Genomic DNA, 62,571 nt, shown 5'->3' with positions numbered 1-62,571 from the left:
TGCAACAACTATATATGGCTCATCTTCTTCCGTTAGAATCGACCAAGAAATCCATCACTCACATACTGTAATGCAAAAACAAATTGATCTAATGTTTGAGTAAATGATTTTCCGTTTCTTCTTGATTCTCCATCTTCTTCATGAGAAGCTCCTAGAATAAAAAATATCGCAACAAAAGTTAAATCGAAATAAAAATATCGCAACAAAAGTTAAATTGAAATAAAAATATCGCAACAAACATACAAATCAGAATCGGATCGATGCGGACTCTTTTGTACAAACCGATATTTATAAGGTGAATTTGCGTTATTTCATTAAAATTTTGAAAATAAGGAAACTTTAAATTTAGATAAATATTCGATTTTCCTTAAAAACATTATCTTGCTTAATTCAATTAATGAATCAATAATTCAATATATCTAATTTAGTCATCTACTCCCTCCGTGCGCCATTAGGAGTTCCATTTATGGGCGGCACAGGTTTTAAGAAATGTTGAGAAAAGTGGGTGGAAAAAAGTTAATGGAATATGAGTCCCACTTGTATATATTAGTTTTAAATGAAATGTGAGTGGAATGAGTTAGTGGAAGGTGGGATCCTATTACCATTTATGGTAAAAGTGAACCGAGATTCTTATTCGGTGTCGTACTAAAATGGAAAAACGGGACTCCTATTCGCGGACGGAGGGAGTATTTTGCAATAATCTATTCTCAGATTTCCCTTCCATGGCAACCCTAAGCAACAAATTCCATGTATCATGATTTGGAGCAATGCCAATTTTGGATGCACAAATAAGCGTACACTAACACGTCAATTTTGAATTGTAAAAAACACCACGAGATCCTTTATTCCATATCCTGTTTTAAGACAATCCCATTTGTTATAACTCACCAAAAAAAAAGTAACAAGAACATGCTCCAAATTCTTTGCCTTCAACCTAAATCACTAATATTACAACCTGTATTGCTACAACAAACTGTACAAAGGAAAATGGAATGCGATGAATGAGTAATATTCAACATAATTTTCCATTCACTTGTCTATCATCTCTATCTTCTCTTTCCCTTTCTTGTCCTTCTCAGTGAATCTGCATACAGAAATGAGCATGTCACATTTGCGGGCATAAGTAATTATCAAAATCAATTCAAATCAACGGACTTACATATAAATCTCATAAAAGGGACCGACTTTCAGGACACCCCTGATTTGAAATATAGCAAAGTAATCCCCGCCCTTGCCTTGGACGACTTCGACCTTGGCATATCCAAGATCACAGTTGTTATCGGGCATAGGCATGAATACGTACAAGACCCAACTAGTACTTTTAATATCTTTGTTGCCAGCATAGAAAGCTCCCTTCACTGGCACATGCTCACCCGTAGGCTTCCCCTTCACCAACACTTCCCCTGCCTCCTTTTTGGAGGACAGATCGTAGACAAACCAAGTACATGCAAAGTCGATAATGAATAGAATGTCGCCCCCCACATAGACGAGGTTCCTCTTTCCAGAGTCATATAATGGTGGAGGGAGGTTGTCTGCAAAACTTTCCCATCGTTGTTGAGCAATGTTGTAAGAGAGGAGAGATGGTTGACATGGTTTGTGAAATTTCCTTTTGGTGTAGAGCAAGTGGTGATAGTATACCATAACAACTTGGTCGGTCCACTGAAAGCAAGAGATTGGATGGGGACAATCGAACTCGCCATTATCCGAGTTGTAGATCTCACCCCAACCTTCTTGTTCACAAATGCCCCCGCGGATGAATATCCTGTCATCCCTCAACGGGATGGCAGGATATTCCATATGAGGCAAGTTTCTACCTTCAAACTCGCCTTTCTTTGGGTCGTAGATCTCAGCCCAACCTTCTCGTTCATTAGTGCCTCCGCAAATGAATATCCTGCCATCATGCAACGGGACAAGAATGGGGACGGATCGCTTTACCTTCAAAGTAGCGGGACAAAGAGTCCAAGACTCACTAAAAGAACGATCAGGTGGTGACACTGCCGACCACAATCCATTTGTTGGTTTTAGATAATACGTCATGCCTCCAGCCATGAACAAGGCATTCCGGATTTCTTTTAAATCCGGATAATACAATATCTCAATCATTACAATCCTTCAGACCCAACTCGTCGAAACTATGATAGTACATATTATCATCGACGGTAGTCCAATGCATCATGAAGCGTGAACCGCCCTCCATATGCTGTGGAATGAAAGCCAACACACAATATTACTCATTCACTAATTAGTGAAAATAATTATCTAAATTTCCATTTCATCAAGCCATCATAAACTAAAGTTCAGAACGAACATGAACAGAAGAACATGCACAATAAAATTAGCCCTAAGAATTGCATGAGTAATGGATGTTTGATTGTATTCTATTCATGATCCAGATAAGTAGTACTCCCTCCGTCCCTCCCATTGACTTTTCTGCACTCATTTTGTAAAAATGATAATAAATAGTTAAAGTAGAGAAATAATAAAGTAAAAAAGAGAATAATATAGAGAAGAGTCTTATGTACATTATTCTCTATTTTATTTTATTATTTCTCTACTTTAACTATTTATTATCATTTTTACAAAACGAGTGCAGAAAAGTCAATGGGACTGCTAAAGCGGGACAGAGGGAGTAATTAAATAAAAAGAAGACTGAATCTATCCTGATTTAGTACAAAAATCAATGCTCAGCTCTTTTCCTGAAATTTAATTATTTTATCATACAACAAGATTAACTAATACTCCCTCCGTCCCGCTTTAGCAGTCCCATTGACTTTTCTGCCCTCTTTTTGTAAAAATGATAAAAAAATAGTTAAAGTGGAGAAATGGTAAAATAAGAGAGACAATAAAGTAGATATGACTCTTCTCTATATTATTCTCTCTCTTAATTTACCATTTCTCTTCTTTAACTATTTTTTATCATTTTTACAAAAAGAAGGCAGAAAAGTCAATGGGACTGCTAAAGCGGGACGGAGGGAGTAGTATATACTACTATTGAATGAAACTAATAAGCCATCAAACAATGAAATTTGCCCTGAAAAAAAGAAATCCACATCGATATACAAAGTGTAAGATGAAATTTAAATGGAAAGATGGATGAAATTTAAATGGAAAGATGGATGAAATTTCTTTTATATGACCTTTGACCCATTAGCAGTAGACAAGTAGTACTCCAAGAAACTTCTTCTCTTTGTGAAGAGAAAACAAAAAGCAAGAAATTGCGAAGAAGTTGCCAATTATTTTAAGAATAAGGGTGACGCTATACAAACAACCGGTCATAAAACTACAAAAACAATAAAATATTATACAATTAATGCTAATCACAATGAAGTTAGTGCATCTAAAAAGTATCAATATATAAAATGCTCCATACTAGTATTGTTTCTGTAATTTCAAAGAAATATGCATATGTATCTAACCAACAATTTTGATAATTCGGAGTTTCGGACTTCAACTCAATTCTCCATTTTCGACTTAGAACATAAAATCAATAGATCGCTTGAGGGGAAAAAATAGTTTTTTCTTTATTATATTTATTTCCCAATGCATACATTTAAAAAAACTTGAACTTTACACTTTAGTTACGTTACATAATTTAACTATTTTGTTCAGTTTTAACAATACTAATTGTAGTCGAACATATGAGTATGTCTTATTAATTCAAAATGAGGTACTGAAAATTATTTAGGTTATTAATATGTATAATTAATTTTGAGGTCATAATATAAACCTGCTCCTTTAATGGAGTTTCCGGCAGCTAGAGACGGACGACGGTAGGGTCGACCAACCCCACTTGGTCCATCATTGAATGGGAAGGCTCTTTAAATAAAATTTCAATTCTAGTAAATTAATGTTAGGCCACACTTTGTCAATATTTTAATGCACAGACAAAAAATATAATTAACACTATGAATGGTTATAAATACTTTTATTTATACTAGAATTTTAATAAAAGTCTTTTGATAAAAGATTCCCCAATGATAAAAAAAATATGACAGTAATTATACCATTAATCTCATTATTGTATATAGTAATATAACTGGAGACATAGGGGCTCGTCACTAATTTTCATCTTTAATAGGAATAAGACTTTTTCTTCTCTAATGGTAACCACAATAGACGTGCCCACCGTATGGCACGGCGCAGCCACGACGCTCTATTGCAAGGCGCATGGGAGCCGTGTTTCGGCTGAGGCGTATGGCGCGCAACGGTCACTGCGGTTGCGGCGAAGCGGTCTATTGCGCGCCGTGGGGTATTTTCTGACTTTTTTTATTTGCTTAATAATTTATTTCTATAAATACACCTCTTCCTCATTTTTTACTTCACACATCTACACTACAAATCCACAACCATATTTTCATCTGTCTACGAGTTTTTTACACAATGCAGGGCGGAGACAGTGATTCTCCCGGCATAGGAGAATAGTACTACCACAACAGCGTCGGGAGTCAGTATCCCAGCAGCGGGACTCAAGTCCCGAGTACCGGCACTAACACTGCCGTCGACACCCACTGCCGTCGACGCCCCCGGCTACACCGAATATTGGGGTTCGCGGTGGCAGGGTGCTCCTCAACCCCAGATGTGGGGTCCCTCCACCCCATCGTGGAGGTGGCAGGGTGCCCTTCTGTTGGCAATTGAAACATAAAATGAATGTAATAATATCTCACATCTGTGTACACAAAGAGCTCAATCCACTATATAAGTCTCATGGGCCCCTCCTCCTATCACCAATTGGTTTTAGGATGGAACCCATGGATTTCTATCATGGTACCAGAGCAGGCCTCAGAAAAATTTCATCACTGTCCCTAATCTTTCTCGACCTTAAGCAAAATCTGCAGAAAACCATTCAAAACAAACCATGTCATCTGCAGAAAACCATTCAAAACAAACCATGTCAGACGAAAAAAACTCATCCCACTTGGATGAAATTGCTCGGCAAATTGCCGAAATCATGAGCAAAAGTCTTGCCATGATGATACCATCAACACCCAAACCAGAGTACACAGAAAATCCACCAGAAAAACCCATTGTGTACAAAATCGATACACAACCCCTACACATCGGAGGAAGCAAATTGAATGGAGAAAATTACTCTGAATGGGCCGTCCTGATGAAGACGGCTATAAGCGGCAGGGAAATGGTTTCTCACGTAACCGGAGTGCCACCTCCCCCACCACAAACCGATCCAGCCTTTCAGCAATGACAACAAGCTGACACTGCGTGTTCACGTGGCTCACACAGAATATCGAACCTCGGTTGGTCAGCTAAGTGTTGAAACTGTTAGAGTGTGTATACTAGAAATCACGTTTCGAGTTATTGAATACTGTAAAACTCTTATTTTATTTTCCAATGAATAAAACAGATTATTTTTGTCATAATGTTGTTATGTTTTACATTTAATGGTTGTTAATGCATGTTTAAATGTATAAGTTAACTTAACAAAATCTAAGTCTTTGTTTTAGTAGACCGGTTGTGGGCGTCGTCCACTTTAAGGTAATACGGTCAGTTCTAAACAAAGAAAAATATGAATTTCACAACCTAGATGGAATTTGACTATCCATCGAGAAAGGTTGCAATGTCAGTCCGCATATTTCTAAGCCTTACTGAAATAAGATGACATTGGTGTGATATAGCACTGAACGGATCTAACAGCAAGACTTGTCCTTGGGCTATCTACTGAAAGGCGAGATCTTGATAAATATTTGTTTCTTAATCAATGTAGGTTAGCATTGAGCATACGATATTGATTATGCATTACTTTGACTTATCAAACGGTGCGGGTTTTTCGTAACCCAATGATCCTGATATATTGGGTAGTGGTGATCAATATCTAGCGGTGCTAGGATTGCTATTATATTGAATCGTGCGCGAGGTGAGTCTCGTTTGATAATGTCCTCAAGAGGAGCGCGAAACAAGGTTTTATTATTCGGAACATAGCTAGTTGGAGTTTGATTACTCTATGAATAATAAATAAGCGTTTCATGCTAAGTCCACTCTTGGAATTAATAAGAAGTTAATTAATTAAGTCCATAGCAGACATTAATTAATTAATGGACATTTTTATCTTAAGCGCGGGAAATGAAAGTTAAACGGAAACCCGGATTACTTATAATTTCGGATTTGGATGGGGAGAGTTCAATATTACTTCTGTAGTGGCTGCTCGTAATATTCCAATTATAACTTATATTAAATTGTGGGTTCAATTTAATTAGTAAAAAGTAAATTGGATGAGCCCATATCCAAAACCTTCCATAGATCTCTGTCTGGGGCCAAAAGGAACTTAATATAAATAGGAGAATAAAGGAGACAGAATTATCACAATTTTATTCCTAAAATTTTCGAAATTTTCGGCCCTCCTTAGCTGAAGGAAATTTCGAATTCCTCTCCTATTCCAAAAAGGATTTCTTCTGTCTTCTTTATTTAAGTCCTAGTATTCTAGTAAGATCAGCTCACACTGATATTGGAATACAGTTCGGGAATCAGAGAGAAGATTTGTGGTCTAGTATTCAAAGCGTCACGTGGAGAAGCTGCTAGCCATCTTCAATTCTTTGGAGAATTAATTAGGTATTTTTCTGCTCCGTAGAAAAGCATGTTTTAGGTTTCAATATTCTAAAGCATGATTAATTCAAGTTATGAGCATGATACATGTGATAATTACGCGAATAGATTTTGTCTAAATAATCTTCTAAATAGATCTGATTATTATGTGATTTATTGGTGTGATTAATGATTGCTAAATTATGTTAATTCATGCAAATTAATTAAGCCACCAGCGCTTTCGCTGCCAGTTCCTTCAGAAACAACCGACAGCCAAACACATATGGGATGCGTTGGCTATCACGTACGGGAGCGGAGGAAATAAACTCCAAATATACGATCTGCATATCAAAGCCAACATGGTGAAACAAGGAAGCCAATCGTTGGAGGAGACATGGAGTACCCTACAAGATTTATGGATGTCAAAATCTATACGTTTCTGATTGCAATAGACGGCAAATATGAAACAACCAAAAGGGAGATAGTTAAAATGGAGCCACTTCCCTTGGTTGACCTTGCCTACAATCTGATCAAACAAGAAGAGACACGGTCTCAAGTGTTACAGTCAGGAGCCGGAGCCACAACAGAAGGCATCGGAGCAGGACTTGTCGTCTGAGGAGGATCGCACCAGCACGGCAGCGGCTCCAGGGGCGGCGGCAATCGCGGTGGATGAGGCGGCTGGAACCGACGGAACAATGATGAAGACAAATCGGAGCTTGTCTGTTCTTATTGTAAGAAGAAGAAGCACACGAAAGAATCGTGCTTCGAATTGATCGGATTTCCCGATTGGTGGGAGGAGAAACACGGCAAGAACTCATCCGCACCACCGCCATCCGCGCCACCACGGGCTCCCTAGAACCGCGGCGGCCACGCTGCTGCAGTTATCGGAGGGCAACCGAGAGACGGAGGAAATTACCCTATCGCCACCGCCGAAGGTAACAAGGAAGCTGCTCAGACTCGGGGCGACGACAGGGGAGCAATCGGTGCTGCTCAGCCGACGGGTCAGATGGGAGCCGCCTACTTCGCCGGAGGAACGGCGGTGTCAATTTGGTCAGAGGAGGAATATGGGGGAGATAAAGAAACAGCGGCGGCAGGTAACGTAGGGTTTGTGGGGTCTTTGGTTAAAGAACCCCAAACTTTACATAAATCCTATTTTTCACCCCATCAATACAATAAATTACTTAGTGTACCCCATTTATTGCCTAATGACCCCTATTCTCTTGTGTTGTGCGAATCTGATTTCCATATTAGTACCCTGATCGTGTGTAAAAATAGGTTTCAGCCCCTAGAAAACACTGGAATTGCATGTCAGGTGTCTAGTGAATATGAGAAAAATGATAGATGGATATTTGATTTTGGGGCGACTGATACGATAACTTATGATGCTTCAGATCTTACAGGGATTCAAAAACCTCAGAAATCCCATATACAGACAGCTAATGGGGAGTTTACAAAAGTTGAGGGGGCGGGAACTGTGAAAATATCACATACCCTTCAATTATCTAACTGTCTTTACATTCCTTCGATGTCTCATAAATTGTTGTCTATTAGCCATGTCAAGAAGGAATTAAATTGCACCTTATTGATGCAACCTCATTTCTGTCTGCTGCAGGATATCCGAACCGAGGAAATAATTGGACGTGACACTGAACGTGATGGATTGTACTATGTAGATGAGATAGCTCGAAAAGGGACCGCCATGCTAACTCACGGGTCTGCCAATAGGAAGGCTTGGCTTTGACATCGACGCTTGGGACATCCTTCTATCGGTTACTTAAAATTATTGTTTCCTGATTTTGTTTCTAAACATGATGAGTATTGTGAAACTTGTTTTTTTGGCCAAAGGCCACCGAACCTCTTATCCTTTGAATAATACTCGTGTTGATTTTCCTTTTTTCTTAATTCACTCTGATGTTTGGGGGCCCGCACCTTTTACTGGGGGGCAGTATCTTAGATACTACTTAGTTTTTGTTGATGACTGCACTCGCATGACTTGGGTATATTTCATGAAGCAAAAATCTGAGGTTTATATACATTTTTCACACTTTTTTAACCTTATCAAAACTCAGTACCAGTCTTCTATAAAAACTTGAGATCAGATAATGGGAGGGAATTCGTTAATTCAGCCATGAAACAATTTTTTCAAGAAAATGGTCTGATTCATCAAACCAGTTGTGCCTACACTCCCGAACAGAATGGTGTAGCCGAAAGAAAAAACCGTTCCCTCCTAGAAATGACCCGCTCTATGCTCATTGAATCAAAAGCCCCAAAACACTTCTGGCCCGAAGCCATTGCCACCTCAGCCTATCTTTTGAACAGATTACCCACAAGTATCCTCAAACACCAAACACCACTCCAAGCCCTATCCTCCTTCACCAAAATTCTACAACCTTTAACTCTTGAACTGCGAGTCTTTGGGTGCTCCATTTTTGTTCATACCCCAAAACATGAACGAACCAAACTTTCTCCTTGTGCAATTAAGTGTGTCTTCGTGGGATATGGGGTAAACCAAAAGGGGTATAGGTGTTTTGATCCTAAAACCAATCGAATGTTTGTCACGATGAATTGCAATTTCCTTGAAACCGAATACTTTTATACCCACCTTAGCAGTCAGGGGGGGAATAGTAGTAAGGACCCGCTAAGTTGGATATCAGCGCCGATGCCAACGCCAAGTAATCCCGAAGTGGGCCTAACAGAGGCGGCAGTAAGCGATTCCGCTGAGCAAGTCTCTGAAGTTGTACAGTCTGTTCCTGAAGGTGACACTCAACCAACTACTTCCCCGTTGAGGCTATCCAATGTAAGTATTGATAACCCTGTTCCTCCAATTTCCTTTACTACTGATGATGTAAGTGTAGAGGAAGAAGAAGGCCCTGTTGTGGAAAACACAGATGGAGACACTAGTGAAGAAGTCGAAGGGATTGACCCCGACACAGGGGGGTACATTCTTCCACATCAAAAATGTCTCAAGCATTTGAGAAGGCACTGTATGAGGAGGAAGAGATCCCACAGTCATGGGAAGAGGCTATGCGGCATAAGCACTGGAGAGAGGCAATGCAAAAAGAAATAGATGCACTGATCCGGAACAGCACTTGGGAAACGTGCATCTTACCTAATGGGAAGCGACCTGTAGGATGCCGATGGGTCTTCATTATCAAGAGGAGACCAGACGGCTCAGTCGAGAGATACAAAGCACGGCTAGTCGCGAAGGGATATACTCAGACATATGGGATAGATTATTCAGAAACTTTATCCCCAGTGGCCAAGATGAACACAATTCGAGTCTTATTATCTGTGGCGGCAAATAAAGATTGGCCACTGCATCAATTCGATGTGACGAATGCCTTTTTTCATGGTGAGCTAAAAAAAAGAAGAATGGGTGTATATGGAGGCCCTTCCAGGATTCGCAGCAGACTTCAAGATAGGAAAAGGATGTAGGCTGAGGAAAACTTTACATGGATTGAAGTAGTCCCCAAGAGTATGGTTTGGGAAGTTCGCCGGGGAAATGATTAGTTATGCATATAAACAGAGCAACTCCGATCATACTCTCTTTTTGAAGAAGAAAGGAGATCAAATCACTTGCTTAATCATATATGTCGATGACATGATTATCACAGGTGACGACTTGGAAGAGATTGAGAGCTTGAAGAGGAATCTGTTTCAGGAGTTTGAGATGAAGGACTTAGGGGATCTCAAATATTTTCTTGGGATCGAGGTGTTAAGATCACATAAAGGGATTTTTTTGAGGCAGAGAAAATACATCCTGGACATCCTTGCAGAAACGGGTCTCCTAGAGTGTAAATCGACAGATACGCCTATAGCGGTCAATCATGGATTGCAGATTAATGATAAAGCGGAGTTGACCGATCGAAGTCGATATCAGCGACTAGTTGGAAAGCTTATCTACTTATCGCATACTAGGCCAGACATTGCCTATGCCGTAGGGGTCGTGAGTCAGTTCATGCATAAACCACAGACGGACCATATGGAAGCAGCGCTCAGGATTTGTCGATATCTGAACGGGACAACAGGACATGGAGTGTTGTTCTCTAAGAGTGATAATCTTGACATTCATGGGTATACTGATGCTGATTGGGCAGGGAATCCTAATGATAGAAGGTCAACCGCCAGGTACTTTACCTTTGTTGGAGGTAACTTGGTGACTTGGAGAAGTAAAAAGCAGAAAGTGGTCGCCCTCTCGAGTGTTGAGGCAGAGTTTCGGAAATCAAAAGTGGACTGACTGAGATAATGTGGCTAAGAAGACTGATGAAGAAACTCAGCTTAGCTCCTAGCAGAAAGTTTCGACTATACTGTGACAACAAGGCCGCAATAAGCATCTCAGAGAATTCAGTTCAACATGATCGAACCAAACATGTTGAGGTGGATAGATACTTTATCAAGGAAAACATTGAAGGAGGCATTGTAGAGCTGCCATTTGTTCGCTCAGAGGATCAGCTTGCTGACATTTTGACAAAGGCAGTCAACAAGAGGGTTTTTGAAGATACTCTTTGCAAATTGAGTATTGGAGACCCCACTACTCAATTTGAGGGGGAGTGTTAGAAAAAGGAAAAGATACTAGCTTGGAGATCAAGAAAGCTTGGAGGACAAGAAACTCAATAGCTTGGTGACTAAGAAATATATTAGCTTGGTGCCCAAGAATACTTGGAGCACAAGTTCCACCATATTTACTTGTTTGTAATCCCTATTTAAAGGGTGCTTTATACAATGAAATTATCATCCTATTCTACACAATTGTTTCTTCCCCTCTTCCTTTCCACAATGTTTTCTGCACCATTTAACACCTTCCATCCTATATGTGGGGTCCCTCCACCCCATCGTGGGGGTGGCAGGGTGCCCTTCCACCCCAGATGTGGGGTCCTCCCGCCAACCAGAGGCCTTTGGATCGATCCCAATCGGCATTGGGGACTATCGACCTAACATGGACGCAGTGAACAATCTAGTGATTGATACTCTTACTCTCTCTGCCCCATCCCCCAAAACCCTCGTTGATTTTGATTCGTTGGCGTTCGAGCAGATGGGGATCAGTCCAGCATGGTAGGGGAATCCTATATTGCCCACGTCATCGGCACCGGTACTGGGCTGCGTGGAGACACCGACACCGAGCCAGAAAGCGGGTGGGAAAGGTGACCCGCGCGATGGTGGGAGGGGCGGGAGTGGCGGCCAGAGCCGTTTTGGCGGTTTGTACTACTCGCAGGAGAAGTCCATTGTTGTGACAAAGGGATGGTATTCAATCTCAGAGGATCCAGCTGTTGGAATGGATCAGACGGGAAGCGGTTTCTGGGCCCGCGTCGTCATCGCCTACGACGAGTTCAAGCTGCGAGATGCGGCAGACCGAAATGAGGACCAGCTCCACAATAGTGGACGACCTCTTGTCCTTCGCTCTCGTTTGTCCCAATAGTGGACGTCCCGGACGAACGACCCGCTCGCCGGTCGGACGTCCGCCGAAACCTTCGCTATTGTGGATGCTCTAAGCCACATCGCCATTTGAATTCTCATCCGCCACATCTCCGTCTATGGAGTGTCCGGCTTTGGCGTCTTCGCATGATCTCAACTAGAGCCTAGTGAGATATGCAAACAACAAATTATGCATTGCATCGTGTGGGGATATATGAGGAGCGTCAAATTGGGATGGGATCCCCTGCTATGGGGTTGTACTATTAATCACACACACATTAAATTCTTTTATAATAAAGGATATTAATATTTTAATATTACTCCCTCTGTCCAGATAATTTGCGACACTTTGACCTGGCATGGGTTTTAAGAAATCTAATTGAAAGTGAATTGAAAAAGTTTTATAATAAAATGTGAGTAGGAATGAGTTAGTAGAATATGTGGTCCACTACCAAAAATGGTAAAAGTGGAGTGGGACAAATTATGTGGGACGGCCCGAAATGGAATACTGAGTCGAATTATTTGGGACGGAGAAAGTATTATTTCAAAATAAAATATTAATATGGGTGGAACTGCACCCCTACTGTGTTATCAGCGACAGCAGTGAATCCAAATCCAAACTAAGTAGGCTACCAAACATGTGTTATAAGCCATAATTAACTCTACTATCTTAGCCTTTATCTTACCTACCAAATAAGCACTTACTAAAGAATAAACTCAAAAAAACAAGTGCAACCAGAATATATAAAATCAACAGTTTAATGAAAGTAAGCCCCTAATCTTATTCGCGGACGGACTAAAATAAAAAAACGGGACTCCTATTCGCGGACGGAGGGAATAATTCTCTAGAATATCTACATATTTAAGTAGAATTCCCTAGAATGTCAGGAAAATATATAGATTTTTATGGAGAAAAATCTAGATATAAAATATTAAAAAATCTAGAAGAGAAGTCTAGAATATGAGATGTATGCCTATAAATATGTGAGAGTTATACCATTTTGCACAAGTTGAAGAAGTTGATCAGAACTTGAGAAAGTTTGAGAAATAGAGTGTTCCTTTGTTTCCCCACATCACAACCTCTCCTAAAACATTTTCCATATATTCCACCCATTCTCTTCTCAAATATTTCTTTCAAACTAAATTACTCCTCCTACATATATCTTATATATTCCAACAACTTACACGTTTAAATGGAGTGTATGATGGAAGACTTCGACAACCTCAAACAATAATTCATAGAAGATATTCATAAGCTCACGATGGTTATCAATATTGCTACCATCTTTTAATTTCATCTGTAATTCAGAATATTTCCATGAAACGCTTTGGCTCGGTGAATTGCTGCAAGGCCGTAAGTGACGGAGCCAAAGACATCTTTAAACTCTTTCATGATTTTCCTCCACCAAAGCATATGAGTACTATCTTTATCACGCGTACAAGTTTCTTTTCTAACCACTCATCTAGAGTGCAGTTTAGATCCTCAGCTAGGAAACACTTGTTTCCCTCATCAAATTGTTGGAAGATACAGAATACTCTACAAAGGGAGAAGATTGCACGAGATCATGAGAAGATTGCACGAGATCATGAGAAGAATGCACAAGATCATGAGAAGATTGCACGAGATCATGAGAAGATTGCATAATATTCTAGGCATATAATTAAGGAGATTTGATTGTAATTAAGGAGATTTGATTGCGTAAAATCTTACCTTGTATGCCTATCTCTTAGCCTATATATGATGTACAAAGTCATTGTGAATAATATAACACAAATTTACCCAATTCTACACAAATAATATCATATGGAGGGTGTTGGAATTTTCGATTTCATTAAAATGAGATTGAGTAATATAGCAATCAAAGTCATTTGTGAAGACTGTGCACGGGATTGTTATATTCAACGCAATGTCTGACATGGATAGAGAGGCTTTCTTCAAAGATGTATTAGAGCATCTCCAATGGAGATAGGCTAGCCACTCTCTCTCCTTGCCACGTCATCAGCACTATAATTCCACCTGCCACATCATCATTTTAAGCAAATAGGCTAGCCTAAGGCTAGCCACAAGCTAGCCGCAATAAAAATAATTCAATTTACAGAATTAATTTTAGGGTAAACTGCTTCTAAAATCGTCAACTTTCACTAAAGGCTGGTATTTCCCGTGAACTTTAAAAGTTGCACGAAAAATCGCAAACTTTGCCGGGTTGTGCAAATTTCCCAAGTGACCCGACCCTGAAATATTCCGGCATTAAATTATCTTATGTGGCAGCCGGAAGCATGACTAGGCTGCCGGAACAGAAAAACGACGTCGTTTTATGTTGATGTGTTAAAAAAAAAATTAAAAAACCTCACACAGTAAATTACGGGATTCAAATTAAAAAACCTCACACACAAAAACCTCACAAAAACATCATACTACAATCGGCACCGGAGAACGTCACCGGAGAACATCACCATCCGAGAATCACCATCCAGACTATATCGAAAAAAACGAGGTTAGATTTTGGGTGTATTTCGAATTTTGGGTGTAGTTCGAATTGTGGGTTCAAATCGATTTTGGGTGTATTTCGAATTGCATTGATTCGATTTAGGGTTTATTACGAATTGCATTGATTCTATTTTTATGGAAATCGATTTAGGGTTCTATTTCGAACTGTGGGTTCAAATCGATTTGGGATTCTATTCGAATTGTGAGTTCAAATCGATTTAGGGTTCAAATCGATTTGGGATACTATTTCGAATTGTGGGCTCAAATCGATTTGGGATTCTATTTCGAATTGCATTTATTCTTGTAACCATGGATTCGTTATTAAAGATTGAATCTTGATTGTTATTTCATTTCGAATTGTGGGTTAAAATCTTGCTTTAAACTGTTTCGAATTGTGGGTTCAAATCTTGATTGTTATTTCATTTATTCTATTTCGAATTGTGGGTTCAAATCTTGCTTTAAACTAGCAGATTCTTGTAAAAAATAGGGCAATCTGATTTGTTATTTCATTTCTTGTGATTATTTGTAGCAGAGGCAGAATTTGTGAGTTATACTTTGTGCTCTGATTCTACTTTGTGCTCTGATTTGTGCTCTTGCAATAAAAAGTAGGGCGATCAGAATTTGATGTCAGATTCTTGGAAAATAATTCTACTTTGTGCTTTGATTTTGTCAGATCTGTATTTTGAAATTTTTCGTGGTTATCATTTGTGTGTGTAGGATGTCCACATCGTCGTGTAATATGAGCCATGGGAGTTGGCCAAGGCCAGAAGTCGTGGTTTGTAATCATGGAATTGAAGCTCAAGTTGTAACATCGAAGACGGATGCAAATCCTGGACGACGTTTCTATCGGCGCTATATTTGGAAGGAGGACGACTGCAAATTCTTCCGCTGGATTGATCCAACTTTGTCACCTTCTCAAGAGAACTATATGCAAAAATTGAAAGTGGAGAAGGACAGCATGCAAAAAGCATTGCAAGAGAGAGTTGCTATTAATGATATGCTAACAGAGAAAGTCCGTTCCAAAGAGGTCGAATTGGAATCACTCCAAATAGTGGTTGAAAATTTGCGTCGACAGAACCGGAACTTGAAGTATGCCATTTTGTGTTTATGTGTTGTGGTGTGGCTTCTAATCTAGACTATAATAGTGTTAACTTAATAGGCTAATGTATCCCCAACTTTATCTTCGTTGTAGACTTTACGAAATTTTCAATGCAGATGCAGTGTAACTTAATTCATTTATCATTCTTGTTCATGTGTTCTTTATTAATTCACTGCTCAACAGATTAGATTTATCTTTATCTAAAATGTATCATTAATGGTGTTGTAACTATTTTTGGTGCTTCAGAAAGTAAATTGTGGGGCAGAGTCTTGAGTGGGAAAAGTTTTACTCTTTCATAGTTGATCCTATGCCTGTTACAAGCTATATGATACATTTGATTATTCCCATCAGTTCCTACTGCAGATAACAAAATGCCACCTAGGTAAGTCTTCAAGAAAGCCCCATCTAGTCCAATCACCCTCCTACACCCCTCCTTGAAACCTCTTCGCAACCCACTAAATCCAATGTACATTGCCTTGAACACAGCACCTACTTCCACATGTAGTTCAAACCTACCTTCTTTGTCAGCTCTACTCAACTCAAGTACGTAGCTCCTCAACTTGGCATAATGATCTTCCACAGATCCTTTCAACAGATCAATTGCTTTTCGTCTTGAATGGTATAGCTTCCACCTTGTAGCCTCAACAGCATACCTCTGCATCAAATCCCTACCTAGGTCTTTACAACTCATATTTGGTTTCAGCTTAAAGACATGAAAGTATTTTCTAGCAATCCAATTTGATGTAGCAATTTTATTCCTCATAGCCCTAGGACAAGTGTGAACCCCTTCTTGATGTTTTATTAAAAATATACCAGTTTTGCCCACTTTACTCCCATATATCATCCATTCACAAGGACTCTGACAACCTGCTTGAAGTTCCTCCTTACTTGCTCTTTTAAAATGAATTTGTCATCCATTCAGCACTGCGCTATCTGTCAATGCGTCTCTAGCCTGGTGTCCATCAATAAATCCCGCACTGAATGTAAGAAGCTTATGATCACATTTTGGATCATACATCACTTTGGCATGTCGCTGTCTAGTTCGTCTCCCTTCATCTTCAAAGTCAGTGGAGTCAGAATAAATATCATCTTCTTCAGAATTATCATACTCAGACACATACTCACTCCTCTGTCCTCCATTGAGTATACCATGGAACATCTCATCATTTATTACAAATGGCTTCTTTCTCTCTTTCATCTTCCTTCTGCATTCCTCATATTCTTCATCCTCAGAGACTAGTTCAACGGCTTCCATTTCATCATCTGTCTCCTCATCATCACTTGATGGTACAAAATTGTCATCATCAGTCTCCTCATAATCTTCCCCAAAAACCTCGTTAGCTGATCTAGCTCCCTCAGTACACTTAACTACCCTCTGACTAGCTCGCCTCTTAGTAGACTTCTCTACCCTCTCACTACCTTGCTTCTTTGTAGACTTAGCCACCCTCTCAATGCCACTTCTATCAGAAGATATAGCGGAATTCTTACTAATACTTTCAACAACACTCTTCTCCATTGATTCAATCACATTTTTCTCCACATTTTTTTCAATCACACTCTTCCCCGTGCTCACACCCTTCTCTCCCACATGTTCCCTACCCATGTTTTCAGTAGAATTTCTCCCATCAACTACATATATTGTACACATTCTGTTAAAACTATGTCTTAAAGTAGCAGATAACATCTGCATCACCTCCGTACCACTTTTTATATCCACATGATTTGCTGACATAGGATTCACATAGGTGACTCTACCCCATGTGTCAATTCCTATTTTATTCAATTCTTCCTCTAAGTCAAAATACCCAAATCTATCTGGGTCTAGATCATTTGCTTGTGCTATTCCACCACCAATATATTTCTGAAACTTTCCATTTGGAATGGAATGTCCTCCATGATGAATATATAGGCCAAAAACGTCGTCCCTGCACAAGTTCAAATTCCAAATTTCAACTTTTAGTTGACATTTTCAGTAAAAGTCATCTACTTCAAATTTTATTTACTAAAGTAGCAATACTACGGATTCTCGAACAAACTAAGCAAACTAGGCATAACAACATACCAACATACCAAAAACAAACTAGGCACATTCACGGAGAAATAGTACTTGAGCAGCGGAGTTTATGGATTCTCAAACTACTACTTGAACGGCCAAAATCATTGAGCACTACTACTTAGAAGCTGAATTCTCAAACTCTCACTACTACTTTAAGGATTGGGACAATAAATTAATGAAACCAAAATTCATCCTACACAAAATCAACCAAAAATTGAGCAGCGGAGTTTATGGATTGCAGAACTTACGCAGTCGCCGGCGCCATTGGATGTTGCGGCTGCCGTCGCCGTCGCCGTCACGGTCGTTGTCGGGGAAGAGACGCGTCGCCGCGCTGTGCAGAAGAGTCGCGTCGCCGCGTTGTCTAGGAGTAGGGCAAACCGTTTAATTCTATGTTAGGGTTTAATCTAATTTGGGAAATTTAAAATATAAAATTTAGATTTTTAAATTCATATTTTTAAATTCAGAATTTTACAATATAAAATTTAAATCCATGTCATTACACACGTCAGCGTCCACAACATCTTCCACGTCACACACTTATACACGTCAGCACTCTACTTAGCCGGAATACCCGACTCGGGAAATTTGCACACCGGAGCAAAGTTTGCGATTTTTCGTGCAACTTTTAAAGTTCACGGGAAATACCAGCCTTTAGTGAAAGTTGACGATTTTAGAGGCAGTTTACCCTTAAATTTATGACAAATTACGGAAATAAATTTACGAGACATATACGAGAAAATTCATTAATTTCATTTAAATAAAAAAAGGTACATTGATTTAAAAAAATACATAATAAAAAAAAAACGGGCGTCCACACACGAGCCCCGCCTCTCTCTACTCCTCGTCGCCGTCGCCGTCGATCTCTCGATGTTGTTGTTGTTGTCCATCTCTCGATGTTGCTCTTGTACAGAAATTTAGATAGAGAGAAAACTCGTTAAAACAAGTGGTGCAAATGAAAATGACGTGAAAATCGTGAATATATAGTGTTTCAAAAATTAAAAAAGATAAAAATAAAAAAATTGCGCTGGCCAATCGCTCACCGATCGCTAGCCTGCAATGGAGGCCAGCGCATCGGCGAGCGAATCGGCCAGCGCCTGGAAATCGGCGTGCGCTCGCCTAATTTCTCGTCGGTTGCAGTAGTTCGGTTAGCCGACCGGCTAACGCCGCGAATCGGCTAGCCAGTGGGCTCGCCGCTATTGGAGATGCTCTTAGGATCACGCATTACTTTGTAACCAAACTTCCCATTGACTAATCCTATCCCTATATCACGTTGTTATGCTGGATCCATTCTATATTAAAAAATCACATACATTATGAGAATTATAGACTTAGATTATGAATGTTGATATCATCTGATCTAAAGCAGTACATAAAAATTTAAATAATCATACTGACTAATAAAAATATGGATTTTGGGATCTTTACATCTTGATATTAGTGTAGTAAGTATAGCCAATTACAAAATAAAATATTGTTGATCAAATACATGAAAATTTAAATAAAAAAGAAAGGAGGTTTCTTAGAAGTAATTAAACATAAATGTCATTAATAAGCTGGATGAAATAAATTTCTTAAAAAAGGCTGGCTAGCAATGAAATCTGACATCAAGATTTGATAAAGCTTAAACATTCATTGCACTAAAAAATCAGATCTAAACAACAGTGGTGCGAATAGTTGATGAGAATCGATGAACAGAGATCAAACCTTGCACGAAATCAACGGCGGCTCCGTTTCACAGTCTACGGTCTCTGAATCTGTACCCCAAATAACACACTTCCTATAGGAACTTTTTTAAATACTAAAATTTTCAAAAACAGACCATACCAAAGTACGTAAGAGTGTCCACACTATTGGACCACCCAATTTTAATTTTAATTTTAATTTTTCCACAATCACATTTTTTATTCATGCCCATAAAAAATTTGTCCACAATAATAGACAAGTACAAGCTACAAATCACATTATTTTATCAATTGATTGTATATTTTAATTCAATTAGAATTAAAATTATTAGACTACAAATAATTAGAAAAAAACTGTTGGTTTAATAAATAAAAATTGAAAACTAAATCTTCGTTGTATTACATGAAAGAAAAATTATACAACTAGTGCCCAGAGCTCTTCAACCAAATCGGCCTTAATTAAGAAGATGATAAACACTCTCTGCAATTCAGAATCGAAATAGAAAACCAATTAAACAAACATATTAACATACAGACGAATACACGATGCTATATATGATGAAGGTTGTGACGCCAGTTGTTCTCACATTTAAATAGAAACTTTCTTAATTAAAATTTTGATTATAAGAAATCTAATTTTGGATTAAATTCGATTTTACTTATTTTACATAATTCAATTAATGATTGAATAAATCTAATTCAATCATATATTCTGCAAATCTCATAAAATAAATGAAAATCTTATATGCCAACTAAAGACCAAATATGAACAGCAAACATTAACCAACAAATGACCAACTAAAGGTTCTATGAGAAAAACTTCCATAGTCAAGGAATACCAAGTTGGCAATCCTATTTGGTATGTCCAATCAATAAAATTGTGACAAATGGAAATGTATATCTCCCTAATTCCAACTAGATATATAAACTATGAAAACAATATAAATATAACCACGCACACTTAAATTATATGGAAAGTTTATGTACATTCCATGTATAATAAAACAATATATTTAATATTCGTATATTTTGATTTGTATCATCTTTTACAATTATTGTCTATCATCTACTGAAAGCAAGAGATTGGATGGGGACAATCGAACTTGCCATTATCCTTGTTGTAGAACTCACCCCAACGTTGACAATTGCCCCCGAGGGTGAATATCCTGTCATCCTGATCCTCCAACGGGATGTCAGGATATTCCATGCGAGGCAAGTTCGTACCCTCAAACTCGCCTTTCTTTGGGTCGTAGATCTCAGCCCAACCTTCTCGTTCATTAGTGCCTCCGCAGATGAATATCCTGCCATCATGCAACGGGACAAGAATGGGGAGGCATCGCTTTACCTTCATAGTAGCGGGGCAAAGAGTCCAAGACTCGCTAAAAGAACCATCAGGCCGTGACAGTGCAGACCACAATCCGTTTGTTGGTTCAAGATATTCCGCCATGCCTCCAACCATGAACAAGGCATCACCCACACAGAAAAATCCAACACGAATCAGAAAGGCTTCCGGATTTCTTTTAAACCCTGATAATACAAGATCTCGATTATTACAATCTTTCGGACCCAACTCGTCGAAACTATGATAGTACGTATCATCATCGAAGTTAGTCCAAAGCATCCTGAAGCGTGAACCGCCCCGCGGAATGAAAACCAACACAAAATATTACTCATTCCAATACAAATGAATGAAAACAATTACTATGTATCTAGTAAATTCCATTTCACCAAGCCATCATAAATCAATTACCGATTCTTCTTGATTCTCTATCTTCATGAGAAGCTCCTAGAATCAAAACATGACAACATAAGTTAAATTGACTAAGAACATAACAAGAGTGTGTAATATGCTTAGGTAATTCGAGTTTACAGCTTTTCGAGCTTCAACTTTAATCCGCAAGAGATCGAGCTGCTGGTCCAGCTCGAGCAGCTCTTCATAGTCTATGTTGCTCAAGTCATCACCCTTGTACTTCTCAGCTAATACACTCATTTTCCTTAAATCTATTTCTTTTGTCATACAACAAGAATGTCGATTCTAATGATATAATTATCCAAATTCCAAACAAATAGTAATTCAAGTTATAATTGAGAAGATGATGAACACACCTCTCTGCAATTCAGAATCGAAATAGAAAACCAATTAAACAAACATACTAACATACAAATGAAAAAAATACGATGGTATGATGAAGGTTGTGACGCCAAATCTCACATTTAAATAGAAACTTTCTTAATTAAAATTTTGTTAACCCGAAATCTAATTTTGGATATACTACATTCTATTTTCCTTATTTTCCATAATTCAATTAATGATTGAATAAATCTAATTCAATCATATATTCTGCAAATATCGTAAAATAAATGAAAATCTTATATGCCAACTAAAGACCAAATATGAACAGCAAATATTAACCAACAAATGACCAACTAAAGGTTCGATTTATATGATGTATATTTCAATTACAATGATAAGCTCATTCAAGCCAAACTTTGACAAATAAAAACTTGAAACTATCATAGAGGAACTACATGAAAGTTTTAGGAACACAAAAAAAGAAAAGCCACCCCTGATCAGGGTTCGCCAACAATTGACACGACCGACCCCCACATCCAAGAACGCCAATAGGACTTGCCCCACTCAGTCATCACGCTTCGACTCCAATTCCAGAAGTATCTTTTTTCTTGGGCCCTGAAACATTGATGCAATGCAGAACATGAAATGAGCAGACATTTTCCAGTGACAACAAAATCTCAGCATGCAGAAGACTAGAAGCCTCAACATGTTTTTACCACAACTGATATCTTTCCAAGCATATGTAGTCAACATCAATTGAAAAGGGATTGATTACAAGACGTATATGATGGTGACGCTCAAGAGAGATTCTCACCATCCGTTTGCATTGAGTTTTTATACTTTCAAATGTCTATGGCTTCGAAACTCTTAATTTACAAAGTCAGGAGTAGCTTTTACTGTCGCTCTAGTTGTTGCAACTCCTATTTTCATGAATGGCGTCTAGACAGAACATGTAATCTCGTTTATATAGTTACGGCAGTAACATGAGAAAACACAATCAAAATGATATCTGGAATAGTACTTAACAAGCATGATGGGGTTTCGAGGGTGGAAACAACAAAGTGTAAAACAATAAGAAAAGCTTAATAGAAAGAAATAATCACCATTGGAATTCCCATAGCTTTAAGATCTTCATCACTCATGTGTACCAGAGCTGCCATATCAACCTGTAAAATCAAAGCACAATAACTAATTGAACATACCGAAATCGGAACTGAGAATTACAAAGAAACTAAAATTAAGTAGCCATACTTCTTCAGCCTGAAATGTAATCGCATATTTATCGAGACCCAGCGACTGCAAGAAATTTTCCACAGAATCGACCTGCATATAAAAAAATAATCTTATTTCTCCTCACACTGACGGATAACACTCATATCAAGTTATTAGGAGACAAGATACTCTCACGACCTAAGACAGTCAAAGGGATAAGATGGTAACATTTTACCTTCTGCTGAACCTTTTTCTTTGATACAGATGTAGAAACCCTTGCTTCTTGTCGCGCAGGGGCTTGAGCTATGACACTCTTCCTAGTTGGTTTACTAGCTTCGGTTACAGGCTTTGGCCGGACTGCTGGAGGCTTGTACTCAACAGGACGAGAGTAGAGCGCACCAGATAGCTTCTCACGTAGATCCCTTCCACCTCCAGGTCCCCGCACAAATTGTGACGATTGCTCGATACTCTTTCTTTGGAGCTTCAGGCGAAGATCTCTGGCACCAACCTTTCGACCTTTAGAGGCCATAGGTTGATAAAAGCAAACGCCATATCAGCTAAGTCACAACAAGCAAAGCAACACAAACACTACAAATATATAATGAGTCTCAAATTAGAAAATGAATCCTCACCCGAGATTTGGGGTCCATCTCCCTCATAAAGATCATGTTCCCATTTGTCATCGTCTTCTCTTTGTCTGCATGAAATAATTGAATTCGCTAAATAAGGGGGGCTTCATTTTCTCCAGGGAAGGAAAAACAGTGATCTGCTAGACACTTCTTCCACAAGAAAAACTGCCCTGCTTCATTCCAATCAAACAGACATTTCACACTTAAATCTCACATCATATTACGATGGGCTCTCTACATGCTCGGTATCCTCAAATCGACTCTCGAAATGACCGTCCTCTACAAGAAAGTCACTATTCTATCCAAAACCACCCAACCACACCTCTTAATTCACCAAGTTAACAAGGTAGTTTGGCATCTGAACTTATAAAAACCTACAAGCAACATAAATTTCACACACAAACCTATCAAATTCTCCTAAATTAGTACTAGCACACAATTTTTTCCCAATATCTAAAGCCATTCATAGCAGAAAATCATAAAGTTTGAATTGAACCAGAAACAAATTAACTAACAACTGCAACTCACGAGACTTAAATCAGCTCTCCGAAAAACTCGAAAATTGCACCGGGATACTTGAAGGAACGCTAATAAAACCTAATTCGGACGCAGTAACAGGGAGAGTATGTGGAAGTTAACCTCTTGCCGGAGATAGGTCTGCGGCGGCCGAGACCGGCGGTGGAATTTCCTTCGAGGCGATCCTTGACCGACCTATTAGATTGAGACTCGATTTGATCAGCGTACATTGTGTACTAAAAATCGCCAAAATTCGCTCCTCAAAAACCCTAATCCAAAATCCCAAATCGGCTAATTCAGAAGTGAGAAGGTGAAAAAATTGTTGCAGAGAGAGAAGGATCGAAATGCAAATTTTAGGGAAAATGCAGAAAACCTACGCGAGCCCTTTGGGGGTTTTCTTTTTGAATTAGGAATTTAACAAATCAATAATTCAAATATACTATACTCCTATTTATTTATGATTTATGAATAAAATGATTACATGATATTATTAAGAGTAAAAGCTAAAACTGATCCTAAACATATGATTATTTTACGATTTTTATCTTAAATTTTATCTTTTCAATTTTTTGGTCCTGAACATGTGGAAATTTTATCTTTTTGGTCATCCGTCAATAATTCCGTTAATATTTAACAGTCGACGGATTTAATTATAATTTTGACCAAATTAAGTATGTTAATTCTAATTTTTAAGTTCATAATTATTTTCCTAATTACACCAGCTAATATTTATTAAAATAATTAGGAAAATATTTATTGACTTAAAAATTAGAAATAACATATTTAATTTGGTCAAAATTATAATTAAATCCGTTGACTGTTAAATATTAATGGAACTATTGACAGACGACCAAAAAGATAAAATTTTCATATGTTCAGGACCAAAAAATCCAAAAGATAAAGTTTAGGACCAAAATCATAAAATGATCATATGTTCAGAACCAGTTTTGGCCTTTACTCTAGTATTAAATGAGATGTAGCAGGAGTAATAGTACTTCCTCCGTCCCCGATTAAGTGTCACTCTTTTCCATTTCTGTCTGTCCCCAATTAAGAGTCACACTTCATTTTTACCATAAAAAAATGAGTCTCACATTCCACTAACTTTTTCAACCAACTTTTCTTTACATTTCTTAAAACTCGTGCCCGGTCAAAGTGTAACTCTTAATCGGGGACGGAGTGAGTATTTATTAAAAACTTGAATTTATGAAATATTAATATGAATATATGTATATTTAAGAATAAAAGGATTACATGATACTAAAATAAACTCTAAAATGAGATGTAACAACAGTAATATTTGTTAAAAACTTGAATATAAAATTTTAATATTAATATATGTCTATTTTGTTAGTGGAGTATTTTATGTGTAATATGATTGCATGGAATAAGACGGAGTGGTGTAGGAGATCCGCTCCTGGGAATAAGGATCTTAGATCATTCATCCCGAGTGGCTAGTTTCATCGGCAGAGGGCCCGATCACATCGCTTCTTCCCTCATGTGGAAGTCTCTCATCGCCCGCGGCTTGCACACCGGTGCCACCACCTCCACAGCTCTCCTCGTCGATGGCAAGCTCTCCAAGATTGGCTCCAAAGGATGCCTCGAACTCTCCATCTGATTCCTGGTAGATTAAGTTATGTGGAATTTCCTTCTTTTTTTTCTTGAGTAGGATCACACCAAGTAGAAGATGCTGCAAATGTTAGAGATAGTACAAGGCAACAACAGCAAGACCATTGCAGGTAATCTCAACCAAATGTGGCTTGTGTTTCAGTCTCGTATTTTTTTTCGTTTCTTACATGGTAGGTCTGCAAGAATCTTTTGGGTTGTCTCCCAAGAGAAAGTGGTGGTTAGAAGACGAAGGTCGTTTGAAAAGAACAAGATTTAGGCCGGTTTTTTGTTCAGAATTATCATCGGAGAGAGAGAGAGAGAGTTCTAAAACTAAGATAGCAGAACCTGAAAGAGAGAGTGTTATGCAACTATCAGCTTCTGATATAGTATGAAACTTATAAGTAGAACCTGAAAGTGGTTCTGTTGTAAACTGATGTGTGTGTGTGTGTGTGTGAGAGAGAGAGAGAGAGAGTTATGAAACTAATAGATTTTTATACATGATTTTTATATATGACAAGAAATATGTGGTAATGGAATATGAGTAAAATCACAAGGATACAAAAACTGATCACTAACTGTATAAGATAAATGTATGAGGTTCATACCTAGCTAATTCCTCTTCTTCAGGATACATAATCATACATGGGAGGTTGCTTGCTGCGGCTGTCATTGAAAGTAGAACTGCCAAGCAGCAGCTACACCGGCTACCAACACGACTTTTGCTATTAGCTTATACTTCGAGGAGGACCTCCCAGAGTCTGATAGTTCCGGAGGTTCCTGTGGCTTTCCTCGCAACTTAGCAGTGAGTTTGGATATCATCAGCATCAAAGGGCCTGCCTTCCTGGCACCTGCAAGGAAAATATAACTTAAGCACGTCGGAATAGAATAGCAACATATGAATAGAACAATATGTAAGAATCAGCAGCACAAGTTTTCTGTTTTAGTGTAAAAAGGAAGCTGTATTTGCTAATTAATCATTTTATATGAGCCTAACTGAACTGCATTTTTTATCAGGATAACTTTTCACTGTTATTTAATTCTACTAGCAGTTTAATTTTTTGTAGTGATTTGTCAAAAATCTGTCAATAAATGATCTTTTCTGCCTCTTGGTAACTAATTACTGAATAGATCCATAAGGAGAGTGTGAGGTTACCTTTTCCGCTTAGAAGCTTTTCATCCTCACTAACGCGCCTTCTTAGTGCATTCAGAAGGGATCCAAAGTATAAAGCGAAAACCGTGCATGTGATTGTTATCACATTGTAAGGCATGCTAAAATCTGGAGTTGTCAAAGGCACAAGGAGTACTTCTGTGTATGAGATAACAGGAACTTCTTCCTAAGAGGAGGAGCGATGAATTACGTAGTGAATCGAAATAAGAAAAACACAGCTGAGTGCATCAAAGAGTTTGCATCAGTACCTGTAACTTGGACAATATAGGTTCTTGTTTTAAGGAATTTTCATGCAAACTCATGTTTGCTACGAAATCAGCAAAGTGAATCACTGCTGATGGAATGTCGAAACCTTGATTTGCATCTGGAGGATATTCATCAATATGAAGAAACCCCTACGGGAAGAGCAACAAGAATTAAACACTTGGAAAACGGTGCTGAATAGAGTATCACCAAAAGGAGAGCTAAATTATAACCCAAATTAAAAAAAAAAAATGACAGTGGAAACATGATTGCATTAGCAAATAAGAGCAGCAAATAGAGGACACTGCTCCATCTTTCATTTATTTAACAAATTAGCTCTCAAAAGGCAATCTTTACACAAAATGATACAAAATGGTTGCTCCAAATTGAGTAGTGTCTTATATCCAAAGAAGATATTGACTTAACATACCTTATCAAACTCCAAAGTCAATGCCGCTGTATGAACACTGCAGGGTAACCTCAAGATCAGTTCCATCACTCCAGTGGACACCTTGTCTTCAGAAGGCGAAACAAGTATTTTCTCTATGTTTTCCATAGAAGATTGAGGTTTTCCATCTAAAAACAATTTCAACGTATGATAGTAGACCTTGACATACCAAGGTACCATTTGGAAAATGCCCACTCTGAGCCAACATTCATTCTCATCATAACCACCAGTTCCTTCTACATTGTTGGTGCTCCTAGTAGATTTCATTGAGATAGCGATAGCTCCCCTTTCGTTCCCACTCCCTAATAAAAACCGGCTAGCCTGTAAAGGTGCCTGTGGGCTTGACCAGGCCACAGGCGTCTTCCAGTTCAATCTCAAATCAAATGGCTTGAATTCATTGGAATCCTCGACTGAAAACTCATAAAGGATAGAGCCTGCTTTCTGAAAGTTCCCGGATTCTCTAATAACCCTTTTTGGAAGTAGTGATAATTCAAATAGAGGATTATCTTGGAATCCCTCACCAACAGAAATAGCATTCTCCGAAGCTTCACTAACTTCCCTTAATTTATCCCCCGCAGACACTAAATTCTGTTCAAATTGAACATACACATTACTAGAACTAGACAGAGAGCATTTCCCACTAACTGACCTGCCAAATAACGAGCTCAAGGACCAGTTTGGTTGCAGCGCTTTTTCAGAAAAGGTCTCTGGTCGAAGAACAACCGTAAGGATTTGTTCAAGCACTATCCCTGTACTCGTCTCAGATGCATCAGATTCATCTGATTTCAAATGCAACCTCTGGGAATGGTAATACCCCCGGTATATTGAAGGGCGGTCCATCAACGAAGAAAGGCCAGCTTTGTCTCTACACGGAAGCAACTTCAACCACGGTGTGAGATTCTCTGTGCAAACAGCTTCACGAGGCAATGTGCCATATCGTAATTTGCCTGAAGCCGACCCAAAGCTCCAGTGAGGTGCAGAGTAGCTAGTCGAACGCTCCAAGAAATTGATTGACGCGCAGAAGAGCCCTGAAAGAGCGTGCGTCAGATTCTTCCAGGAATCATCAACTTGATCATGAGGAACATCAAACTCAGCCCATAGTTCTACTCCAGGTGGCTTTGCATTGCTGCTCGAAATCGGGTCAAATCCCCCCCATCTTTCGTAATTCCAACGCCCTTGCGTGAAGGACAGCTCCATCTCTCGAACTTGGAATTTATGAACCTATTAAAAAAAACTTCAAAATTCAGCACTTCTACACTCAGGCTTATTAATAAACTGCCCAGAATTCCCCAATTCAGAGCATTTGTGTTCTAATTAAGCGTCTGATTCAGTCCATCTATCTCTACGTCTCAGCATTAATCAAGCCAAATCATCCAAAACATGAACACGCACAAAACAAACTCAATTTCGGGAACCAGCAACATGCATCCATGATAAACAAATCAACAGCACAAGCAAACGTACAAACATTGAATCTAAAGCTGAATTCGAAAAATTAGCTTTAATATAACACGTTTACCAGCTGGTAAATAGATTTGGGGAAGATGCGGTGGTGGCGCCCATATCTTTGAGACGGCGGCGCACTGCTTCGGAAGTGGAAATGAGCCAAAACTTTTCGATCGGGCAGAGGCCTCAGCAGCAACGCCTCCGTGAACTCCTCATTCAGCTCTTCTACTCTTACCGATGCAGTGGCCGAAAACAGTGCGAGAAACAGCAACAGGAAGGATTTCAAGCGGCTCATTCGATCAGCGTCTCATCAAACTGTTAGCACATAATAATAATCAATAAATTGTTGATTTTATTGAGGATGGTATTGTGATTGAACATTCCGCCATGGGAGCTTTGATCAGAAGAGCTCTGTGAAGTCTGTGAAATTCAATTTTAACCCGATTTCAAATTGGGGGATCCGGATCTTTTGACCCGGTTTGTTATTGGGCTGGGTTGTTGGATTTTTTTGGATTTCAAAGCTAGCATTAAATGGGGCCAAATCATGGGCTTGCGTCACTTTTAAATACTTTAAGGAGGGAACATCATTTTTGGTCCACGAACTTTGTCATAGTATCATTTTAGGTCCGTGAACTTTAAAAATATCATTTGAGGTCTATCAACTATGGAGTAATATCATTTGAAGTACTTTTTTACTATTTCCAAGTTTTTTTAGACGAAAATACCCTCAATATTTTTAAGGGTATATATTTTTAATAAACTTATGATATACTCATATTTTTTATAAATATATTTACTATATATTTTTGATGAATTTTCTAAATATAATTTGACCTTCAATATTATCACTTAATTTTGTGACATGCAAGAAATAATCCTTATTCAATTTTTTTATTATTAAAGAAGTTCTATATTCAATTTTAAAATTCTTTAATATAAATAATTGAAGAAGCAATTTAACTTGCATGTCACAAAATTAAGTGATAATATTGAAGGTCAATTTATATTTAGAAAAATCGTCGAAAATATATTGTAAAAATATTTATAAAAAATATGAGTATATGATGAGTTTATTAAAAATATATACCCTTTAAGGTATTGAGGATATTTTCGTCCAGAAAAACTTAGAAATAGTAAAAGAGTACTTCAAATGATATTATCCCATAGTTGATGGACCTCAAATGATATTTTCAAAGTTCACGGACCTAAAATGATACTTTGGCAAAGTTCGTGGACCAAAAAAGAAGTTCTCTCTACTTTAAATTATTGTTTTAACTATAGTATATAACTATATATATTAAAAAAAATGAAATGTTACATGCTTATCAACAATTAGAAATTAAGAGCGTCTCCAATGGCTAACGTCGCGGTAGGACGTCGCCGACGTCCGACGGGACGTCCGCCGTAGTGAACGGGAAGGGCGCACACGCCCGTCCCATGTCCTCGCCCCTCAGCCCCACGTCCGACCGGACGTCCGCCACTGTGGCGAAGGTCGGACGTCCGTGTTTTTAATTTTTTTTTTTTAAACTCTATAAATATGGCTCTATGTATACGGCTCGTTAAATTTCGTAAATTTGAAACGTATAAATTGAATAATTGTGATTTTATTTTATTGCAGGAAGTCCTAGTGGAAGTCCTACATTGTGCAGTGGGATGGGAAGTCCTAGTGGGAAGTCCTAGTGACGTGATAAGAGGTTTTTGTGGAAAGTCCTAGTGGGAAGGGTGCTACCGGAGATGCTCTAAGGATAATGTTGGAAAATACGTAAAGTAGGTGGATATATATGTATTGCAGGTAAACTGCCTTGGCAGATTCCAATTTTATTTTATTTGTCTTTTTTTTTTGTCGTGGAGTATAAATAAAAATTCTAGTTCATAGTGATTAATTTTTCAATGATGTAGAAAATTGGTAGTACCTACTGGAAACAATTAGCAAACGAACCCAAAAAACAATATTTTAAGTAAATATGGTGATGCATCTCGTTTTAATGGGGGAAGTAGTTATAGATGAAGAAATGTGTGATAAATTTATTCATATTTTTAGGCACTATTTTTCCCTCTATTTTTCGTATTTTCGGCAGGGTCATTTTCACTATCTATTTCTGCATCCAATAATGTACACTTGCATTTATTGTCACAACAAGATTTGCAATTATTGTCTATAATCCAATGTGTTTGGATACTCAGTTATAGTGTATACATTAAATACTCTTGTTAGTTGGAAAAAAAATGCCTAAATGGATTTTCATCAAGTCAAAAAGGAGAGAAATTGATAAAGACATAAACATTGCATCATTGAGGTGGGTAAGAGCACTCCCAATGGAGGTGGCGAATTCTCGGCGATAAATCGCCGATTATCGCCGAATTATCGCCGGCCATTGTGGCGAAGTCGGCGATAATTCGGCGATAATGTTACCGTTGCTTCGCCGAGTGGCGATTTATCGCCGGATTATCGCCGAGCGATCGCCGGCCACTGTGGGCGACGCTCGGCGATAATCGGCGATTTTTAAAATTTTTTTTTTTTTTTTTGGCCGAACGGCTATTTTATCCCACCCCTATAAATATTTCATCCTCTTCCTCCATTCATCACCCACAAACTTCATTCACACAAATTTTCAATCTTTTTTCTCTCCATCTTTATTAAATGAGTTCTGATTCATCGTCTCGTGCTCAGTCCGACGAGGAAATATCACATTCTTCTTCCGAAGAAGAGGTACCTCCCGCTCCCACCGGATGGGATGTAGCGGGTTTCGCCAACAACCCAATCAACAACTATATCTCCCGCTGCATACAAAGCGAGATCGCTCGAATGCAGCAGCCACCCCCCCAACGGCCAATCCGCCGGCGGCGCCGATACATCCCTCGCAACCACACTGGTGCGCACGATCGGCTGTTCGCCGATTATTTCGCGGAGGAACCACGTTATCCGGCAGATGTATTTCGTCGCCGGTTCAGAATGCGCCGCTCCCTCTTCCTGCGCATTGTTAATGCGTTGTCCGCGCGTTACCCCGAGTTCCGGCTCCAGCGAGACGCAGCAGGGAAGCCCGGACTATCGCCCCTACAGAAATGCACTGTTGCCATCCGGCAGTTGGCATATGGAGGGTCCGCCGACATGTTCGATGAGTATCTGCAATGCGGCGAGACGACTGGCAACGAGTGCCTGAAGAATTTCTGTCAGGGCGTGCGAGAGATATTTGGGGAGCACTACCTTCGCTCGCCGGACGCAGCTGACTGCCAGTTCCTACTGGATTGGCACTGGAGGACCCACGGCTTTCCGGGGATGCTCGGCAGCATCGACTGTATGCACTGGCAGTGGAAGAACTGCCCAACCGCGTGGCGAGGCCAGTTTACTACCGGCTACAAAGGTACGCATCCCACCATCATTCTTGAAGCCGTTGCCGACCAACGGCTTTGGATTTGGCATGCTTATTTTGGTATAGCCGGGTCGAACAACGACCTAAATGTTCTCAATTCCTCGCCCCTTTTCAACGAGCGGATCAACGGATTAGGCCCCTCCATCGAATTCACGGCCAATGGCAATGTGCATAACATGGGGTACTACCTGGCTGACGGCATCTATCCGCAATGGCCCGTGTTTCTGAAGACGATCAGATGCCCACTCGGAGATAGAAGAAGGTATTTTGCCCGAGCGCAAGAGTCTGCGCGCAAGGATGTGGAGAGGGCATTTGGGGTGCTCCAATCGCGATTTGCACTGGTAAAGGGTCCGACGCGCTTTTTCTACCAGGGGGATATTGCCGATATCATGTATGCGTGCATCATCATGCATAACATGATCATCGAAGATGAACACGAAGGCGTCCTCGACGTCACCAACGACCCAAGTGTTGCATCATCGAGTCACGGTGTCTCAACCGAGTCCGCCCGCCAGGGTGTACCGCACAACGAACATGAACGGTTCCAGGCGTTCATGGACATACACCAGAAGGAGGCCCATCAAGCACTACAACACGATATCATCGAAGAATTGTGGGCAAATAGAAACCGCGCCCACCGCCCTTGAATTTTTTTTTCTTTGAATTTTTTTTTTGATTTTTTATTTCCATTCGTGTACTTTTTTTTTTTTTAATTTTCTTCGTTGTAATGTGTACCCGTGTTTAATACAACGAACTTTATTACTATTTATTTGATTTATCTTTATAAATTAAATAAGCTAGCTTTATTATATATAAAAATAAAACAATTAAATTAGTGATGATGTAAAAATGAAATGTTGAGTTAGGGAGAAATAAGGGAGAAATAAGGGAGAAACCATTGTAGGGGTTGGCTAAAAACTGGGGATAAAATGTGATGCTGATGTGGCGCTGATGTGGCAGGAGTTAGGGAGAAATAAGGGAGAAATAAGGGAACTCCATTGGGAGTGCTCTAAGTAGGTAAACAATAACCAAGGTTTCAAACATAAAAAATTCAACTTTCCAATCTCTTCATCCCCTTCATACTGGTACATAAATGAGAATGAGTTGATTCATGCAAAAATTAATATACTTATTAAACTCACCTAATACATGTGATGTGTTAAAAAACACAAAAAAATTGGTAGGAATTGAATCATAGAGGTAGGAATTGAATCATAGAGGGCCAGTCATGTTCATCAATGCTCTTCAATAAATGCTATCTATGTCAAATGTGAAAACTACATAACAATTTCAAATAATTGCACCCAATGTTTCTCTATCAATATATTCAACCATACCTAAAATGGTCCCATAAGCCATAACTATGCAAGGTCCAATTTTGCAAGTAGAATATACTTTCATTTCAAATGTAGGTAGACATTATCAAGATGGTACATTCTATTTTTAAAAGAACATCGACAATGAATTTTACCCTTAGCAACTCCTACGTTCGAAGCAAGATGAAGTCTAATTAAACCACGAGCTGTATTGTTTTTTGACCGAACGGTCTGAATAAAGCGTTGTTTGTCAAATAGAGCCTCGCGAAATCTTTTTCCCCTTCAGTTCAATTACACCCGAGAATGACTAGTAAGCTTTACGACGACGACCATTCCTCGTTGATTTTTTATAATAGATCCGTTTTTACCACTAAAAATCGACCCGAAAATCAAAATTTGAGGGACAAAAAAGCAAAAGAAAAAGATAGTTGAAACAAGAAGATGATCTTAGGTTTATATGAATCAAGAATCCCATCAAAAGATATCAAGAATTTCAACAATGAAATTGTTGCAAAGAGGGCAATTTCCTCTCTGCACCCAAAGCTCCCGGGAGCACAGCCGGCAAAATGTGTGGCCGCAGGGGATAAAAGCCGCACCCTTATGCCTCACCATACAAACGCAGCAGTTTTCGCCCTCCGCCCCTTTGCCGGCGGCGGCGGCCGTGGAGGTGCCGGTTTCTTCAATTACTACATGATTCACATCCTCCTCTGTTTCGTCCTCATCCATCGCGTATGCGGAGCTTTCATACCCCATCTGCCGATCATTCTCCGCTAGCAACGCCATCAACGACATCCTCACCGGCGAATCGCTCCCATCCGGCGCCAATTCCGCCGAATTGATGCGGCGCTCTTCGTTTAGATTTGAGATTCCGTTGCCGTCGGCTGTCAATTGCCTAATCGGAGGCGAAATTGAGGGTTCGAGTGTTGCGGTGGATCTCTCCGTTGATCGGCTAGGGTTTGTGAGGGGGATCGGAGCTCTGGAATCGGGTTGAATTGACTCGTCTGATTGATTGTTGCTGCTGTTGTCGGTGATTCTGCGGCGGAGGCGGATCTTGTCCTTCAAGTGCCGCCAACTACTCCGGCCGTCGTCCCCGCCGCGGCGGGGACCGGCGGTTCGATCCTCGCGGATGATGTCCAGCAACGTCCGGCTCGACTCCGAGCGCCGCGGCGGATCCTCGGGCGGCGGAGGCTGGGCGATTTTCTCGCTGAGAAATGCGCTCATCGTGAGGCTGCGGCGGCCGGCGCCGCTGCTGGAGGAGGTGCTCTGGTTCAGATTCCTCCGATGATCTTCCTCCTTGATCCGCAGAAAATCTCGCAGATTGTGAGAGTACAGCTTCTCTTCACCGACGACGACTTCCATTGGCGTGCAATCAACGACTCCTCGGTCAACAAATCGAATGAAATTGAGCTGAATCAGCTGATGCTGGCGATTAATATGGCGCAGGAAACGGAATTTCTAGAGAGAGAAACAATAAACTAATGATTTCTCCTAGGAATTGAACCTTCACTCATAGGCATAGGCAAACGTAGCAAGATTTCTCGAAATCCGAATAACTGCATAAAAAATTCAATTCAGCTAAACAAAAATTAATAAACAAAGAAGAAGGAATTTGCAGAAAGATCCAAGCGACAATAACTAGTATATCCAAACGAATAAAGAAGCCTCAGATCTAGGAAATTTATGCAGAAACAAAACCTCTCTTTACTGTAGAAATATTAAATTGAAAACATAGGATACCTTCAAAAATCAAATCAGTGACACGGATCTGAAATTGAGAACAGCTGTTGCATGCTGATGGAATTGAGATAGAGTTAGATGGATTTAGTTGCTTCTAATCATAAAAAATTGAGAGAGAAAGAGACATATGGGAAAGTAAAATGCATTGAGTGACAAAATGAAGAAAAGATATATAAATAAGAAAAAAACACGAGTCTAAAAAGACAAAATATTTGTAGATTACTGAAAAACATTTATTTTCTTATACTATTATACTAATAATTAGTTTGTTTTTTATAGCCTATGATTGGATATATGTGCTCTTTTTTAAATCTTTCAAACGAAAACATTTATTTTTCTTTTTTTCTGTAGTAAGTAAGTATGCTATGAATATTTTTCTATATTACTTGCAAGAGAATATTTTGAATTCAACTAAATTTGGTACTTGTAAATTTTATTTGATAGTTTCGGTGAGGATTAGGTAATAGATTAATCATCACTGTTGACTGTTAAGCTAGCTACTTTTTGTATAATAGGAGTAATGATTTAAGATTTAATTAATCAAGCCTCTTTTGAAACATAGAATGTGGATGGACTACTTTTTATTCGAATCAACGTTTACCATTTTGGATCAAATAATTTCAAATTGTAGTAAATGTTAATTTAATTATTACAGTATCGTATCTGTAACGTCAAATAGTTTGTGGGGTTTAAAAAATTGTAGTAGTATATCATAATATCAATAATAATTTCTCGTTTATTTCAATAACTCAAATATTCCAATTATTGTTGGCTTGTTGACGGTACAAACTACAAAGTTTTATTATTCCATAGTACTTTATTTTATTGAATTGATTAGAGGTACTGATATAAACTCAAATTAATGCAATGATTATATCTCTCTTAATCAAATTTCTCAAAGATGTGACATGTGATGAGATAAAATTGATGATTGTAACCCAACGATAAACATCATTTCCTGAACTAGTAATTATGTACAGAGTTTGGATTCCATTTGTTTAATGTAATCAATCGATCATTAATTTATTGGATCGTATTAATTAGTACGTGACTCTAATTATTGTCCTTGTTATTGACATGTCACATGTGTACATTTAGCATTTTTAGATGTTTTAACTTGTGATCATCTTTTAGCATATTTTTCAATATATTTTTCAAGATTGAATTGGTCTAAATTTACTTGAATTATATTTTCTCGTAGCCATATCTATGAGTTGAGACTTGAGACAAATAGTAAGTCCCAAATTGATTCATAGCTATACTACAACAATAAATCAATTCTTATATGCAATTTTTCCTATTTTTAAGCATCTAGTTTTATTGTCCATATCTACTTGTTTTTTCCAAATATTTATAGGCTTCTCACTATTTTGAATATTAAGTTTCCATTAAAGATATTAAATTGTCTCCCTCTTATAATTATTCTGAAATATCTCACCTTCGTATAATACAAGTCCATTTTGCGTTTTAAATTCAGCCCGTTTTGGGCTTCAATTTCTGGGCTTTTAGGCTCGACGCAATATTGTTGGGCCACGGAAAATATGAAATTGAGTGTAAAATTAAAATGAAAATAAAAAGTAAAGAGAGACAAACGGCACTAAAGTAAGATCAAAATGTTCATTTTTACTCAAATCATTTTATTGTTTAAACAAAACTGCATCAAATTTATTTAGTTGCATAAAAATATCTAACATTTAATATTAGTGATAAAATGCAAATTTATATACGATACAAACTTAAAACTTCTCAACACAGTTTCAATACAATATCAACACAGTGTAAAATTCCAAGATTTTAATGTGAACACAGTATCAATACAATATCAACACGCAATCAATCATTGACTACCGTTGAAATTCTATTGACATTTTTTATTGATGTTTTTTTTATCTATTGATATTTTTCAATGGTCCAAATGCTAGTTTTGAATTTGTATCATATTTAGAGTTTGAGTAAATGCTAAAATTGGTCCAGAACATATGGTCATTTTACCTTTTTGGTCCTAAATTTTATCTTGTGGATTTTTTGGTCCTGCACATATGAAAATTTGATCATTTTGGTCATCCGTCAAAAGTTCCGCTAAAAACTTAACGGTCAACGGATTTAATTCGATTTTGACCAAATTAGTCTTTTAATCCTGATTTTTAATTCACTAATTATTTCCTAATTATTTCAACAAATATTCTTTTATAATTAGAATTATAAAAGATGACATTCGTTCGTCTTAATTTCTCCAAATTCAACATCCGATTGCGAATTCTTCTTATTCCCCTCAAATTCAACATCCGATTGAGAATTCTTCTTAATTCCCCCAATCTCAGCATCCAATAGCAAATTCTTCTCCAATTTATCAGAATCCTTGTTAACCATCATCTATCTGCTAAACCATCATCCTCCACTATCTCTCCCTCCTCCATCTCATAATCCAATCTGTCGAGATTAGATTCATGCTTCACCAAAGAAGCTCCACCGTCCTCTGCAGTACTATCTAATTTGATTTCTTCAACCTCAGCATCATCATCGATTCTATCACCTTCCAATGATTCCAGCTCGGTCGTTTCTTCCTTCTTCTTGCTGCTCCGGTGGCGGTGGTGATGGCGATGCCGATGGTGGTGGCGATGTTTGCGGCGCTTTGATAGCTCCTCCGCGTCGTCAGCGGAGGATCGGTGGTGCTTGCGGCGCGTCGCTTCAATCGAATCGCCGACCACATTAGCTGGAATTAGGGTTGAGGGAAAACGATTGCAGATTTAAGGGTAAAAGTTTGCCAAATCTAATTGAATCAAATTTCGCAAACAAATAGCCAAAGAATTTGTGATTTTGAGAGATCGAAGCGGAAGGAAAAAGATGACATATTAGAGGAAGGAAAAAGAAGAAGAAGAAAGAAGATGAAATGCAAGTGGAATCGCGCTGGATGAACTAAACCCTATAATATTTAAACTATTTATTTAATTCTAATTATAAAAGAATATTTGTTGAAATAATTAGAAAATAATTAGTGAATTAAAAATCAGGATTAAAATACTAATTTGGTCAAAATCGGATTAAATCCGTTGACCGTTAAGTTTTTAACGGAACTTTTGACGGAGGATCAAAATGATCAAATTTTCATATGTGCAAGACAAAAAATCCATAAGATAAAGTTTAGGACCAAAAAGATAAAATGATTATATATTCAGAACTAATTTTGACCTTTGTTGTTAGAGTTTTCATTTGATCACATTTTCCCTTTAAAATGTATCATAAAATAATTTTAAATGAAACTCCGTCAAAACTTGTGAAAGTTGGAACATTTTAATTAAAATAAGAATAAAAAATAAGAAAATGAAAGTTCTCGATTGTTCGAAGCATAATAGAATCAAGTCAACAACTGGTGCAGAATCGATCTCCTTCTGAATTACTACTATTAAATCATTTCTATCCATTGCAGTTCTGCGCTGTCCCAAATTCTTCAATTATCAGTCAGCTTCTTCCAATAGCTTCATCTCTCTTCTCAGTCCTGCGATCGACCTCCATTGTTGCGGAATTAAGGTATTGTTCTGTTTCATTTGGTTTCACTTTTTATGATTCAATCTTACTTTCATTTCTGCTGTATTTTTCGCCATTTTCATTTTTTGGGGTGTGTTTGTGAGCAGGGTGATTTGTAGAGCTAATTGGTGTTAAGATCATTCATTTCGCTGTTCGAAGAATCGAGAATGAGTCATATCCTCACGATATGTTTCTCCTCTGATTTTAGATCGCCTTTTTCTTTGCTTGTGTGTGTTTTTCATCTCATGTTGATTGATTTTGATTGACAGGAGAATTTGATTTAAGTATATTTTGCTCATTTTTGGAATTTATTCCTCTGGCAAAGATAATCAGAAGATTCTCAATCGTAGAAATTAGGGCTTTTTGTTTGGGGATTTGGCACCCCTATTGCAATTTAGATTGTGTGATATCAAAGATTTAATCTTTTCAATTAGAGTGTTAAGTTTAGGTTGTGTGATGTTTATGATTTTCATCAAGCATCTAAGCTGTTCAATCTAGTTAGGGATATGAACACAAAGCCTACATTGTTAGTAGTTGATCTAGCTTCTGTTTATGCCTTGACCTATGCTAACGCGGAAACCAAAGAGAGCGTGATCGCGTGAGGGCTCAGGCGAGGAACGGCCAGAAGCCCAGGAACCCGAAGGATGACGGATTGACCCCAGAACAGAGACGAGAGAGGTTTGATGTCCAAACCTTCTTTCGTTTTCTCATCTTTGATCACATTGATCTTGGCTCTTGATGTTGGTGCATGGCGTGTCGTTTACAGGGACGCGAAGGCGTTGCAAGAAAAGGCGGCGAAGAAGGCAGCTCAGGCTGCAGTAGGAGGGAAGGCAAGTGCAGATCATACTAAAAGCCACAATAAGAAATAGGTGGTGTTCATCCATCTCTGCTCCTTTGAAGGGTGGTATTGGTGGATCAGATGTTGTGGTTTTAGATTTGTTATTGTGCTCAATATTGTTATCTGGTTTTGTTCATTGAGTGATCATTCTAGATCTGAATATGTGTAAACAATGGTGTTTCTAGCCCTTGTATCTGATTTTTCAATGCAATTTCCTTTTAATGTGCCAATGTTGTTTCTTGATTACTTACATAGATGAAATAAAACACGAGATCGAAACACGATGGTTGTTAACTTAGTTGAATGACATAATGTCGTTTAGTAAACAAGCGAGGCTTGCCACAGACGAACCTCCCACTGAAACCGCTTGTCGAACCATCTCCCTGAACTCTCCCACTCTTTTCGTCATCTCTTTCCTCTCATGGCTCTCCAAATCCATGAATTCCTCACGAACTTGGCAATTTTCCCGCTCATGCGTATTTCCCCAAACGCCAAACCCTCCTTAGCATCCACCCCGATCTTCCAATCCTCGAGCACATGTTTCCGAATCGTGGTTTGGTCCATCATTATAGGAAAGCAAATCATCGGCACCCCACTACAAATGCATTCCATAGTCGAATTCCATCTACAGTGCGTCCAGAACCCCCCAACAGAAGGATGGCACAACACCTTGAGCTGCTCAAACCAAGGCACGACTCTCCCGGCCTCCCCACACCGCTCTTGCAGCCTCTTCGCCTCCCCACGAGCCACCCACAAGAACCTCACGCCACTCGCTCGTAGTCCATCTGCAACCTCGTCCATCTGGCTTTGAGAAACATGGTAAAGCTCCCAAACGAGACATACAAAACCGAGCTTGGTGCTTGGGAGTTCAGCCAGTTAAAGTAGTGGTGCTTAACTTGTGATAATCTTTTAGCATACTTTTTCAATATATTTTTCGAGATTGAATTGGTCCAAATTTATTCGAAATTGATTTCCTTGCATGGTGATAGACAGACCCATAATATCATAAGCAATCTAAACATTTGTGTCATATCGACTTGGTGAAGATTTCATCTAATCTACATTAAGTGTAAATAACCCATCTGCCTCATTTTTAATATGGTATCAGAGCGGAGCCAAATATGATGGGTTTTCTTTATCTCTTATCTACCTCCAATGTTAATTTCGGCCGACATCGATGATGTTTCTTCTATTGTCTTGCCTACCCACATGATGGAAGTTCGATGTATCATTTCGGCCAACACATGCACGGGGGTGGGGGGTGCTAAAACTCCGAAAATTTGTCCCATATTGACTTGGTAAAGATCTTATCCAACCAAACAACATTAATATTAATATGATCGAAACGAACTGCAGGTATAAGCAAGCCTGAGACAAATAGTAATTCCAAAATTAATTCATACCTATATTCTGATTATATAAATCAGATCCAATATTAGAACATTCGAGAAATTTATAGGCTTCTCACAGTATTGAAAATTAAGATTTCAATTAAGAAATTTCACTTATCTTCCACTTATATTTATTCGAGAAATTTGGTCCCTTTATATAAGTACATATAGTACGTTTTAATTCAGCCCGTTTTCTTGGGCTGCAATTTCTGCGCTTCGCTCGAAGCATTGTTGTTGGGCCACGAATTATAAATTTGAGTATAAAATGAAAATGAAAATGAAAACGAAACAAAAAAGTAAAGTGATAAGAGAGAATTGAGAAATAGCACAAAAATAAAAGAGTAACATATTTAATTTTACTCAATTATTTGATTGTTTAACAAAACTATCATATTTAGTTAGTTGCATAAAAATGTCTAACATTTAATATTCTCTTAAAAGTGTATCATAGAGTAATAAATTTTCAAATAAACTCTGTCACACTCATGGGATATTACCACATTAAATACACAAGGAACAATAGATGCTCAAAAATACTTGTAAGTTTGTAATTTATGGTGGTGAACACTCATCTTTGAACAGGGGGTGTAATCACTCTTTTTATCTCCTAAAAATTGGTGATGTATGAAATAGAAAAGCAAATGATTGGAATAATATTGCGTAAGACCTTTACGGTTATTAGTCACAGTTCTGAGTCATATTTAGTCATGTTTAGTCCACAATGTTTATTCATATTTGTCCACATATGTGATGACATAAATTTTATCTATGTCATTAAATATAACATCATACAGTATTTTATCCGTTTTAATAGTCTCACATCAATGCCAAATAATCAACAATATTTCACAATTTAAATATAAGTAAATAAATCTAATTATTTATAACGTGAGTAATACTAACAGTTCCATATTAATAATATATTTTTAAAATAACAAATTTTTTTCAAATAAATTGGCAAGAAATTTATAAAGACATCCACAATCGATTCCGACGTCGTTTAGATGTATTCCACATTACTTATTATCCCATTCAATATCTTTTATTATAAGTAATTGAACTAAATACTGCTCCATGTTTTTAACTTGGGTTTATGAATTTTAATTCATGTTTGTCTTTGGATTTAAGTCCTTTCTCAATTCTTATTTTATGTTTTATTTCCTTACATAAATTCGTTATTTTAAACTCTTTTAGATATTTCTTTTGCAAATTTTAATTTGAAATATACACTGCTTATTATAAATTTGGGCTGAAACTGCCGGGTCGAGATTATGATGATGAGGGTAAGGAGAAAATATTAGGGGGTGTTTGGTAGGGGTGATAACTCATCTAGGAATGAAATTTTATGAAAAAAATGTCATATTTATTCATAAAATTCCATCCCTAGATGAGTTATCACTTCTACCAAACATGCTAATGTATAGTATCTCGGGCTTTTATCAGCCAATTTCTTATTACTTCTCTAATACATCTTTTTCGGATGTCTCATCGCCAGCATGACAATTACTTCGAGCAACACTAAGAAATACTAATACTTCGCAGCTGTTAATAATGGGAAGCTATAGTGGAATGATGAATATGATCAATTTATGATCTCTAACAAAAAAACACGCTAAAGTGTCTAAAAAATGTGTTAGTCAAAAAAGCAATTCGTATTAGGGATCTCTAACAACTCCAAAACTAAAATAATTAAAGAAATACTATTCCATAGGCTAAGGTGGTAGTCAATTTTGTGATCTCTAACAACTCCAAAGAAAAAAGACAAGAAAAAGTAAAAAAAAAAACACGCTAAAAAACAAAAAAAAGAATGGAAGTATCATTTCATGGGCAAGTTAGTATATGAAGAACTTCCTATTTAACCTACCTCTCATTAACCATCTCCACGCAACAAGAAATTCAGCCATACTTCATGACCAAGCTCCCCGCCTTCAGCAGCGGGCCCTCGTCCGATGATGAGTCTCAACCTCCACCCGACGAGTCTGACTTAGAGATCTACAACTGGCGGCCGTACCGGAGGAACCTTAAGTTCATCGGCACCAAGGTCTCGCTCACCATATCCGCGCTGTGGATCCTGAGGAACCGACCCGATAAAGAGGCCGTCGACCGGAAGATCGAGGCCGGCGCGCCGCTGGATGGCGAGATATATAGAGCTGTGATCGATCTGGATGAGCTGCACGGAGAGTATTGGGATAGTCTCGCGGTTATGATGGAGATCCTGGAGGAGATCTACCCGGCGGCGTTGAAGGGGAAGATTGAGGAAAGTTGGAAGAAGAATGGTAAATTGGATGAGGAAATGGCGCGGACTTGGAGTGAGCATGTCGCGGAATTGGGGAAAGCGATGGAGAGAGTTGAAATGTGTGGGAGGAAGCTCAGGATTTCTCCGCATGCGTTGCGCAGGTTGCTGAAACCACCCCATCTCCAGGTTAGGGTTAGGGTTAGGGAAAGTACATTTTTTAATTGTTTGATTTTGTGATTGCTATTCATAATTGTGTTTAAATTATGAAATTGTCCAAGCTAATCTCCTCTTGTCTTTGTGTATGTATGTAATGTGCTTCAGAAATGATTTCTCACCTCAATACCTAATTTCTTGTTAAGTTGTACTCCCTCCGTCCACAAACAATAGATCTATTGTTGTCCGGCACGAGTTTTAATGTAGGATTGGAAAGTAAGAGAGAGTAGGAGAAAAAATAGGTAAAGTAAGAGGATAGAGAGAAAACGTGAGTAAAGTATGAGAGATGGAAGAAAAAGTGGGAAAAGTATTAGAGATAAACTTTTCATTTTTAGAAAGTGATCTATTTTTGTGGACGGAGGGAGTACACGTGGATTTGGAGATAAACTTTTCATTTTTAGAAAGTGATCTATTTTTGTGGACGGAGGGAGTACACGTGGATTTGATTTGGTTGGGTGTTTTCACTAAAAAATGTTTTTTGTTTTGTTTTGGTTGGGTGTTTTAACTAAAAAACGTTTTTTGTTTTGTTTTGGTTTTTGGAAAATGAAATGATGATTATAATTGTTTGATAGCTCGTGTAATACCTTTAGCTGCCCATTCTTTCCAATTAACGCCTTAATAACTATATTTTGAGCTTTAAATGCTCCTTTTTTTATTTGGCAAAATTAGGAAATAAAACAAGACAAAGCTTATGATCCAGATATGAAGCTCGACCTACCATATCTACCATCAGATATGGTCCATGAAATCCTTTGTAGACTTCCTCTCAACCACATTGCAATTTACAAATGTGTTTGCAAACCATGGCTCGATGTGTTTGAGAGTGAGTCTTTTGTCGAGTCTCATCTTTCTCACTATGCTCCTGTCCTAGTTGTCTCGATGCCGGGTACAATTTCAAATTGGTTCAATGTTTTCGAATTGGAAGAAGACGAGGACAAGCTTGAGCACGAGCACGAGCCCATCACCAAGTTTGATTTCCCCCAAGTATCAACAATACAAGGTTCCGCCAACGGCTTGCTTCTTCTGAAAAATCGTTTTATTGATTGCTTCTACGTGTGCAATCCGTTCACCCGTGAATTTATTGAGCTCCGTGGGCCCCACGCTTGCTCTGAGTATGACTTTTATGGATTTGGAGTGGGCAAAAAAAGGGGAAAACATAAGGTTGTCCATATTAATCCCGAATTCGGATGTCATGTATACACTCTTGAAACAGGATCCTCGTGGAGACGCATTGAAACTACCCTCCCGTTTAAATCCGATCACCGTAGCAAATGTGCTGCAGGTGCATTTGTTAACGGCAATCTCCATTGGTTAGTAGTTTCAAATAGTGGGGTAGGGTCCAGAGATCGTTATTATATTTGTTGTTTTGATGTTGAGAGAGAATGTTTTAGCATCTTCTTTCCACCTGTTACCGGAGTCTGGGAAGGGTTGTATACTCTAGGGGATTACTTGTGTTTCCATGATTTTGGTACATTGGGATGTGATCATGTGATCTGGTTGTTGAAGAAATATGAACGGGTCAAGAAATATGATGCTGATCTATTTGAACCTCATAATTCGGAATTGTTACGCGAGGCGGAGGCAGAGGCCAATATATGTAGGAGACATTGGAGCGAAGTTGATGTTATCTTGCTGTGGGAAAAGAGCTGCAATCCTTTTCAGCCTATCAAAATTTACCCAAACGGTGATATGTTAATTTTGTGGAATGAGGACGGCTTTAAATACTACTGCAAAACGCAGAGAACTATCAGAAGAATTAGCTTATTTGCTGAATTTCATGATGGTGGTGGCTATTTCAACTCTATTCTTCTCACTCCAAATTTTCTGTCACTTAAAAGAAATTTCGGTTTGGAAAATGTAATGGCCATTTTAGGTGATGAGTGTGTGATGACTGGTGAGGGTTGTAGTAGTGACTAGAGGTGTGTCTTTTGTGAGAGGTGTATCATCAATGTATTGTGTTAATGTACATCCTTGTTGTATTAAATGAAATTCTTTTCATCTTTGTTCTTATAATCGATTCTGATTTCTGAAGTACCATTAATATCCAATAAAGATTGTATGAAAATATATAATGCCTAGACGATTACAGGTTTTATTGCAATTTTGGTGAATTTTGTCAAGCTAGTCATTTATTATATCAAAAGAGTTCTAATATAAATTTCATAATAGATTACTCCCTCCGTCCCAGATAATTCGTCTCAGTTTTCCATTTCGGTACGTCCCACTTCACTTTTACCATTTTTAGTAGTGGACCTCATATCCCACTAACTCATTTCTACTCACATTTTATTATAAAACTAATATATAAAGGTAGAACCCACATCCACATTCCACTAACTTTTTCAACCCACTTTTCATTATAATTCTTAAAACCTGTGTTCGGTCAAAGTGATCCGAATTATCCGGAACGGAGAAAGTATATGATTACGAGTTCTAAGCAAAATTAGTAAAAAGTGATTTATTTTGGGCCCTTTATATAAGTACATACAGTACGTTTTAATTCAGCTCGTTATTTTGGGCTGCAATTTCTGGGCTTCGCTCGGAGCATTGGTGTTGGGCCAAGAATTATAAATTTGAGTATACTATAAACGAAAATGAAATAAAAATATAAAGTGAAAAGAGAGAATTGAGAAATAGCACTAAAATAAAAGAGTAACATATTTATTTTTACTCAATTATTTGATTGTTTAACAAAACTATCATATTTAGTTAGTTGCATAAAAATGTCTAACATTTAATATTCACTTAAAAATGTATCATAATAAATATTCACTTAAAATGTATCATAATACGCGAGGAACAATCGATGCTCAAAATTACTTGCAAGTTTGTAATTTATGGTGGTGAACACTCATCCTTGAACAGGGATGTAATATAGCAGAGAATGTAATGTCATTTTAGTTTGTACAATTATTTATTTTTGCTTATCATAGGATTGTAATACACATATACTGATTGCTGTTATTCATGTAGAAATAGTCCATATATGCTGTATATAGTATTTTATCCGTTTCAATAGTCTCACATCAATGCCAAATAATCAACAATATTTCACAATTTAAATATTAGTATACAAATCTCATTATTTATAACATAATGATACTAACAGTTCCATATTAATAATATATATTTAAAATAAGAAAAATATAAAACAAATTTTTTCAAATAAATTGGCAAGAAATTTATACAGACATCCACGATCGATTCGACTCGACGTCGTTTAGATGTATTCCACATTACTTATTATCCCATTCAGTATCTTTTATTATAATTGAATTAAATACTACTCCATGTTTTTAACTAAGGTTTAGTTTATAGTATATTTTAACTAATGCTTGTTTTTGGATTTAAGTCCTTTCTCAATCCTAATTTTATGTTTTATTTCCTTGCATAAATTCATTATTTTAAACTCTTTTAGAGATTTCTTTTGCAAATTTTAATTTGAAATATACACTAGTAATAAATTTGGGCTGAAACTATACTCCTATTCCTTCTTCGATCCATCACTGCTAGCCTACTAGTGACTGAGTCGAGATTACGACGATGATGGTGTCTATGGAGAAAATTTAGGCTTGTCCATTATTAACAGCTGCGAAGTCATTATCATGCTAGCGATAAGATATCCAAAAAAATGATGCACGAGAGAAGTAACAAGAAATTGGCTGATAAAAACTACTCCCTCCATCCCGACTTAGATGACACATTGCTTAGCCCGGCACGGGATTTTAGGAGTTATTGGTTAAAGTCTTTAATTGGGGAGAGAAAAAGGTGGGTGTAAGTATAAAAGTAGAGAGATAAAGAAAGACGGATATTTTAATAGGAGTGAGAAAAAGTAGTTGAGTGTATTAATTGGAGAGAGAAAATTTCCAAAAAAGGAAATGTGTCATCTTAGTTGGGACAAACTAAAAAGAAAAACGTGTCATCTTAAGCGGGACGGAGGGAGTAGATACTATACAATACATTCTACATAGAGTGGAATGATGAATATGTCATTTTGAAATCTCTAAGGGCTTACGATGGAATGGAATGGTGGAATGAAATGTGATTCTTACTTCCATTCTGTTCATTTGCTTGGTGTGATGGAATGAATGAGCGAATCGATGAAAATGCAAAGGAAATTCAAGGAAATTGACATTTCATTCCTATCTTCATTCCATTCCAATCTACATTTCATTTTACTCTCGTTCCATTCCATCATACCAAACATGCCTAACAATTTCAAAGAAAACGCAACAAAAAAACACACTAAGAACTAAAGTAACTTAAAAAGTGAAAGAAATACTCAGTGGGCTAAGATAGTAAAAAAAGCAACTCCTATTAGGCATCTGTAACAACTCCGAAACTAATATAATTAAAGAAATACTCCATAGGCTAAGGTAGTCAATGAGTCAATATCTCTAACAACTCCAAAGAGAAAAGACATGAAAAAGCAAAAAAACGCAATAAAAAAACTAAAGTAACCAATAAAGAATTGAAGTTTCATTCATTGGCTAAGTTAGTAAATTAAGCACTTCCTATTTAACCTAACTGTGTCTCTCATTACATCTCCGCAACAAGAAAATTGAGCCATTTCCCGACGATCACCTACTTCATGACCAAGCTCGACACCTGGCCATGGTCCGACGATGAGTCTGAACCCCCACCCGACGAGTGTCATCTCCACGCAACGAGCTATTCAGCCATAGATCCTGACCATTTCCCGACGATCACCTACCTGATGACCAAGCTCCACACCTTCAGCCGCTGCCCATCCCCCGCCTCCGTGGCCAACGCTCTCTACTTGATGAATCTATTCGAGAATGTCCCCTCCCCACGAGCACGCCCCTCCGAAGAGCCCCATGCCTTGTCCGAAGAGCCCGACGCCCCGTCCGAAGAGCCCCATGCCTTGTCCGAAGAGCCCGACGCCCCGTCCGACGAGCCTGACTTAGAGATCTCCAACTGGTGGCCGTACCGGAGGAGCCGCAAGCTGATCCGCGCCATGATCGCGCTTATCCAATCCGCGCTGTGGATCCTAAGGAACCTGTAAGCCATATTTCACAACTTTAATGATTTCGATAAAGAAATCTTATTCTGTATTTTACTAATAAAATCACCAACCTTCATCCATGCTTTCTTCATTTGATCTAGAGGCTGAAATCCACCATTCGATGTTTGTCCTTTCATTAACTGGACTCTCCATAATTGATGTTATCCCCTTTTTGACCTCGAGCCTTTTTTTTTTTTTTAATGATTCATAGGTCACTTAAGAATAAAATATTCTTTCAGAACCGACCCAATAAAGAGGCTGTCCTCCGGGCGCAGCTTAGGCTGGCGGAGATCAAGGCTGACACCTCGTTGACACTGCCGGATTACGAGATTTGTAGAGCTGTGATCGATCTGAATGAGATGCACGACGAGTATTGGGATACTCTCACAGATATGGCGGAGAAGCTGGTGGAGATTTGCGTGGGGGAGGGTAAATTGGATGAGGAAGTGGAATGAGGCGGAATTGGGGGAAGTGATGGAGAGAGTTGAATTGTGTGGGAGGAAGCTCAGGATTTTTCCGCATGCGTTGCGGAGGTTGTTCAACTTCAATCCACCCCATCTCCAGGTTAAGGTTAGGGATACATTGTTTCATTTTGTGATTGCTATTCACTATTGTGTTTAAATATCAAATTTTATATTGCCTTTGCTATTGAAAAATTGTACTGTCATTAAATTTGAGTACATAATGTGATTCAAAAAAAATGATTTCTCACCTCAATACCTAATTTCTTGTTAAATTGTACATGTGGATTTGATTTGGTTGGGTGTTCTCACTAAAAATTTGACACATTTGTGATCATTTCTTCTAGTTCATATCGATGAATGATGTGAAGATTATGATCATTTGGGGATGTGATTTGGTTGGGTGTTTTCACTAAAAAAACGTTTTTTGTTTTGTTTTGGTTTTTGGAAAATGAAATGATGATTATAATTGTTTGATGGCTCATGTATTACCTTTAGCTGGCCATTCTTTCCAATTAACGCCTTAATAACTATATTTTGAGCTTTAAATGCTCCTTTTTTTATTTGTCAAAATTAGGAAATAAAACAAGACCAAGCTTATGATCCAGAAATGAAGCTCGACCTACCATATCTACCATCAGATATGGTCCATGAAATCCTTTGTAGACTTCCTCTCAACCACATTGCAATTTACAAATGTGTTTGCAAACCATGGCTCGATGTGTTTGAGTGTGAGTCTTTTGTCGAGTCTCATCTTTCTCACTATGCTCCTGTCCTAGTTGTCTCGAAGCCGGATGGAAATTCAAATTGGTTCAATATTTTTAAATTGGAAGACGAGGACGAGGACGAGGACGAGGACGAGGACGAGGACGAGGATGAGGAGGAGGACGAGCTCGAGGATGAGCACGAGCACGATCCCGAGCGCAAGCCCATCACCAAGTTTGATTTCCCCCAAGTATCAACAATACAAGGTTCCGCCAATGGCTTGCTTCTTCTCAAAAATCATTTTATTGATTACTTTTACGTATGTAATCCGTTCACCCGTGAATTTATTGAGCTCCGTGGGCCCCACACTTGCTCTGAGTATGACTTTTATGGAATTGGAGTGGGCAAAAGAAAAGGAAAACATAAGGTTGTCCATATTAGTCCCGAATTCGGATGTCATGTATACACTCTTGAAACAGGATCCTCATGGAGACGCATCGAAACTACCCTCCCGTTTCCATCCTATGACGGTAGCAACCGAGCTGGTGCATTTGTTAATGGCAATATCCATTGGTTAGTAGTTCAAAATTGTTGGGCATGGTCCATGCCTAGTGATTATATTTGTTGTTTTGATGTCGAGGAAGAATGTTTTAGCATCTTCTTTCCACCCGGTACCGAATTCTGTAAAGGGTTGTATACTCTAGGGGATTGCTTGTGTTTCCATGATTTTGAAACATTGGAATGTGATAATGTGATATGGTTGTTGAAGAAATATGAAGAGGTCAAGAAATATGATGCTGATCTATTTGAACCTCATAATTCGATATTGTTACGCGAGGCAAAGGCAGAGGCCAATAAATTTAGGAGCCATTGGAGTGAAGTACATGTTATCTTGCGGTGGGAAAGGAGTTTCAATCATTTTCAGCCTATTAAAATTTACACAAACGGTGATATGTTAATTTTATGGAATGCGGACCTCTTTAAATGCTACCGCAAAAGGCAGAGAACTATCAGAACAATTAGCTCATTTGGTGGATTGCATGGTGATGGTTTCCATATCAACTCTATTCTTCTCACTCCAAATTTTCTCTCACTTAAAAGAAATTTTGGTTTGGAAAATGTAATGGCATTATAGTTTGAAGTTATATGTCATATATCTCTGGGATTGTAATTTACTTATGTGACTATATAAAATCATGTTGCTATTGTTAGTTGTTTGTTCAATTTGAGAATTGGTTGTTTTGGTGAACTTGATAGTAATTGTTATTCTATCAACTTCATTCTTATCACTCATATTTCAAATTTATGTCATAGTATAAAATGTAATTTAGATTTATTCATACGTGAGGATTATTGAAATTTCTCCACCGATCTGGAATGGCCAAGAGATAATATAATTAGTGGATTAGCAAGAAGAAATACTTGTTAAATAATTGTACTCTATCTGTCCAAAGAATATATGTACTTTGGTTACGACACGAATTTTATTGCAAAATTAGTAAAATAAAAGAGAGGTAGAAAATATTTTTAGTGAAAAATGAGTCTCATTTCATTAGAGTGACAAAAGTTTCTAAAATTGGTAACTAATGACAAAAGTTTCTAAAATTAAAAAGTGAATATTTTTATATAACGGATTAAAAAAAATATATATTTATTATTATAGAATCGAGAGAATAGTAAATTAGGATGAAGAAACTAGATGCAATATGTCGGTCTAGATAAACCGACTTAGTTTATCTATTTAATGACACTAGGCCATTTTGTAGTAAGTGTGCATATATGTAAGTGATTACAAAAGTTGAGTGAAGAGTGGTGAGAGTTATGGTGAGTTGAGGTATGTCATTCAGGAGTGTCTTGTGAGAGGTGTGTCTGTGTTGATGTACATCCTTGTTGTATTAAATAAAATTCTTTTCATGTGTTCTTATAATAGATTCTGAATTACCGTTAATATCCAATAAAGATTGTATGAAAATATATAATGCCCATACGATTACAGGTTTTATTGCAATTTTGGTGAATTTTGTCAAGCTAGTCATTTATTATATATAAAATTCTGAGACGATTACAGGTTTTATTGCAATTTTGGTGAATTTTGTCAATCTAGTCATTTATTATATACTCCATCCGTCCCACAAAGATTGTTCCATTTTGACCGGCCGCGGGTTTTAAGAAATGTATTGAAGAGTGAGTTGAAAAAGTTAGTGGAATGTGAGTCCTAATTTTATATATTAATTTTATAATAAAATGTGAGTAGAAATGAGTTAGTGGAATATGAGGTCCACTACAAAAAATAGTAAAAAGTGAAATGGACAAACTTTGTGGGACGTACTGAAATGGAAAATGGGACAATCTTTGTGAGACGGAAGGAGTACAAAAATTTGAGACGATTACAGGTTTTATTGCAATTTTGGTGAATTTTGTCAACCTAGTCATTTATTATATATAAAATTCTGAGTTCTAATGCAAAATTAGTAAATAGTGATTGATATAGGCGCATGAAAGTGATATAATAGTGAAAGCGGTTTTAATGTTGATAGGGGTGGCGCAAATTTTAATACTTCTTCCGTCTCCAAAGAGAGTATGAACAATGAGTTCGACAGAGTTTTAATAAATAAGGAGAAAAGTAAGAGAGAGAAAAGGTGGTGAGAATAATGTTAGTTGAGAGTGGATGGAAATAAAAGTCACACTTTTTTTTTAATTTGTCATATTTTCTTTTTTCCAAAAAGTTTTCTTTCCCGTTAATATAAATATACTATTTTCTCTTTTCACTCAACATAAAAAAATAATACTATCTACTAAAATATGGTGTCACTACCTGATACGAGAGTACTCGTATCACGCCGGCGAACAGGATCGTCGGAATGGGCCGTCCCACTAGGGTTGGCGGCGGCGGACAGCTTTGTTACGTGAAACAAAAGAAAGTAGGAAATTTTTGTGATATTGATTATTTTGTTTCAATATACAAATTTCCTATTTATACTAAGGACCCTAGGTTTGGTTCGACTCGATCATTTCGGGAAAGAACCAACAAGAAAACCCAAAACGGAGCTTATAATTTGCTCGACTCAAAAGTTCAAATTTAAATAATTCAAAAATACATAAGGCAATAAGATCTAGCTAATAATAATTCTAGCTAGAAACATAGTCTCCGAACCATGCCGGCTTCTTCCTTAGGCGTAGAGTACGCCTCGGCTCATTCCTCTCCTCCTCGCTTCTTTCCTCCTGTTCCTCTGCTTCGCGCGGCTCTGCTACGTCATCCTTGGTAGGCTGAGATGAGTCCACAAATGTATCCGTATCAACCCCCTCCCCGATAAGAGGCTCCTTGTCCTCAAGGAGCGACGGAAAACGGGTCGCAATCACCTCCAGCGGTTCCCAAGAAGCGAGAGAATCGTCCTCGCCATACCACTGCACCAAGGCTTGCTCCACTGGCAGCCCACCCTTCAACGCCGTTCGCTTCTCGAGAATCTTAACAGGACGGACCACAGAGTGATTGCCGACAAACTCCTCCGGCAAGTCAACCCCTGCTGCAGATAAACCCCCTTCCACAAAGGGTCGTAGAAGACTTACATGAAACACGTCGTGGATGCGCGCTCCCTGCGGAAGTTGCAGGCGATATGCCACCGGGCCCACCTTCTCCAAGACCTTGAATGGACCATAAAATCTTCGCGCCAGCTTAGCAGACAAAGGTTTCGCAACAGAGTGTTGTCTATAATTCTGCAATTTGAGCAGAACTCTATCCCCGACCTCAAATTGCACCTCTCGACGGTGCTGATTCGCTGAAGTGCGCATTCGTTGCTGCGAACGTTCCAGGTTTTTCCGTAGCTCCACCAACAACGTCGCACGCTCCTCAATCAAAGCTGCCACTGTGGGTTCATGCCTAATCCTTCCAGCTGACGGCTGCGATGCCACTAAAGGAGGCGGCTCCCTTCCATATAAAGCACGAAAAGGAGACGTCCCAATACTCTCATTGTGAAAACAGTTGAGAGCTAATTCCGCCCATGGCAAAAATGCCGTCCATTTCGTTGGGCGATCAGCAGCAAAGGCGCGCAAATATTGCTCCAACCCCCTATTTCGCACCTCCGTCTGCCCGTCGGATTGAGGGTGACATGCAGTTGAAAAATGCCATGTCGTGCCACTCAGACGAAGCATGTCCTTCCACACATCGCTCAGAAATATTGGGTCTCGATCCGACACCATAGTCTTTGGAAAGCCATGATGTTTTACCACCGTGTCAATAAATAGGCGTGCCACTCTCAAAGCATCGAAGCGCTGCGGTAATGGAGCAAAATGGGCATATTTTGATAAGCGGTCCACAGCGACCATAATAGTAGTATATCCTCTAGACGCGGGCAGCCCCACAATAAAATCCATCGAAACATCCTCCCAAACTTGGGATGGAATCGGAAGCGGCTGCAATAGCCCCGCGGGCTTCTGCGTCGAATATTTCGTAGTTTGGCAAACTACGCATGAAGCCACAAACGCTTTCACATCTTGTCGCATATTCGGCCAATAGAAGGCCATGTTCAGGCGACGGAGAGTTCTCTCAATGAAAGCACCAGATGATACGAGAGTACTCGTATCACGCCGGCGAACAGGATCGTCGGAATGGGCCGTCCCACTAGGGTTGGCGGCGGCGGACAGCTTTGTTACGTGAAACAAAAGAAAGTAGGAAATTTTTGTGATATTGATTATTTTGTTTCAATATACAAATTTCCTATTTATACTAAGGACCCTAGGTTTGGTTCGACTCGATCATTTCGGGAAAGAACCAACAAGAAAACCCGAAACGGAGCTTATAATTTGCTCGACTCAAAAGTTCAAATTTAAATAATTCAAAAATACATAAGGCAATAAGATCTAGCTAATAATAATTCTAGCTAGAAACATAGTCTCCGAACCATGCCGGCTTCTTCCTTAGGCGTAGAGTACGCCTCGGCTCATTCCTCTCCTCCTCGCTGCTTTCCTCCTGTTCCTCTGCTTCGCGCGGCTCTGCTACGTCATCCTTGGTAGGCTGAGATGAGTCCACAAATGTATCCGTATCAACCCCCTCCCCGATAAGAGGCTCCTTGTCCTCAAGGAGCGACGGAAAACGGGTCGCAATCACCTCCAGCGGTTCCCAAGAAGCGAGAGAATCGTCCTCGCCATACCACTGCACCAAGGCTTGCTCCACTGGCAGCCCACCCTTCAACGCCGTTCGCTTCTCGAGAATCTTAACAGGACGGACCACAGAGTGATTGCCGACAAACTCCTCCGGCAAGTCAACCCCTGCTGCAGATAAACCCCCTTCCACAAAGGGTCGTAGAAGACTTACATGAAACACGTCGTGGATGCGCGCTCCCTGCGGAAGTTGCAGGCGATATGCCACCGGGCCCACCTTCTCCAAGACCTTGAATGGACCATAAAATCTTCGCGCCAGCTTAGCAGACAAAGGTTTCGCAACAGAGTGTTGTCTATAATTCTGCAATTTGAGCAGAACTCTATCCCCGACCTCAAATTGCACCTCTCGACGGTGCTGATTCGCTGAAGTGCGCATTCGTTGCTGCGAACGTTCCAGGTTTTTCCGTAGCTCCACCAACAACGTCGCACGCTCCTCAATCAAAGCTGCCACTGTGGGTTCATGCCTAATCCTTCCAGCTGACGGCTGCGATGCCACTAAAGGAGGCGGCTCCCTTCCATATAAAGCACGAAAAGGAGACGTCCCAATACTCTCATTGTGAAAACAGTTGAGAGCTAATTCCGCCCATGGCAAAAATGCCGTCCATTTCGTTGGGCGATCAGCAGCAAAGGCGCGCAAATATTGCTCCAACCCCCTATTTCGCACCTCCGTCTGCCCGTCGGATTGAGGGTGACATGCAGTTGAAAAATGCCATGTCGTGCCACTCAGACGAAGCATGTCCTTCCACACATCGCTCAGAAATATTGGGTCTCGATCCGACACCATAGTCTTTGGAAAGCCATGATGTTTTACCACCGTGTCAATAAATAGGCGTGCCACTCTCAAAGCATCGAAGCGCTGCGGTAATGGAGCAAAATGGGCATATTTTGATAAGCGGTCCACAGCGACCATAATAGTAGTATATCCTCTAGACGCGGGCAGCCCCACAATAAAATCCATCGAAACATCCTCCCAAACTTGGGATGGAATCGGAAGCGGCTGCAATAGCCCCGCGGGCTTCTGCGTCGAATATTTCGTAGTTTGGCAAACTACGCATGAAGCCACAAACGCTTTCACATCTTGTCGCATATTCGGCCAATAGAAGGCCATGTTCAGGCGACGGAGAGTTCTCTCAATGAAAGCACCAGATGATACGAGAGTACTCGTATCACGCCGGCGAACAGGATCGTCGGAATGGGCCGTCCCACTAGGGTTGGCGGCGGCGGACAGCTTTGTTACGTGAAACAAAAGAAAGTAGGAAATTTTTGTGATATTGATTATTTTGTTTCAATATACAAATTTCCTATTTATACTAAGGACCCTAGGTTTGGTTCGACTCGATCATTTCGGGAAAGAACCAACAAGAAAACCCGAAACGGAGCTTATAATTTGCTCGACTCAAAAGTTCAAATTTAAATAATTCAAAAATACATAAGGCAATAAGATCTAGCTAATAATAATTCTAGCTAGAAACATAGTCTCCGAACCATGCCGGCTTCTTCCTTAGGCGTAGAGTACGCCTCGGCTCATTCCTCTCCTCCTCGCTGCTTTCCTCCTGTTCCTCTGCTTCGCGCGGCTCTGCTACGTCATCCTTGGTAGGCTGAGATGAGTCCACAAATGTATCCGTATCAACCCCCTCCCCGATAAGAGGCTCCTTGTCCTCAAGGAGCGACGGAAAACGGGTCGCAATCACCTCCAGCGGTTCCCAAGAAGCGAGAGAATCGTCCTCGCCATACCACTGCACCAAGGCTTGCTCCACTGGCAGCCCACCCTTCAACGCCGTTCGCTTCTCGAGAATCTTAACAGGACGGACCACAGAGTGATTGCCGACAAACTCCTCCGGCAAGTCAACCCCTGCTGCAGATAAACCCCCTTCCACAAAGGGTCGTAGAAGACTTACATGAAACACGTCGTGGATGCGCGCTCCCTGCGGAAGTTGCAGGCGATATGCCACCGGGCCCACCTTCTCCAAGACCTTGAATGGACCATAAAATCTTCGCGCCAGCTTAGCAGACAAAGGTTTCGCAACAGAGTGTTGTCTATAATTCTGCAATTTGAGCAGAACTCTATCCCCGACCTCAAATTGCACCTCTCGACGGTGCTGATTCGCTGAAGTGCGCATTCGTTGCTGCGAACGTTCCAGGTTTTTCCGTAGCTCCACCAACAACGTCGCACGCTCCTCAATCAAAGCTGCCACTGTGGGTTCATGCCTAATCCTTCCAGCTGACGGCTGCGATGCCACTAAAGGAGGCGGCTCCCTTCCATATAAAGCACGAAAAGGAGACGTCCCAATACTCTCATTGTGAAAACAGTTGAGAGCTAATTCCGCCCATGGCAAAAATGCCGTCCATTTCGTTGGGCGATCAGCAGCAAAGGCGCGCAAATATTGCTCCAACCCCCTATTTCGCACCTCCGTCTGCCCGTCGGATTGAGGGTGACATGCAGTTGAAAAATGCCATGTCGTGCCACTCAGACGAAGCATGTCCTTCCACACATCGCTCAGAAATATTGGGTCTCGATCCGACACCATAGTCTTTGGAAAGCCATGATGTTTTACCACCGTGTCAATAAATAGGCGTGCCACTCTCAAAGCATCGAAGCGCTGCGGTAATGGAGCAAAATGGGCATATTTTGATAAGCGGTCCACAGCGACCATAATAGTAGTATATCCTCTAGACGCGGGCAGCCCCACAATAAAATCCATCGAAACATCCTCCCAAACTTGGGATGGAATCGGAAGCGGCTGCAATAGCCCCGCGGGCTTCTGCGTCGAATATTTCGTAGTTTGGCAAACTACGCATGAAGCCACAAACGCTTTCACATCTTGTCGCATATTCGGCCAATAGAAGGCCATGTTCAGGCGACGGAGAGTTCTCTCAATGAAAGCACCATATGATACGAGAGTACTCGTATCACGCCGGCGAACAGGATCGTCGGAATGGGCCGTCCCACTAGGGTTGGCGGCGGCGGACAGCTTTGTTACGTGAAACAAAAGAAAGTAGGAAATTTTTGTGATATTGATTATTTTGTTTCAATATACAAATTTCCTATTTATACTAAGGACCCTAGGTTTGGTTCGACTCGATCATTTCGGGAAAGAACCAACAAGAAAACCCAAAACGGAGCTTATAATTTGCTCGACTCAAAAGTTCAAATTTAAATAATTCAAAAATACATAAGGCAATAAGATCTAGCTAATAATAATTCTAGCTAGAAACATAGTCTCCGAACCATGCCGGCTTCTTCCTTAGGCGTAGAGTACGCCTCGGCTCATTCCTCTCCTCCTCGCTGCTTTCCTCCTGTTCCTCTGCTTCGCGCGGCTCTGCTACGTCATCCTTGGTAGGCTGAGATGAGTCCACAAATGTATCCGTATCAACCCCCTCCCCGATAAGAGGCTCCTTGTCCTCAAGGAGCGACGGAAAACGGGTCGCAATCACCTCCAGCGGTTCCCAAGAAGCGAGAGAATCGTCCTCGCCATACCACTGCACCAAGGCTTGCTCCACTGGCAGCCCACCCTTCAACGCCGTTCGCTTCTCGAGAATCTTAACAGGACGGACCACAGAGTGATTGCCGACAAACTCCTCCGGCAAGTCAACCCCTGCTGCAGATAAACCCCCTTCCACAAAGGGTCGTAGAAGACTTACATGAAACACGTCGTGGATGCGCGCTCCCTGCGGAAGTTGCAGGCGATATGCCACCGGGCCCACCTTCTCCAAGACCTTGAATGGACCATAAAATCTTCGCGCCAGCTTAGCAGACAAAGGTTTCGCAACAGAGTGTTGTCTATAATTCTGCAATTTGAGCAGAACTCTATCCCCGACCTCAAATTGCACCTCTCGACGGTGCTGATTCGCTGAAGTGCGCATTCGTTGCTGCGAACGTTCCAGGTTTTTCCGTAGCTCCACCAACAACGTCGCACGCTCCTCAATCAAAGCTGCCACTGTGGGTTCATGCCTAATCCTTCCAGCTGACGGCTGCGATGCCACTAAAGGAGGCGGCTCCCTTCCATATAAAGCACGAAAAGGAGACGTCCCAATACTCTCATTGTGAAAACAGTTGAGAGCTAATTCCGCCCATGGCAAAAATGCCGTCCATTTCGTTGGGCGATCAGCAGCAAAGGCGCGCAAATATTGCTCCAACCCCCTATTTCGCACCTCCGTCTGCCCGTCGGATTGAGGGTGACATGCAGTTGAAAAATGCCATGTCGTGCCACTCAGACGAAGCATGTCCTTCCACACATCGCTCAGAAATATTGGGTCTCGATCCGACACCATAGTCTTTGGAAAGCCATGATGTTTTACCACCGTGTCAATAAATAGGCGTGCCACTCTCAAAGCATCGAAGCGCTGCGGTAATGGAGCAAAATGGGCATATTTTGATAAGCGGTCCACAGCGACCATAATAGTAGTATATCCTCTAGACGCGGGCAGCCCCACAATAAAATCCATCGAAACATCCTCCCAAACTTGGGATGGAATCGGAAGCGGCTGCAATAGCCCCGCGGGCTTCTGCGTCGAATATTTCGTAGTTTGGCAAACTACGCATGAAGCCACAAACGCTTTCACATCTTGTCGCATATTCGGCCAATAGAAGGCCATGTTCAGGCGACGGAGAGTTCTCTCAATGAAAGCACCATATGATACGAGAGTACTCGTATCACGCCGGCGAACAGGATCGTCGGAATGGGCCGTCCCACTAGGGTTGGCGGCGGCGGACAGCTTTGTTACGTGAAACAAAAGAAAGTAGGAAATTTTTGTGATATTGATTATTTTGTTTCAATATACAAATTTCCTATTTATACTAAGGACCCTAGGTTTGGTTCGACTCGATCATTTCGGGAAAGAACCAACAAGAAAACCCAAAACGGAGCTTATAATTTGCTCGACTCAAAAGTTCAAATTTAAATAATTCAAAAATACATAAGGCAATAAGATCTAGCTAATAATAATTCTAGCTAGAAACATAGTCTCCGAACCATGCCGGCTTCTTCCTTAGGCGTAGAGTACGCCTCGGCTCATTCCTCTCCTCCTCGCTGCTTTCCTCCTGTTCCTCTGCTTCGCGCGGCTCTGCTACGTCATCCTTGGTAGGCTGAGATGAGTCCACAAATGTATCCGTATCACTACCGAATATGTCATCTTTGATTTGATGGGAATACTATTGTTCTTGGTTTATCTTGTTCATTTGTTGGATTTATTTACAAGAATAAATCAGGGCAAGTTCATGAGTCTTTAATCAATAAGATTCACATTAATTTCGGCCAACACATGCACAGGAGGTGGGAGGTGCTAAAACTCCGAAAATTTGTCTCATATTGAAACGAACGGCTAGCCGAGACAAATAGTAATTCCAAAATTAATTCATACCTATATTCTGATTATATATATCAGATCTTTTATTAGAATATTCGAGAAATTTATAGGCTTCTCACAATATTGAAAACTAAGTTTTCAATTAAGAAATTTCACTTATCTTCCACTTAGATTTATTCGAGAAATTTGGTCCCGTTTTAATTCAGCCCGTTTTTTTGGGCTGCAATTTCTGGGCTTCGCTCGAAGCATTGTTGTTGGGCCAAGAATTATAAATTTGAGTATAAAATGAAAATGAAATAAATAAAAATGTAAAGTGAAAAGAGAGAATTGAGAAATAGCACTAAAATAAAAGAGTAATATATTTATTTTTACTCAATTATTTGATTGTTTAACAAAACTATCATATTTAGTTAGTTGCATAAAAATATCTAATATTTAGTAATATTCACTTAAAAATGTATCATAATAATTTTCAAATAAAACTCTGTCACAGTCATGGGATATTACCTCATTAGAATCACGAGGAACAATCGATGCTCAAAAGTACTTGTAAGTTTGTAATTTATGGTGGTGAACACTCATCCTTGAACAGGGGGTGTAATAGCCTTATGATAGCAGAGAATATAATGTCATTTTAGTTTGTACAATTATTTATTTTTGCTTATCATAGGATTGCAATACACATATACATATACTGATTGTTGCTATTCATTTAGTTTTTCTTTTTGTTCTTCACTTAGTAATCACTCTTTTTATCTTATAAAAATAGTCCATATGTGTTGTGATATAGATTCATATGCAATTGGTGATGTATGAAATAGAAATTCAAATGATTGGAATAATATTGCGTAAGACCTCTACGGTTATTAATTAGTCAGTGATTAGTCAAGTTTAGTCCACAATATTTAGTCATATTTGTCCACATGTGTGATGACATAGATTTTAAATATATATTTAGAATAAGAAAAATATAAAACAAAAAAATTTCAAATAAATTGGTAAGAAATTTATAAAGACATCCACGATCGATTGGACTCGACGTCGTTTAGATGTATTCCACATTACTTATTATCCCATTCAATATCTTTTATTATAATTGAATTAAATACTACTCCATGTTTTTAACAAAGGTTTAGTTTATGAATTTTAATTAATGTTTGTTTTTGGATTTAAGTCCTTTCTCAATCCTAATTTTATGTTTTATTTCTTTACATAAATTCGTTATTTTAAACTCTTTTAGAGATTTCTTTTGCAAATTTTAATTTGAAATGTATACTAATAAATTTGGGCTGAGACTATACTCCTATTTCTTCTCCGATTCATCGCTGCTAGCCTACTAGTGACTGAGTCGAGATTATGACAATGATGGTTGTCTAAGGAGAAAAAATTAGGCTTGCCGATTATTAACAGCCGCGAAGTACTACTACTTCTCAGTGTTACTTGAAGTGTAATTGTCATACTGGCGATAAAATATCTGAAAAAGATGCACGAGAGAAGTAGTAAGAAATTGGCTAATAAAAGCTAGAGATATACATATAATAGTGGAATGATGAATATGTCATTTTGGAATGATGAATATGTCATTTTGTAATCTCTAACAACTTCAAAGGAAACGCAAAAAATAAAAAAAAATAAAAAAATAACTATGAACTTAAGTAAGTATAAAAAATGAAAGAAATACTGAGTGGGCTAAATTAGTGAAAAAAGCAATTCCTATTAGGGATTTGTAACAACTCCAAAACTAAAATAAATAAAGAAATAATCCATAGGCTAAGGTAGTCAATTAAGCACTTCCTATTTGTGATCTCTATCAACTCCAAACAAAAAAAGACAAGAAAAAGTGAAAAAATGCAAAAAAAAAAAAAGAATGGAAGTATCATTTCATTGGCAAGTTAGTCCTATTTAACCTAACTGTGTCACACACAGTCAATCATTAGATCTTCGCAACAAAAAATTGTTAGCTGCATCTCAACGCAACAAGAAATTGATCCGTTTCCCGACGATCACCTGCTTCATGACCAAGGTCCACACCTGGCCATTGTCCGATGATGAGTCTCAACCCCCAGCCGACGAGTCTGACGAGTCTCATCTCCACGCAACTACAATAAGTGCATACACCTGCTGCTCGTTTTTTAGGTTTCTTTTCTTTTGTGTAAGATCTTTACTTTAAGATTCATTAATTGCATAGTAGTATGTTTCTATTACAGCAGTTGCTTCAAAATGCATTTTTGCTTCTCTTTCTATTACAGCAGTCCGATGATGAGTCTCAACCCCCACCCGACGAGTCTCACCCAACGAGTTGTTAGGGAGATATATAAAACAGAGAAACAAAACCGGATATCTGAAAATCGTGATGATCACTTTCAGATCAAATCAATTTCGGGGTTCAACCAAAATGTTTGATCAGATAAATGATGTATCATTATAACAATAACCGATCATTCAAGTCAATCCAATTACACTAAAATATCCAACACGAGTCTCAACCCCGCACCCGACGAGTCTCAACCCCCACCTGATGAGTCTCAACCCCCACCCCACGAGTCTCATGCCTCCTCACCCGACGAGTCTCAACCCCCACCGGACAAGTCTCATGCCTCCTCACCCGACGAGTCTCATGCCTCCTCACCCGACGAGTCTCAACCCCCACCCGACGAGTCTCATGCCTCCTCACCC

General features: G+C 39.1%; 6 protein-coding genes and 1 pseudogene across 6 annotated transcripts; 2 read left to right on the top strand and 5 right to left on the bottom strand.

Moving 5' to 3' along the window:
• Positions 1-908: 908 nt before the first annotated feature.
• On the bottom strand, positions 909-2,103 carry LOC148924157 (uncharacterized). The gene is made up of 2 exons (XM_089058609.1): positions 1,160-2,103; positions 909-1,084 (listed from the first exon to the last, which is right to left on the bottom strand). The coding sequence occupies exons 1-2, from the start codon at positions 2,101-2,103 to the stop codon at positions 1,030-1,032; spliced, it is 999 nt and encodes a 332-aa protein (XP_088914735.1). The 3' UTR covers positions 909-1,029.
• Positions 2,104-21,679: 19,576 nt separating this feature from the next.
• LOC125186928 (uncharacterized) lies at positions 21,680-24,111 on the bottom strand. Its single transcript, XM_048083416.2, has 6 exons — positions 23,826-24,111; positions 23,190-23,254; positions 22,793-23,073; positions 22,597-22,668; positions 22,449-22,511; positions 21,680-21,960 (listed from the first exon to the last, which is right to left on the bottom strand). Exons 1-6 carry the CDS (start codon positions 23,930-23,932, stop codon positions 21,910-21,912), a joined length of 639 nt encoding a protein of 212 aa, XP_047939373.1. The 5' UTR covers positions 23,933-24,111; the 3' UTR covers positions 21,680-21,909.
• A 1,668-nt stretch (positions 24,112-25,779) lies between these two features.
• LOC125186601 (uncharacterized) lies at positions 25,780-29,030 on the bottom strand. Its single transcript, XM_048082997.2, has 5 exons — positions 28,686-29,030; positions 27,149-28,387; positions 26,724-26,870; positions 26,461-26,641; positions 25,780-26,155 (listed from the first exon to the last, which is right to left on the bottom strand). Exons 1-5 carry the CDS (start codon positions 28,905-28,907, stop codon positions 25,974-25,976), a joined length of 1,971 nt encoding a protein of 656 aa, XP_047938954.1. The 5' UTR covers positions 28,908-29,030; the 3' UTR covers positions 25,780-25,973.
• Positions 29,031-33,727: 4,697 nt separating this feature from the next.
• On the bottom strand, positions 33,728-35,193 carry LOC125186610 (uncharacterized). The gene is made up of 2 exons (XM_048083010.2): positions 35,037-35,193; positions 33,728-34,852 (listed from the first exon to the last, which is right to left on the bottom strand). Exon 2 carries the CDS (start codon positions 34,656-34,658, stop codon positions 33,774-33,776), a length of 885 nt encoding a protein of 294 aa, XP_047938967.1. The 5' UTR covers positions 34,659-34,852; positions 35,037-35,193; the 3' UTR covers positions 33,728-33,773.
• Positions 35,194-38,391: 3,198 nt separating this feature from the next.
• LOC125190054 (uncharacterized) lies at positions 38,392-39,629 on the top strand. The gene is made up of 4 exons (XM_089058641.1): positions 38,392-38,564; positions 38,669-38,735; positions 39,134-39,239; positions 39,328-39,629. The coding sequence occupies exons 2-4, from the start codon at positions 38,729-38,731 to the stop codon at positions 39,428-39,430; spliced, it is 216 nt and encodes a 71-aa protein (XP_088914767.1). The 5' UTR covers positions 38,392-38,564; positions 38,669-38,728; the 3' UTR covers positions 39,431-39,629.
• Positions 39,630-39,804: 175 nt separating this feature from the next.
• Positions 39,805-40,200, bottom strand: LOC148924156 (UDP-glycosyltransferase 87A2 pseudogene; annotated as a pseudogene).
• Positions 40,201-43,916: 3,716 nt separating this feature from the next.
• LOC148924155 (putative F-box protein At3g16210) lies at positions 43,917-45,168 on the top strand. The gene has a single exon (XM_089058025.1). The coding sequence runs from the start codon at positions 43,942-43,944 to the stop codon at positions 45,154-45,156; it is 1,215 nt and encodes a 404-aa protein (XP_088914151.1). The 5' UTR covers positions 43,917-43,941; the 3' UTR covers positions 45,157-45,168.
• Positions 45,169-62,571: the final 17,403 nt, after the last annotated feature.

The sequence above is a fragment of the Salvia hispanica genome, chromosome 5, assembly GCF_029641045.1.
Source record: "Salvia hispanica isolate PSC_SH4W2 chromosome 5, Shi_PSC_v1, whole genome shotgun sequence".
NCBI classification, from domain to species: Eukaryota; Viridiplantae; Streptophyta; class Magnoliopsida; order Lamiales; family Lamiaceae; genus Salvia; species Salvia hispanica.
Note: the sequence above shows the minus strand (reverse complement) of the source record. Positions and strands in the feature narration are given on the sequence as shown.

Excerpts from the sequence above, each read along its gene's own strand:
- LOC148924157 (XM_089058609.1), bottom strand. The coding sequence starts at position 2,103 with ATGATTGAGATATTGTATTATCCGGATTTAAAAGAAATCCGGAATGCC. Across the intron at positions 1,085-1,159 it reads CCCTTTTATGAGATTTATAT|ATTCACTGAGAAGGACAAGA; the intron begins GTAAGTCCGTTG and ends TTCTGTATGCAG.
- LOC125186928 (XM_048083416.2), bottom strand. The coding sequence starts at position 23,932 with ATGTACGCTGATCAAATCGAGTCTCAATCTAATAGGTCGGTCAAGGAT. Across the intron at positions 23,255-23,825 it reads AGACCTATCTCCGGCAAGAG|ACAAAGAGAAGACGATGACA; the intron begins GTTAACTTCCAC and ends TATTTCATGCAG. Across the intron at positions 21,961-22,448 it reads AAGCTATGGGAATTCCAATG|GGCCCAAGAAAAAAGATACT; the intron begins GTGATTATTTCT and ends TCAATGTTTCAG.
- LOC125186601 (XM_048082997.2), bottom strand. The coding sequence starts at position 28,907 with ATGAGCCGCTTGAAATCCTTCCTGTTGCTGTTTCTCGCACTGTTTTCG. Across the intron at positions 26,871-27,148 it reads TGACTTTGGAGTTTGATAAG|GGGTTTCTTCATATTGATGA; the intron begins GTATGTTAAGTC and ends CTCTTCCCGTAG. Across the intron at positions 26,156-26,460 it reads AAAGCTTCTAAGCGGAAAAG|GTGCCAGGAAGGCAGGCCCT; the intron begins GTAACCTCACAC and ends TTTTCCTTGCAG.
- LOC125186610 (XM_048083010.2), bottom strand. The coding sequence starts at position 34,658 with ATGGAAGTCGTCGTCGGTGAAGAGAAGCTGTACTCTCACAATCTGCGA.
- LOC125190054 (XM_089058641.1), top strand. Across the intron at positions 39,240-39,327 it reads CCAGAACAGAGACGAGAGAG|GGACGCGAAGGCGTTGCAAG; the intron begins GTTTGATGTCCA and ends TGTCGTTTACAG.
- LOC148924155 (XM_089058025.1), top strand. The coding sequence starts at position 43,942 with ATGAAGCTCGACCTACCATATCTACCATCAGATATGGTCCATGAAATC.